Genomic DNA, 71,755 nt, shown 5'->3' with positions numbered 1-71,755 from the left:
AGGTAGGTTTCAGCCCTGGGGGACTACGATCATTTCAGTTGGTTTTAAAAGGGAGATATGCATCTAGGCCAAGGGTTCCTAAACCTTTTCATGTCAGATAGATACACAGGCCCCAAGAACACGATTCTGTCAAGACTGTATTACTGTCAATACTGTAGGCGGAGACATAACAGTGGGGCGAATGAAATCTATGATCATCCTTACACCTTCACTCATTGGCCTAACTTAAATCAAATCTAACTATTCCTCATTTTGTTGGGACCCCCAGGACCCCAGTTTGGAAACCACTGATCTAGGATATCTCTCATTTTGACGAATGCATCTTTCATACAACATACTGGACAGAGTGCCTGTCCAAAAAAGGGTCTTTCAATTCAGCCATGCATGACACAAGTGTAGTATCCTGGAAACCATGGTATTACAGATAAAGGATATTATAAAAGCTCTTTCATGCTATCCAGGCCTCTCTTTGTCTGTGTCACCGTACTGTGGGTGACAATCTGCTGGCTGACAGGAACTCGGTATTACCCGATACAGCTGGTTTTGGAATGAGAGATAAAGTTCGGTGCCGGGGCTGTGATGGGGCACTAAGGGATTCCATATGGGTCACATTTGGAGCTGGTGATTTACAGAACCTCTCCAAACCAATTTCCTGGTCCTGTGAGGCAGACCGGCCCGTTTGGATCCGGGTCCAGATAGGCAACACGACATCAAAAAAGGTCCGAGGGTTAAACCGCTCGCTGCTGATGAAATGTCGAGAAGACTTTATGAGAATGACATGTGTGCCAAAGGTAAAGATGACTACTGAGAGCGAGTCTAGCCGGAGAGCCGGGGCTGGGGGGGTGGGGGGGGGCTAGAGCCTTGGCAGCTGTGTCCTGTGTCCGCTGCCCGAGCCGGGGCCACATTGTTTGCACACCAGGGCTATTGTTGCCCATTCGGCTGAGCATTCAAAAGCGTTATTCCCCCCACTCTGGACCCGGCAGCGCCACGCAGATAAAAATCTGCCCACTTGGTACAAACGGTAAACACTTAAAACGCTGAGCTTTTCGTTTCCTCCGCCCTCCCCCCTCGACACATGCGGATGAACGCAGCGAGGGCTTGGAGGGGTGGGGGTGGGGGAGTCAGATAGCTCATCGTAGTGAAATGACCTGAGGAGAGCCACATCATATACGCTGCTCATCCAGCAGCCCCCCCCCACTTGCAACAGGTTTTAGTGCTGCACTAATACACCACATATGTAAGAGAAGCTGGCATCGGCCTATCTGGACCGCTGCCTGCGCTCCAGCTCACCTCTCCTCGTGACCCATAAACAAGATATGAGCATTTATGAGGAAGATTCACGATTGGAAACAGACCGAACATTTAAGATACGGCTGAATACCTCTTCTTATTGAATCTATAAGGTGACCACATGTCTGCTCAATAGGGTTAAGTGTTACCAGCTTGAGAGGCGGACAGTGAATATCAGCTTTTCTGATTTTTTTTTTCTGAGTTGGAAGTGTAAGCAGCAGTGAATTCTAAAAACACATTGGACATTAGGCTTATTAAAATGCATACATGGTTAAATGTGTATTGTCTAGAGCAACTCGTGTGAAATAAAGCAAGAAAAAGATATAGGAAAGCAAGCTAAACGACGCGTTCCCAGCACAGGAAAGGATGCAAATGACACCGGTTACACCTTCAAACTTGCCGAAGCTCCTTGCCGTTTTGCATGACCATCAGCCAACATTTGACTGCGGGACTCGCCTGTCAGCCTGCCAACTAACTCCCCCCCCCCCCCCCCCCCCCACCCCCCCCCCCCCCCCCCCCCCCCCCCCCCCACCCCCCCCCCACCCCCCGTGATCTGATATGAAGTGATAAGGATCGCAGAGGAGCGCACAATCATTTGCCACCGCCGTCATTTCAAATGAGGGTGTCCTCCTGAGATCCTCATGTGACTTTGTTTTTGAAGCCTCACACCGACATGCTAAGTTGAATTCCGCGCATTCCTGGGCCTTTAAGCGGCGGCCGACAGCAGGCGAGTACGAGCACATGTCGGAGCACATGGGACTCAAGAGTCTCTCACCCCTGCGTTTCTTCGGAAGAATCCCGGGTGAGATCTACAGAATGACAGCAGATACACCTGGCACCAGCTGCTCCGCTTGCTGCTCGGCTCGGCTCTTTCACCCCGGGTTTCGCTTCACGATAGACAGGCCGCTTTATGCAGCGTGACATGTGGACCCCCCTGACCTTGTGTCCTGGTGATAAGTTTTCTGCAATTACGGGTGTGAGCGTTAGGCAGCTAAGTGTGAGCTGCAGCCGGGTAATATCACCCAAGTACCCGTAACACCAGTAAAGAATGCCCCTGGCTTTTAATCAATGGTTAACAACGCATGTGTACTGCCTGAAACTTCAAGTATTCACAAGTATTCAATGGTTCCCCAAGAAGCCTCTGAAACAGCATTTAGACCATCATGGGACACTAAAACTCTCCATTGAAACCCATACCAATGAAATTCTTTTAGGGTTTTAGGGTCAGCAGCTCTTTAAGGCACCGCATCTATTCAATGGCAGGGGAAAGTGTGGGATACACTGCTGCCTACAAATGAGGACAAAAAAAATACACTGAAATTAGATGAAAAAATCAAATGTGCCAAGAAAATGATATTTCATTGCAGGTTTTACAGATGTTTTTTTATGTAGCTGTGGTCAGACAGGAACCTTCATCATATCGGTATTGGACGTCATGACAGGCCGATTTCCAATATTTAATAAAAGCCCAATATCGGCCCAATATACCAGAAAACCGATATATCAGTCTAAGCCTAACAGGTACACCTGGCACCAGCTGTCCACATTACAGTACAGGACTGTTGTGTTGAGCTGTCAGCTGAGCTATTTGCCTGGGCTTCACTTCAGTAAACAGGCCACTCTATACAGCGTGACATGCGGCCCCCTGACCTTGCCTCCCGGCGATAACTCGCTCTGTGAGCCGGCCAAGTCGAGAGAGAGGAAGAGATAGAGGCTCGGCAGAGGAAACCGAGTAGTGAAGCCGAGGAAAGACAGACTGACACACACAATTATTTATCTCCTCAAAAGGCTATATACGTTTCAAGCTGGCTGGAATTTCACCCTGTGCCGGGCCGCGTTTCGCCGGCACATGTTGTCCTCGCTGCAGCAGCAGGTTAACATTTTGGCTCCCGCTCCGTTCTCCCGGGCCCTTCTTTTGAACGGGGGGAACAAATACTCCTTTTTAAGTACGCCGGTGACTTAAGAGGGAGCATTCAGCGAGCCTATTTTTTGATGTTGGCTTGTTTTTCAGCCACACGGTTCATGACTAAACATGGGGAAAACACATGACTGGCCACGTGAAAAAAGCCATACAGTATTGGGACTGTTCATGTCAGCCTACTCGGGAATCATAAGTCACAATTAAGGCAAGACGTGCCCAATCAAATCAATTTAAACCAATATGAAAGAGACTTCATATACTACCTCCATGTCGTCCACTACAGTGTCGGTGAATACAGATGAGTCTTGTGGAATCTGAGCTGTACGGACCACAAGGCAGGTTGAAATATACTGTGTGGTGTTGAAATCTGATCATGAACCCACCTCACCTCTTCCCTCTTACACGTCAATGTGGGGCGCTTGGCAATGTTACAGTGCTTGATAAAGATGAGGATGAGATAATGTATAGCCAGACACCACATAAGGAGACTCCCCATTAAGGTCAATGTTAAAATTCATGTTTTCTCTCTTTTCCTACTTCCAACCGTAACTATACCATATAAACAATAAATAGGACATCTTTGCCCTGTTTCTTGTTATTTTTCAGACATAAATGCATGACCATTAAAATGCTAACTGGCTAAGTATAGCTAACGGAAGCTGGTCACATGTTGTGATATGATACAGTATTTTTCCAGGCTGTTTTTGGAGAGTTTCTTGTATTTGTAGTTAAGAATGGCACACAGCTCCTCTTTGGCATTTTCAAACTTGGACTAATAGAATGCTAAGTGCTAACATTAGCTTGTTGGATATAATTTTGTCTTTTTAACATTAAAACAATGCAACATAATTCCTAGCTTATTAGCACTTTATGACCCTGAATCTAGTCTGTTTTTTATGGTCATGCAGATGTCTGACAAACGAAACAGAAAAGTATGCCAATGACAACACTTGTACTGTGTTACATATTTAGTTGAAACTCAAAATAAGTGATAACACACCGAGTTAGAGCTGATAAACGTAGGGCTTCTTAGCATTACTAGCAATGGCGAGAATCCTTTGCCTTCCCCTCGCTTCCGGGTTTCTGTCTGTGGAGATCAGGTTGAAACCCCGCCCACTATTCCACCACAAGCCAACCAAAAGCGAGTTCTGATGCTGCCTTCAGGTGCTGTCAAAAATCTCGAAATTATGAGGTGAGCACACATGAACCACCAAGAAAAAGGTAAATTTAACGACTGGGAATTTTGGGAAAGAAGAAACGTTGTACGAGATGCAACGTTCAGGGGGCAGAGGGGTTAACTCAAGGTTAAAGTGACATTTCTTATCATTATATATTACTGTTAAGCATTCTGGGTAAATAATTTGTATTGTTGTATCGTTCTATTCTCATTCTCTAGCTTTTAGTTGCTATGCATGCAATACATTACAAAAAAAAAAATCAACAACATGCATAGTGCACATTTTCTCCCCTTTATTCTGCAGCATATCTGTAGCATAAAGTAGGCTACTGTCACTTAATTTCTAAAATGAAACATCAGCCACCAAAAAAATATTTTGCTATTATTTCTAATCAAATAGGTGTTAGTACATCACTCTTTTGACATCTGAATTGGTCTTATTTATGAATGCTCACCTTGAATTATGGCACAGAGGATTACAACATCGAATCCTACGTCTCGGTAAATGCTAAAAAACACTAAATGATCGGACGCAGGCGTATTCACGACTGCTCGGAAATGGGAGCTTACGAGGAGCACTTGAAGGCAGCATATGTCCTTTAAACCCCCCCGAGAGTGAGCTGGCAATACGAGAAGGAAATTTAACCATTTAGGGCAATAAACCGTGCAAAACGGCTGCCCATTTCCACAGAAGACTACTTGAATATGTTTATCTTGAATACGTTATTCTCTTAAAATAACTATGATCGATGCATAATAACTTTTAAAACAATTATACCTCCATGACTCATCGTCTGATTCAATTTATTGTACATTACACAGAATAGGTTGCATACACTCTGCGAGAAAATGTTGACAGCTATCGGGATAATTTGATCACCATGGTCATTTTGTCTTTCCACTGAAGCTACATAATTTACTGCCGTGGTGTAGTTATAATAACATCTCAAGTAGAGGCCCTTTATGCTGGCAGGACACATCCAGACCCAATTGAAAATGGCTCTGAAGGTCGTGTCCTACTCCATAAAAACACTGTGGAAAACATCGTAGGCAACTATTGAAGATGTATTGACATTATGTATGATTTATGCGAAAGAACGGTTTCTCTATTCCAAATTCACCCATTAGCCTATATGGACTTAAACGTCGCCTATATCACCCTAACGAAAAATCACTATAATATTCCTATATGGACTTATAATGTATATGTATGAGTTTACGGTGACCTTATCATACTTTATGGCATTTTATATCCTATGGTATCACTATAATGTTCTTATATTGACTCAGTTTTCCTGAGATATCTGTATAATCCCTCTGAAATGTATTATAGAATTACTATAATTCTTTTTCGAGAGGGGAAAACAGGCACATCGACAATCATTTCAAAATGGGTAGAAATTTTTCAGCACTGAGGCGATAAGGTAGGCCCAGGCCTGTAGCCTACAGGCTGTATGCGGCTTTTACTGAGAAAGTATGCAGGTTTACCTGGAAAGGCAGTATGTTGTTGCTGTTGTCCGTCCTGAAGGCGCTGTCCTCCATCCAGGGCTTGGGGGCGAGGGGACCAGCTCTTGGGAATTTGGGGGGTGCTATAACGTTGCTGGTATAGGGCTTTTTCATGGGGGAGATGGGGTTCAGGGGAGACGGCACCCCGACGCCGACTCCGACCCCGACGCCCACGGCTCTCCGCGGGTCCCTGCCTGCCTGCAGCCCGCTCCACGGGTTGGAGGCTGTGCTCCAGGCGGCGTTTTGGTGGTTATTCCAAGCGGACGACGAGCCCGAAGAAGTAGACGACCCCTTGCCGTTATTCATGATGGTCTGATAAGCGTTTCTCTGGGGGAAGGGGCCTTGGCTGGGGCTGACGGGGGATCTCCTCTGCTGGGGCTGCTGCGGCTGCGGCTGCTGCGGCTGCTGGGCTTGCTGTTGATGCTGCTGGGACTGGGGAGCCAGGCCGATCTGCGGGGAGAAATTGCCCCCGAACACGGGGTTGACGTGGTGGGGGAAGTTCTGGAAAAGCATCGTCCCGTTCACCGAGGGTATTCCCTGGAAAAAGCTGTCGTCCACGGCGTTCGTGGTGCCCGTGGACCAAGTGCTCCCAAACGAGGAGGAAGGGGAGGAAAGGGGGCCGCCGGTCTCCTGCGGCTGGTGGTGGAAGCTCAACCCGGGCAGGATCGGCGACTCCATCGGCACTTTGTCTTTGCTGCTGCTGCTCAGCGCTGAAGCCGCTTGGTTGGTCCCGGTCGACGGACTCTCCGACTCCGATGAAGAAGAAGGGGGCTCCGATGACGGGGTCGGGGTGGAGGGAGGAGGGTCTACTTGCGTCGGATCTTGCTGATGGTGAGGCTGGGCTTTGTTTTTGTCCATCAGTAAATCATCCTGCATGGTTTGCTGAGCTGCAACGGGGGGAAACAGAGACGAGGAGTTATTATAATTACTGTCATTTAGGATATCATGGACCAAGCTCGCCGGGCTGCTATAGTATTTGATGAACGGGGACAACTTCGACAAGGATATGATGTTGGAGGGACCAGGCAATTGCAAGGCGAATGCGTGATCACCCATTTAGCCGAAAATAAGACAGGGAAAAAAACACAATTCCTAGACTAGCAGAGTGATTCATAAATCCCCCACAAATTATACTCGGAGCATACGGCTGCAGATATTCACCAGATTTTCGCCACGTCTCGTTTTTCCTTCCACGCAGGAACTCCGGAGCTGCAATGTGAAACTGATTCTGTGTCTGTTTTTTTTTTTGCCCAAGGACCTCCCCTATATTAATTTACATACGTCAATAAATACAGCTGTCCTTCAGCAAGGTTAAAAGACACTTCTACCTTGACCCGTGCACCTCGACCGACACGACCACTGGGGCTCTTTTACACTAAAACTGACTTCCAGCAAAAGGCGCACTTCGCCTGTTTCTTTTTTTTTTTTTTTTTTTTTTTTACGCAGTAGAATGTGACGCACTTGAGCTACTTTATTATAGCGCAGATCTCGACTTGTGTACCGGCTACCCCTTACGAAAAAAAACTATAGTAAGCCTGTGATATTTTTTTTTGCAGGGTAACTGGACACGATGTTCTATAAGAATATCACAGTGACACCGGAGATTAAAAATGACAATTTAATTGGATATGGTCTGTATAAACTCACTATTGAGTACCACGGACACAATAAGTCCCTATAGGAATATTATAGTGATTTTTCGTTAGGGACTTTATTATAGCACAAAAGGGGTCCGGGGTCCGCATATACTAATCAAAAGTGTAGGCCTAGATCTTACATGTTAAGGTGAATATTCGGAGAAATTTTACAGCCAAGCTAGAATATAACTGACAGCTCCACCCTGCGTGGTCATCTACTCAACCTAACAGACTAGTTTCTGTAGGCTACCTTTCATGCAAAATTCCCCTTTACTGTGCATTTCAGAGACGCAAAGCCTTGAGAAAGATCAATCAACATCCTCAACTGTTTTCGTGACATTTTCAATTTTCCATTGACCTGGATGAAACAGCCCTATAGCCGCCGCATTTTCAATTTTCAACAATTAAATAGAATATTCTAAAATCTAGACCACAGTATGATTCATGGTTATTTCAAAGCTACAGTATTCTGTCGGCTGGAGCACATGCAGGGCATACGCATATAGGCTATAAGTACAGTGGAAAACCATTCATGGATAAAAACATGCTGAATTAAAACCAATAACAACACTGATAAGGCGTTTGGCTCCTCTTGGTTGTCAGCCTGTTGTCGGAACCTGGCTGCAGGAGAGATAACACGCAGCCTAGACCGAGGCCTTTAAATATGGAAGCAATAGCCTGCAGACTTTCAAAATAACACTCCCGATGACATGCCGAATGATAGCTGCAACTGTAGTGTGATGGCAATGGCACAAGTTGGACTTCCACAGCAGTCGCAATAGCCTGCATTGCACACACCCCACCAGTTAATCCCTGTTTTCTCCTCCAAGCGCTGCGCTTCCAAGGTCATCAAAGCAGCCTAATCAATACAGTGGGCACCTCGTCGGCCCTTCACTAAACACACTGCCAAAACCCGACCATTCGCATGCCAGTTCCCCGCGCTGATCGACACATCCAATACATTTCATAAAGCTGTCTTGCCTTGAAATCCCCCTTTAATCCATATGTGCCCCCTTCCACACAAACGAGAAAACATCATGCACACACACACACACACACAGCATGGTCGCTTTTCTGCCTAACGTGAAATTTGAATTACCTTTATCGTTCACCTTTTTGGGACTCTGTAAATAAAGCTATTTCTGTTTGCCTCGTCTGCTTTAGATATGACAAACGAGCTACCCTTGTGCCGAGATAGTCAGCAGTTGCCTCAACAGCTGATTGACTGCGGCGCATGGATGATGCCGCGGAGGCTGTAGGGAGTTGTAGTTTCTCACTGTAGGCCACTAAGTAACAGTATTGTGTGCCGCTGCAGCACAGCATCAGTCTGAAAGTCGGCCTATAATTGAGGCTACATGGCAAGACAAATCCCTAAAAAACACACTCATCACCGATGATTGCAGTGAGATCTCTCTCTCTCTCTCTCTCTCTCTCTCTCTCTCTCTCTCTCTCTCTCTCTCTCTCTCTCACACACACACACACACACACACACACACACACATACACACATTTATGATAAGAGAGAGTTGAAATGTCACCAAATATTCAATTAGGCTAATAGGTATTCAGCAAGTGCCCAACACTGACCTCGATGTGTATACTTGTATATGAAGAAGAGAGAGAGAGAGAGAGAGAGAGAGAGAGAGGGAGAGAGGGAGAGACAGAAAGTGAGAGTTGACATTTAATAGCCTATGAATTACATGATTTGCAGCAACTCTACATGAAGTGCAGATAATATTATGTTTTATAATAATTATAATTGTATAGAATGTATAATTTTGCACTCGAAATCTTTTTAAGAGAAGGAGGCATGGATCACCTAGATTAAGAGGATAGTGTGATTAAAACACCTTACCGCAATGGGGAGTGTTCTGCAGCCATATATGCATCTTCATGATGGTTGTCTTCCCAAGAAGCCTTAGTTCCTCTTAGGTAGACCTGTCGGGAGCGGGTTCAGAACATTAATTTGATATTTTTGGCCACATGAGGGAGGGAAACATTGTTAAATAAACTACATCTCCCATGATTCATGGGAGTGTGTCACCCCTTGCACCTCAGACGCCGTTGTTGTTGTGATGACGCAATTACGTACAGCCGTGCTATTTTTGCGTTACCTCAGAGGCAGCCAGTCAATGGAGTCAAGCGGTCACGCCGATACGATAATATTCGTGACAAACAAAGTCTTAACCGATGTAAACGAGATTCTTACTTGAAAGAGTCCACCGGTCATGATAGTTAGACTGCCATGACTGCGCAGGGATAGTTTTATAGATGCTAAATAATTGGCTAGGTTGCAGCTGACGCTCCGTGTCAACACAAAGGCCTCTCTAGCTAGTTAGCTCCTCGGCTAGCTAGAGATTCAAGGCCAACCTCAGCTGCAGCAAATTAGCAGGCGTGCCATTTTTACGTTTTATTTGTACCGCACTTAATCTGGTCAACTAACCAGATACAGTTTGAGTACAGAGTTTTTTTTGCTACTCCACGATTATGGCGGAACAGGGTGCAGTGGTAATGCAGCAGAATTTGGACAGGTGAGTTCAAGTTGAAGGCCAACTAGCTAATGCTAGCTAGGTAAGTTAGCTTAGTGGGGTAGCTATGGGAAATCACCGCGGTTGACAGAAATGGGAAGAAAACTAGGTACCCAAAATAGAACTGTCAGAATAATCAGCAAGCAAGCTATTTTAGTGGTTATTGTCTTAAACAAGCAACTGATTTCCCAGTGGTATATTTGCAATTCAGTGCAGTTAACGTTATTGTAAGTTGGTAGTATTTATATAGGACACTACTGTTGTAGTCATAACTAATTTACAGTCAATGCATGGTCTCACTGCCTGCATGCAACGTGGAACGCAGCCAGCCCAACATGATATATATAATCCCTGTACATTTATCTTGTTATCTGTAAATTAACAAAAGCTCTTGGTGGCCACTGCCATCTTTGTTTTTCCCTAAATGTTTGCCCTAATGTTCACCCTAAAATGAGGGGAAGTAGAGAGGCTGTATGCTAGGCATCTGTCCAATACGATTTTTGCCAATTCTTAACTTGTCACATTTATCTTGTTATCTGTAAATTAACAAAAGCTCTTGGTGGCCACTGCCATCTTTGTTTTTCCCTAAATGTTTGCCCTAATGTTCACCCTAAAATGAGGGGAAGTAGAGAGGCTGTATGCTAGGCATCTGTCCAATACGATTTTTGCCAATTCTTAACTTGTCACGTTTATTGATTAATAATTATGGCACAGAAAGAGTAGACTGTGAGCATATCTTGTGTTGCATAAGTTACTGAATGCCATTTTCATGGAACGTTTGCTTATCCTAAAGATAACTGGTGGGCAATAGCCTTTCTCTCCCCCGGATATGTACTCTTTAAACACATATTCGTGCACAGAATAACCAAAACTTCAGCAAGTTTTTGCTTTTAAATGATAAGATATTTGAGTTATGTGCATGAGCAGAGTTCATGTGGCCACACCAGTTGTAAGAGAGAAAGAAAATCATATTGAGCATACACTCAGAAGTCAGAACCAAGAGAGAGTGGAGTTACTAACTCTTTGGAAAGGTTGGGTGGGGGCAGGTGATATCTGTCACTAGTGGGCACTTGTTATCAATTTAACGATGGGGATGCAAGGCAGGTCCAGCACCTGAGCCCAAATTGGGTTGGATGTGCTTACTTCTGTTTTGTTTTGGTGCAAGGCAGGTTCCATGTTCCCTCACATTTTCGGTTAACAAGGCGGGTGCATTTGATCATTTGTGTTAACATAAAGCTTGCCATCCACCTTTATTCCCTTCAAATTGCTTCTTCTGAAGATGGCCTAAAAACAAGCCTACAGTTAACATGTTCATCATAAATGCTGTAGTCCCCGCTTTGGGTCATTTCCAACACGTGGGGGACAAGTCTTAGTTTCCTGGGAGGAGCTTAGTTATTTGGTTAATTGCTACAAAGTCCCCATTGACTGATCAGCATCATTTTGTAAATGCCAGATCTCTATGACAAAATACCATCATTCACCTAAGTTTTGCTCAAATCAGGCCAGTGGTTTCTGAGATGATGTGTCCATAAACTACAAATAACAAGGTATAACTAGCCTGCTATAGCATGCTTTATTCACACACATGAGAAAGTTAGGGTTGCTAGAGAAGTAGCCATGACATTTTTAAGAGAACAATATGCAGAATGTATTGTTAGCTCAGGCTTGACTGGGGAATAACATACAAACATACACGCACACACACACACACACACATATCCCTACCCTGTACTCATTTCATCAGGGATGTCAGAGCACACAGTCAGCAACGTTGCAGGTCCTCTAGAGCAGTTTGAGGTCTCAAACCTTGCTCAAAGCTACGTTGGCAACTTGGTGGGTGCTGTGGGTGTAATACCAGCTGCCCACAGGCTGAAATGCACTTCCGACCCCTTCCTGTTCACTAGTAGACAGCTTACTTTGGACAACCTCTCTAGGAGACAAGTTGTATTCACATGTATTATTCTGCCTTTGTGTTTTGCTTCATGGAATGCCTTGGCCTGAGCAGCAGTTCCTGCTGTGAACATCTGAACATTCTCAGTGTTCTGTTTGGTTTGTGATGCTCATCTTTGTTGCATCATACAGCCTCACCCTGAGCTGTGGAATTCATAGTGCCGAAGCAACATGACAGCTGCCATTCAGAAGTTGGCAGAAGCCAACAGTCATATGTTGCCCATCAACTACAATTCTGAATGCTCATGATTCTAATGAACTCATGGATTCTCTAAATCAAATGTAGTGTTGGCTATTTCTGCTAGAATTAAGAGACAAAGTAGCATCAGGGCGGGGATACATTTTTAAATTCATTAATTCAGTTTGTTTAAACATGTCATCTTAATCAATGTTATCCATTTATTTGCCTGATGAAAAAATAAATTCTTTGCCTTTACTAGGAGGGGGAAGCAATGGTGTGCCAAGTGTTACCATCCTGTATTTCCTGTATTTTTCTCATCCTGTTAATAATTTGTATTTTTATTGGGATGTGTTATTAAGAGGTAATTATGAATGCTTCTCCCTCTCTAAGATCGCAGGGATGAAACATTGTAGTCATTGTGAGGAAGGATAGTCATCTTGATTGGGCAGGTGATGCTTTGCAAGTTTACTGCTTCTGCATAATATTTTCACACTGATTCCACATGTCTGGAACAGTTAAGAATAAGATTAGATGAGATTTAGGGCCTTTTGGACAAAATGCGTGCAGTTGAGACAGCAGTCGGCCAGCACACATGTAGTGCAGTCAGCATAAATTGGTGCGAAAACCTGCCAATGAACTAGGATGCCTCATATTACCAAAACAAAACATTGCCTCCATCATTTAAATTTTAGGCTTCTCACTGATACAGTCTGCTCTAACTCTTGTGGTTTCATTAATCTTGACTTTGCTATTCCTTGCTGGTCACTTTAATGAATATCCCCATGGCGAGTTTCCTAGTTAGCCAAGCCATGAATTCATAGTCTGGTCTGTTTCATTTTTCTGGCAGAACATGGCTACTTTGATTTCAAAGCTGTCTAAAAGGGCACGAGACGAGATCACCCAGCCAGATCCAAAAGACTGGCCATCTGGGCAACCGTGCCCCGCCGAGCTCCCCCCGTCCCAACCACAGATATTTTTAAAGTTGATTGAAAATTTCAAGTTAACTTTATGAATTAGCAATTTAATTAAAAAAATGATTTGCTATCCTGCCATGACTCTGCAAACAAACTTAAATGGCAAAAGTACTGATATTAGACCCCATTCAAGGCAATGCTGGTAATCATTCAGAAGGCACAAAGAAAAATGTGTTGATAGATGTTGACAGATGATGAGGTTAATGTTTTCTTGCAGGGTGTCAGAAAAAGCGAAGGCGTTTGTCAAGGAGCACCATGCAGGGAAAACTAGTATTAACCTGAATTCTCCATCTCTTGAGTGGTGGTTGACAGATGTGGTAACATGAGATGCTAGCACATCACTGTGTCGTTTCCTTCAAAATAGTCATTGGCATTTGATAGCCTGTGCAGAGCATACTGAAATAGACCTACTCTAGGCACGTGACGCAGCACTTTCTGTCGATATTGAACTTTGAACATTGAGAACATTTCTCAACTGCATGGTACAGTAGCATAAGGAAAGGAGGGGCATGTGAGTTTTGTGAAATGCGTTTTAGCTCCGAGTGCTGCGGTCGTGTGGCAGGTCTCAGTGCAGAGGCAGTAACCCTGACTGTGTTTGAAGAACAGATAGCAGGAAGATGTATGTCATGTCCCCCTGGTTCTAGACGGTTGTGTACCCAGCCTCTATCAGTGACAAACACAAGGCTCCACGGGCTCTTATCTGGGCCTGCCACAAGCAGCCAGCTCCCCCTGCAATGCAGTGTTTCACAAATAGAGGTGGGAGACACATTTCAATCCTGCCTGACCTTTTTATTGGCTCTCACACAACCTCCTTGTTTTACTCCCCTCTCGTCCGCCTTTGTTGTCCAGATTGTTGACCCTGTCTGACTGTCTCTATATGAATGGGTATATAAATATGTGCGGTACATGTCTGTGTGTGTGTGTGTGTGTGTGTGCATCTGATGTGAAATGATTTACAGAAGTCATGGTTCAGCATTGGGGTCACGATTTGGTGTGTATTGGGGGGTGGAGGGGTGGCAGTGTCTGCTGGTTATCTTTATTCCTGAGAAAATCAAAAAATGTTTTCTTATTGATACATACAAGTTTCTTATGAATAAATAACTACATACACTTTTAAAAGAACATTCATTATCGCATAGATGAGGTGATATACAGACATATTCCATGCAGATATCAATAGCCTATGTCCTGTTGACACCACTAGCTTACGTGAGTGGAGGTTGGGAAACATGCTTGTTTGTTACTCTGATGGCACAGCACACGGGTAATCCTCTCCAGTTACAAAAAAAGAAATTCATTGATACAACTACCAGTTAAAGGCTGCCACCAAGGTGGCTGTGTTGCTTCAGCTAATGGTCATCTGCTAACCTATCATGGCCAAGTAACATACAGCTTGCAGAAATATTTTCAGTGGTGCGTAGTAGTAGGTTCAAACAGTGAAAGCTCACTTTACATGATGTGCCTCTAGTTAATGATAAAACCATACAGCCAGGTGTTTTAGCTATTAGGCTGAGGTTATTCAAATCACTACCCATGATTAATCCGAAAGTCATCCTGTTCTCATGTGAGTCTCGAACTCAAGGTCATGTCTCAAACCTTTTTTTTTAATATGCGCTGTTTCACCCCTTTTATATTAATACACTGCTGTGCACATTTTCAGATGGCACACTGAAGTTGATGTGATGGGAAAACATGAATGTGAAATGTGAGCCATTGTCAAGCTTGTGACTTCTACTAGGAAAGAACAGGGTAGTTTTGTATTAGCGGGATCTGACCCACCACCTACTAAACTGTATAGTCTCATCTCTGGTCCACTCATACTAGTGACTGGTTCTCAATCAAAGTGGAAACAAAAGCCGAATGGCAGGCCCAGCCTGCTTTTTCCTGCTTTCCTGTGCAAGTGTTAACAATACACAAGGGTCACAGAGCCTAGTAGGTTGTGGAAGTACACAAAGTTGTTATGGAGTAGCCCAAGTGTTTTGTTTACTCATCAGTGAACAGGCAGTAGCTGTAGGAGGCTCCTGTGTCAGTTGACTGAGTAGTCCTGGTCTCAGTTGTTATGAATAAGGCCTTGATGCAAACAATATTTTGTTTAGAGTCTGTAGCATGTTTGTTAAGGACACGAGGTAGATGGTTACTATACTGTTGTGGGGTGGAGACTGTCCTGGGTTGTTGTTGAACTGAGTCAGACAAGACCAGTTTGTGATTGAGTAGAGGCAGTCAGACATGGAGAAGCCCCCTAGGCCTTAACCTTCCTTTAAGATCTTTGTGGGCCAGGATCCGGTGCTCCTGCGCCCTGCCTTTGTGCCGAAGAACCTCCAGTTTTCCCACCATCACGTGACCACCGCTGAGTGAAAGGAGCCTTTGTGGAGTGGCTTAGGCCCTTCTTAAAGAGCGGGAGCCTGACTTGTGAGACGATGAGAAAGTAGCTATGCTGTTGCACTCATCTTTGTACACAGTGTCAATCACACAGTCATCCTCTATTCCCTCAGAACCCACCACTGCAATACCCCCTCCTGTGTGTGACTTTGATACCCTATTGTACTTTTCCTCTGAATTTGTTAAAACGTATAGGCTATAAACAACTGAACTGCAACACAATATGAGCCTAGCCTGATTGGATGGATCTACAGTCCTTTGCCACTGCATTGCTGCATATACTTTTGTTTCTGGCTGAACTTGAAGCTTTTTAAATATAATAAAGTATATTACATAAAAAGGATAATGCATACTTCTTCTGCTTACTTGCCCTTTAAGTTTAAAAGAACTCTGTTAACTATGTGGATTAAAGCTCATTGTGGAAACAACAAGGCCCCACTTGAGTTTGCCTGTTTAACATGTAAATAAGTGGTTGAGATGGCAGGTCACCTTGCTTCAGCAAGGTTCAGGCAAGCAGCCATCGTTAGACTTCATGTTCTTTTAAGTCATTTCCATGGAAACCTTCCAGACTTTATTTAGCAGTAAGGGGGTAATGGGGCAGGTGTAGCATCTTTCAGTGTGTGGGTCTCTGTAGATTTAGGCTTCATTTTTGTTAGGTGTGTTTATATATGCAATATAATGGGCCTCATTTGTCAGATTAGTGTTGTGTGTACATTGTTGAATCACCAGCAAACAAATATTTTCTACATATGATAACATACTGAGTTTGTGCCATTAGGTAAATCTACTGAGATTGTTTGTTGTAATTCTCCAGACTTGTTTTGTCATTGTCCACTATTTTCGATTTTTGAATTTACAGTTCTGGTTTCATGTGAAAAGGCATAGAGATGCTCTGTATTCGGGAGACCATTTCATAATGTGCTGCTTATGCTTATCTGTTTGAGCGTGCTGTTTAACAGGACTGAGGCGACGGCGAGCTGGAGATTAAGGTTTCGCGTGGAGGATAGCGTTTCGGTGCTGTTGTATTGGGGCCTGTCATGCGGCGGGGCAGGGTTACAGGAATAGGAGCCAGTGAATCTACGAGAGCGCTACGTTTTGTTCCCCACTGCTGTGCTCCTGTGGAGACGTCTGTCCACTATTCCAATCAGCATTTCATCCTCCCGTTTCATGCCTCGGTTTTGGTCTCTGTGCTACCCGTTAGCCCAGATTCACTTACCTATAGGCCATTGTTCAGCTCAGCCTAAACCATGGTCACTGACAACACCATGCTTCGTACCGTAATAGATAAATTATTGAGATCAGGGCCCCCATTGAATAGACCATCTGATTTTGTAGTTACATGCTGTGGTAAATGACACATAACAGTCGCAGATGCATTTTTTTCCCCAATTTGCTTTTCCAGCTTGGTGGTTATCGAGCAAGATGTAATACTGTCATGCCCTTAGTATATAATGCAACCATAGTCTGTGTAATGGAAGTAGATATAGTATATAGTGTCAAGCAGCTTCATGTAGGGTGCAGGTTCACATAGCTGATGAGAGCAAAATGGTAGTAGTTGTGAGAGGAAGAGGATGAGGTTGGTGTGAGGACAGTAGATGAGAGAAACGAGGGTTAAAGTTTCCATCAGAGACTCGTATTCACCACGTCTGCCTGCCCTGGCCCTTCGGCTGGCCATGTCACCTGAGCGCCTCGACCCCAAGGCTCCTCTCCTGCATCGTCATGTTTTATTCAGCACCGGGGGAGTATTGGAAAATCAGCCACTGCAGGCAGGCGGCAACCTGAGCAAACAATCCAAGCCGTCCGTCCGAGGCCTTTCACAGGGGGCCCCCTTCTACTCCCCTGCAGCCCCAGTAACAGAGCACACCTAGGTCTTGGGACAACGATGACAGAAGGCCAGAGATTTGACATCCATTATTCAGCTGTGGGAGCAGGAGGGTTGAATTATACATGGCGTATTATGGGGATTTGCTTCAGCCATGGCTCACCCCTCTGAGTCCTCTTCCCAGATCCTGCTGTGGATGATGAAGGCAAAGCACAATTTGAGTGGAACAGGTGGATGAAGCACCAGGACACTGCCAAAATGAGACAAACTGGCAGAGTAGTTATTTATTGTATGTTTTCCTTGCAAAATGATTGTTGTGTCAACGCACCCGCTATTTCCTACTTCCTAGTGAGAGCAAAAAGGCTGTTTCCTCCATTCTGGGCATACCTGTTGTTGTTTTATAAAGACAGGAAATGGAATGGTAGATTTTAGATAAGCTTTTTTTGGTCAAGGACAGGAAGCTAGTCTTCCAAACCTTTTTAGAGAGAGATACTGCTCTTTTTGGTACCTAACAGCCTTGGTTGGGCCAGGCCAGGCTTTTAACTAGCCTATAGCATACTTTTGATGGGTGGAGAATGGATAGATTCTCTGACATGGGGTTGAATGTGGGTTAATGTTGTGAAAGCTGTAACAGAATTAATCATCCTTAATGAGGTGTACTGATGGTGGAAATAGTGATGTATGCATGCTATTGCCTAGATATCGTGATATTATCCTTCCAGAGTTTTTAGTTTTATGTTTTGGTTCAGATTTATGAGCACAAATGTCATAATGTGAATGATATCCAAAATGTACATAATCACAGCATGGGAGAAAAAACAAACATCTCCATTACCGTCTGTCTCTCCATTTAATTTATGCCAGGGGTTTATGGGAGGTGTGCAGATTAATCATGGTTTCAATCATCCATTGAAATGCCAACTGTTCAAGGTTCAGTGTAATTATGGAAATGAGAATGTAAATGTCACACACACCGTATAGCCAGGCTGGAAATGGGCCGAAAGCAGCAGTCCCTGAACCAATGGATCTCCTAGCAACAGGCTGGTGCTAGGCCTAATTGAATGTGAATGAGGCTTAAAGGAATATCTTGACATTTTGGATTTTAGTTGGTTATTTTTCTGCACAAGACAATTATCACATTGGTGTAAAAAGTTTTTGCATTTGTCCCTCAATTTCCATAAAAAAGCTAAGAAAAATAACTAACTAAAATGTCAAGATATGCCTTTAAACAATAGAACTTCCAAATCATATCTTGGGCGTGTCAGCCATAGACATGGCCAGAGTTGCTGCTTTTTATCAATTATTCAGACCTAACCTATGAATAGTTTTATCGGCATGTAGCAGCTTTCAATAGGAATGTCTCTGGTTCAGATTCTTGAGCTTAGCCACATGGAGTGAGACACAGGGGTGGTGAACCATCCAGCCAGTCGCATGCCGTTGATTAATTATGGAAAAGCAATATAATGTCACAGTCGGAGATGTACTGCAGTAAGGTCAGAGAACGTGGATATCAAATTACCTCCCAGATGTTGGATGGACATGGAGCTGTTTTCATTTCTCACTGACACTTGCTCATGCAACCAAAAACCAGAGGGGGGTGAAGGGGATGCAGAAGTGCATTACCCACAAAGAGTAGATTAATGTGAGGATAGCATAGCAGACAGGCCAAACGTACTAAAAGATCCATTCCTATAAGTGAGGAGGCAAAGGTTTTGAGGAGGTGGATTCTTGCTGCCTCATATCCCTTTTAATGGAGGAACGCTTCACTCAGAGGGTCCTATAAGTCTCGGAGGAGAGGAAGGAGGCTGTGTGGGATGCTTGAGAGTTGATTAATGCCCCGTTATGGCATACTCCCTCTTGGCGTCTGAGTGAACAAGCTTGCCCGGTGGTGGTGGTGGTGAGGGGGGGTTATATTAAAATATGGTTTGGCTTTAGTCCAGGACACAGCATCTGTCTGGATGCCACACACTAGGGAGACTCGGTCTCCTCGCTCTGTCTGCATCCAGTCCCTCTCTGCTTTCACTGCATATCCTAGCTGTGGTCTACTACAGTATTACTTGCACAATCACAGGGACGCCCTGGTGAATTTGGGTGAGAGCATTGGTGTAATTAATTCTAAAGGCAATGTCAGAAGAACATGGCTCATACTATGGGCAAAGTAAGTAGCTATATTTAATGAAGAGATTAGCCAAGAAATGATGAAAGATGACTCAGTCCCTGCACATGCAGGGTCTATGTTGACCCTCTTAGTCATACATTGGTCAGAGTAATTTATTTAACTGGATTGTTTTCGATAAGAGGTGGAGACTGTTGTTATGTGATCTGAAATAAAAGCCCCTGGAAATTCTTTGCCTATTATCCAAATGGCAGGATGAAGGGCCTGTTTGTTTGAGCTGGTCTGTTTGCATTGAACAGTTCCTGTGGTGCTGTCAGATATGCTGACAAGCAGTCAGCATTACAGCTTGTTTGCCTATAGGGTTTTTGTATTGATCCCGACTGATTTGTGCAGAGTCATTGGCCTAGAGTGGTGCTGTGTGTGTGTTCCATGTACTGTAGGCCATTCAGTGCAGAGTTATTTGAGAGACTTTGATCACAACCTCCATCATCGTTCACTAAGTGCTGAAAAATTGCCGTACCAACACTTTTCTCTATACAAACTCTAAATAAGCCTGATCTAAGCCAAAACCTTTGACTCATGTTTAAAGAGGTGACTTTGTGTTGCTGACTGCCCACTTCTCCCTCAAAGGGGACATGAAAGATTACATTACTCTTGCTTGCTCTCTCACTCTCACAATCCACCCCCGCACCCCTCTCCCCCCAATGGCATTAGACAGTGCAGTCACAGGCATTTTATCTTTCCTCAGATGTAGGGGGATTTTGGCTTTATCCAGATCAGACTTGAGCTGCCGGCATGCACCCACGCGGACCCAAATGACCTTTACAGAATGATTATGAATACTTTGCCGATTTTGTCGGCTTTGACTGTATTTGTTTATAAAACCTAGCCTTCATTTGACAGAGACTCTAAGGTCACGTTATGTGGTAGGCAGTTTTTGGTAACTGCTTTCCTAATTAGCCTCTCCCTCTGCCTGCCTGTTAGTGCCAATGGGGAGGAGCTCTGCTTGGGTTTCCTTTTACCAGAGCCAAGGGTATTTATCACTTTGCTCTGCATTTAGAAGTGCGGAGGCTCTAGCTACTCTGGTATGCCCCTTTTCAAAAATAGTATAATCAGTCAACTGTTCAGTAATTGTTGGTTCACATCATCAAGATAAATAATACACCCGCAACTCTGATATAGTGTAACTACCAATTAATTTAGAAATCTACAATCTCCTGTTTCTCAGTTGCTGGTGTGTGTGATTTTCATTATAGTCACCCCCCACCCGTGGGTGTGTATGTTTGTTTTGTTTTAGGAGCTGCTGGGTGTGCTTTGCCACAGATGAGGATGACCGCACGGCAGAGTGGGTGCGCCCGTGTCGCTGCCGTGGCTCCACCAAGTGGGTCCACCAGGCCTGCCTGCAGCGCTGGGTGGACGAGAAGCAGCGGGGCAACAGCACGGCACGTGTGGCCTGCCCACAGTGCAACGCAGAGTACCTCATTGTCTTTCCCAAACTAGGTAGGTTGCTGCTCACAAGGAGAAAACTGGTGCTGGCAACATGAGCTGGAGAAAAATAATGACATGCCCTTCAAAATGCATCAGCTTAGCTTCATGTACCAGGTCTGTGATGGTTGATTACTGGTCAGCAAGCATGATTGAAGGGGCTTTAGTTTCAAAGCAAGGTTTCTGTGCTCATGGAATGTTTTTTTTATTTTCTTTCTGTCAGATTTTCCAAGGTCAAGCTCGGCTGCACTTAGCTTTAGCTAGCTTCATGGGCTAAAGATCCAAATTTTCCTGGCTACTTGTTACATATGCTAGTGGTAATTAGCAAAATTAAGACCAGGTATATTCAAATCATTGGAGAGAAAAAAAATTATACAGCGATCAGGCCACATCTGTAATGGATTCTGATCTTAAAATTTGCAGGAATACTGCATTCTATTTAAATTATGAAGAAAGTGATGCTTTGTTAGGCTGATTGCATGTCTGCTTGTTTGCCAGGTAATACTAAGAAATGTAGAGAAACTCTAGTTTAGACAGCTTTAAGTTGCCAAATGTCTCTAACTGTTATTTTCCTTTTGCTGTCAGAATGTCACGACAGCCTTCATTCTCCTCCGGTTGTCAACACTGAAGTAGCGCTATAGAGCAATTTTCCATGTAAACGGAGTGCTGAAGCTCTCCTTTTGAGGGCACTCTTAATAGGTGCTGCCTGTAACTGTACCAAAAGCTCTGAGAACTATTCAGTTTGTCTTGCCTGAGTGCATGTTTATTTACTCCAGAGCCAGCAGCGGTTCTGTGGTGATCTGAGTAAATATTCCTTTTCTGCCTGACGAGGAACAGAAGGGCGCCCGCTTATTATACGGCCGAGCTCCCGGCTGATTGACTAACGGTAGTTTAGAGAAGTGCCTGCCTTAATTATCCCGACACGTCAGAATGACGGGGGCTCCGATTGTTCCCAAACACCAGCAGTGACTCATCCAGTAAACACACACCATCTACAGCCATGCTTATTTGGCCAGAACTTGCTCACTTTCAGTTTCTCTCTGTCTTAAACCCCTTCCCTCCCTCCCTCCCTCCCTCCCTAAGGCTGCGACTTACTTTTTCTCAAGCTTTTGTTGCACAGCATTTGGCAATGACAGAAAAACATTCTACGCACTGAAAAAAGAAAATGTTGGCTCTTTCTCTTTGTTGCGTTTTTACTGTCAAAATGTCAAAACTTTACACTTTTCAGGTTAATGGTGCACCATTGTCACTGAGCTACCATCAGCCACTGGGCCATTGACAGTTGGCCTACATGTCACTGTCTGTAACCTCAAAGAGAGAGAAGGTGCAATTTGAGACAGGAGCTGGCCTTAAGACAATGTCAGTGTCCATAGGAGGCCTGGCTCGGCTGGTAAACAGGTTCACGTATATTTTTAGTGACTGTGGCTGTGCTGTCACTCACTTTGCTGCTATAAGCAGAAGGTTCAGCTCTGCTACTTCAGACACTTCCGCCTTGGTAAATAACCTTGTGTATATGTCTGTGTCTCCTCCTGAGACCTGATTTTTTGCACTTGGCTGGTCACTGGTTATTTTAGGATGTATCTGTCTGTGATGCTCTTTCCTCTACTGTGAAGACATTGTGCACATTTATCTGGTAAACCTGATCAGAAGGAGAAATTAGGAAACGGCGACCCTTATACATTTTGTAGGCAATACATTTATTAAGAAAATTTTGATGAAGATTAATTCATCATAAGGTCATCATAAGTTTCTTCAATCCAATTTTTGAATCAGGTAGTGTGTCATCCCTCGTCCTCATGCGAGTGACGGCCATCTTTGGTCAGGAGGTTGTTCACAGTTCGAGACAGGTCAGACGGCAAGCAGACCAGTTGTTTAGTCTGAACAGCCCCAGTCGGGCAAGACTTGAACAGTCTGACCTAGGCTTAAGATAGCTATCATACTGGGCATTTCCTGGTCCTGTTTTACAGTTTGGTTAATCCTAAATCACAGGATTTTGAATGTGTACATTTTTCAACTGTCCTTTAGAAATAGTTTTTGAAGTCCATTCAAATCGCTTAATCACTTAAATATAAATTCAGTTATTTTCTCTTCAGCAGCAAATTAATTATTTCTATTTCCAGGTTTACATACAAACTTCATTCAAATAAATTTGAGTTTCCGGTATCATTTAATTTTTCAACATACAAATTTACCCATATATTTATGCTAAATCTGTGCATGCACAGCAGACTCTTCCATAAGAAAGTCTGATTTATTTTTGTTTTACTTGAGAAGTAATGTATCTTATAAACATTTAATGTGTATGATCCAATGTTATGTTTTCAGTCACACACTACGCATTGAGTCTCATCTGTCTTTCCCACCGCAGCTTTTGAAGTCATGATTTAGACACATTGCTTCAATGCTTTCTTAGAGTGTGCTACATCATTAGGATTACTTTGTGGTTAGTTATTCTTGGCCTGCTCTTTTTTATAACAAGTCAACGAAGAATTGTGGCCCAGAATGTTAAATGTTTATTTTCAAGCTCATCAGCTCGCAACAGCCACTCCGGAGTTTGTGTTCCTTCGTCATGTCTTCGAACGCTCTGGTGGTTTGGCCAACAGCAATAGAGCTGCGTGATGGATGAGCCAACAGTTTATTTGGAAAGGGAACTTCCTCTTTACTGTGGCTCATCTGCTGAGTGATGGTGCCCTTAGAGAATCATGTAGTGGGCCTATGCCACCATCAGTCATCATTTATTGAGGCCTTTATACAAGCAACCAGAGGCTTGTGTTACCTTTGATTTAGCTGCGTGTAAAAGTCTTTGATAGCTCTTCAGTATATATGACAGAGACTCAGATGTGTGGGGGTGGGCTATACACCAGGTTGGCTTCCTGTCGGAGAGAGCTCAGTTTAGCGTTTACCAGAGAGATGAGGCGTGGCAAGGTTCAGACCAATCCTCTGGTAATTATTGGGAGGTCTGGAGAGAGGGATGGAAGAGTGATGGATAATGAGATGAGGACACAGAAAAAAGTGACACCCTCTCAACTATGGAAATGGAGATTTGTTGATGAATTCCACTTCTTGTCCATAGACAGAAGACACTCCATGGGAAATAAGTGGAAAGTGTAATGTTTGTATTTAATTCGCCAACACCACCAATACTGCCTACACTGTTACTGTAGGTATTGTTTTACACTGAATACTGTGGGAGGGGATGGTCTACCTAGCTAAAGGAATTTACTGAAAACAATGAGATAGGTTGGGGAAATTACACCAACTACCAGCTAAATGGTGCTGGTTAATGTGGCTGGTTCATTTGTCCACCCTACCATCCACAGGTGGCAGGTAACCGACCATGAGTTTCAGTTCTGTTTTTAGAAACGTTGAGTGGTAAAACCGGAACAACTGTGAATTCTGGGTTTTACCAACCACTGTGGCCTGATGACAAAAAAAGGTTAGTTTCCCTCCCTGCAGCTGAATGTCAGTGTGAGTCTCCAGACAGGAACTAGACCAGTGGAAAAGTGGTTGGTTATATGCATAGAGCCTGTGGGGCTTTACCTGGGCAGCTCCTCATCCACAGGGAAAAGTGTCTGTTTCCTAATCCCATTAGCGAGCGTCAGACGGAGGTGGTGAGGGAGCCGTGGAGGGATGCTGGCCGTGTCTGGGAGAGAAGAGTGGGGGATGAAATTGGGCCATGGGAGGAGCCGAAAAGAGCAGCTCATCAAAGAGTGACAGAGCGGAGAGGAGATGAGTGGAGTGGGGCTGCCGCTGCCGCTCTGCTGATGAATCAGTAAAATCCCAGGCTCCCAAAAATAGCCCAGAACAGCCGACCAATCAGAGACCCGTGATGCTGGCACCTGGATCAGCCGTCTGTCTTGTCTGGCCAGTGGTTGACCCACCCCACCTTGTCCTCTGCTCTGCCCAGCACCCAATGTCTCCCTGTGACTTCCATAATGTTCACACTGCATCATTAGAACTCAGCCCTATGATGATGTTTCTAGATTATAGAGAGCAGGATGTGTCGCTGACGTGATCCTTTGCAGCAGAGCACAGTGTGCTAACATTGTTACACTGCTAATGTTGCATCTGTGGCATGCTGTCACACATGGGTCAAACAGCATTTGCAAGCAAGATGAACAATTTAGGAATAGTTGTAGTTGCCCCAGCTAATAAAGACAGAAGAGTATATCACTCTTATTGGGGATTTTGTTTGTACCATTTGAGGTGTGACAATCCCTAGATGTCGGCTAGGGCATTAGTTCTGCATTAGTGCACTTCAAAGTGAGCAGAGGGAGTATAGCGCTGTCTGTTTTGCTGCATCATTGCTGCAGTCCTCTTTTGCCATTTTTGCTGCTCTGCTATCTATATTATGGCCATACACACACAGCTACATAATGTTCATAGTCTGCATATTACAAAGGCAGCCAATTGCTTCCTTATAAAACAAGTTTAGTTTTGAAATTTCAAGCAGAAATATTTGTTTCTCCTTTAACTATGACTTCACAACCTGTGGTATTTACAGCGACTTTAATTAGCCTTCAGAATCATAGGAATTTCGCAGCTTGGTGACAACACTGGGACGACAGCTTTCAATTTGGGTAATACAGGCAAAGCTGTAGGCAGGCAGAGACAGGAGCCTGTTGGGAAGCTGACATAGTAGTTATTTTCTCAGGGTTGCTGCTGAGGCCAGCTCATTTCTAGAGGCTTGACAGGCATTACTCATGTTTGGCTCCCAGGGTGGGCCCTCTGCCTGCTGCGGGATCAGATAGGGGATGATGTGGAGCCACAGATCACCATTTCTATTAACCTGGGTTTTGATTGTGTTCAGTGACTTGTAGTACAGGAGAGATGGAGGTTAGCTACACTGCTACCCACAGAGAGCAGGGTGGCTATATGCTACGCTGGCTTTCTTCCCACCAGCACCTGCTGCAGAGCCAGAGCCAGCCTATCATGCTAATTTGGCAGGCAGTATAACTCTGAGGACGGCGTGTCCTTGCTGCTCCTCCTTTACTGCCACTCTGCCTAGAGTGAGTAAACAAGCCAGCTGGAACAGTGTGCCAACCCGCATGCCCACTACTGAGGAATTGGGATGCAGTTGCACTTTTCCCTCCCTGTACCTCACTTTCTCCCCTCCCTCCTTTTTAATTATCTTAATTATGGAATCTGCTGCCAGTGGCTGAAATGAATTGCTCAGCTCTCCGTCCTGCCAGTGGCCATTAAGGGCGACCCAGTTCCCTCTGGCCATGATGGCGTAATGCTTAGGCAGGGAGAAAGCGGAAGGGATTCCGACACTGTCATCAAAATATGCCAGATTAATGCGTTCAAGCGTCGCAAGATCAATCCGGTTGGCAAACACAGGTGCACTAAAGCAGAGCCCTGGAAAGTATCAAGGGGCTGGCGCTAGGCAAGAGGGCCACTATGTTCATAACTACTTAGGAAATGAAAGTGTGATATTTTCCATTGTGCAATGAGTAGCTGAATGTTCCTTGCTTGTTTTGTGTCCTTTCCCCAACAAGTGGACAGAGCCACTGCTGTCCTCTAAAGAGAAAGAACTCTAGCATTGCCCGCTTGAAATAACATACAGAAATGTCTTCCAAATACATGGCGTTTATAGAGCTAAATGCATTCAGTTGTTGGAATAGAGACTGTGCTGCTAACATTGGTCGGATTGTATACCACTTGCGGCGAGCTCTCATTGGTAACTACCTCATGTTGGGCTGGCTATACAAACAACTAAATAAAGCCTGTCTTATGTCCAAACTGTACTAAGCACATGAGCCCATAACCCCAAAATAACCAGAGAGTCTAAGAATAATTTGAGAAAGCTGCTACTCTTTTTACACCTGACTTGCAGGTTAATGTACTCTTCTTGGTTCAGTCTGACTGCAACACTTCACAGTATAGTGGATGAAGTAGCTGTAGCTATTAGAATTGAGTTTCACTGCCCCAGTTTCCTAGTAAGGCTCGTGGCAAAGTAACTGGTTAGGTGTGTGCATGAAATCTGTGGGTCCAGGTCTTAAAAGATGAGTTGGGGACTCTGCTGACAGAAATGCCTTGGCAGCATTACCAGTGAGCCACTGGCAGTGGCATGAAGCCCAACTTTAGCAGAGGCACATTTCTCCCCATGTCCTTACCTTTTGACTGGTGCAAATTATACAGCTTCATATGCTGCAAGGTCGATCTGTTTTTTATCTGCCATACACCAGCCTGTAGGGAAAACGAATAGGATAATATAATTATCAATCTGGTACTGAGGTGGCCAGAGGTGAAAGTGTTCTTGAACCAAGTCCTGCTTTCACAATGACCAATGACTCAGCGCTGTTTTGTTAACGCCACTCCAGGGCCTTGTTTCTCAACTAGACATGAGTCAAAATATGCATTTCAAAATGTATTTACAATTGCCACCCTTCTCAAATAGTTGACAAATATAAAGGCATTTTTGTCAGATTTTCCAAAACATTTTTTAGAAGAAAGTCAGTTCAGAAGACTCATGAACTTTTAATTGGATTTGAATATTTGAAATAATTTAACATTTTTGAATTGACTATCAATGATTTATAAGGAAGTAGTAAAGAGAAATAGCTGAATTACAAGAAAAACAGCTATTTTAACAACTCAAGCAAAACATTCATTCAAATACAGTCAGATCATTTATTTTGCAGACAATATTTGAATTCTGATGAATTCAATTGAATTCAATGCATTTACTTTTTGCTTAAGTCTAGTCAAAACTTATATTAATCCCAGATCTGCTCTGTGCGGTAGATCCCATCTTGCAGTTAAGGAGTTTGTTCCACTGCAACATATAGAGGCCCAATGCCGCCGCCTCTGCTTGGTCCCTCTGGTATCTTCCCCACCCCGCTCCCCTCCCACTGACTCCAGGGCTAGTTATTAATAGGATCTGGATGGGCCTGTCTGAGTGAGGAAATCAGGTTGCTTTCCCGTAAATATTGCATGATTTCCCTAGAGTCACCCTGGAATGCCAGAGAGGAGGATGCAGCAGAGAATTTGCTCAAAAATTTTAGGTCCTGCTCCTGATGTGTCAGACGGCGTGTCTGTAAAAAGGGACAGGAGCTAGACATGGCTGCCAGGGAGGCACCTCTCTGGACTGTAGCTTAACCCTCATTACATGCTTATTGGTGTAAAAAAAAAAAAAAATGCTTTTCAGATATGGTTGAAATACGAAGTGTTGCTCCTGGCAGTGAAGGAAATCAAGCCACAACCGGCTTGATTTCCTTCACTGCCATCGACTTGATGTAACCTGTGGAGCATTGTTCCTCCCTCTCTGTCACTTGCCCTGCAACACATTCCAACACAAAAGGTTTTCAGTACAACCCCATACCTGGCATACTCTGCAACACAGCACAGCGGAGAGGAAGCCAGTTCATTTTTAACATTTCCGCATCGTTGAGGTCACTTTTCTTCTTGCACCTGGCGAGTGCCTGGAGAAAAGGTGTTTGTATGCTGTGAGCTTCCTTGTCCCTCAGTCACTTTTTCCTCATTGCAACACAATGAATTCAGTGTGAGCAAACTGTAGGTGGGAAAGGAAATGTTTTTTTTAACCAGCTACTTTACCAGCCAACTAGACTTTTAGAGAAGAGTAGGACCTCCAGACGATGGTGGCTGGTACCACTCTCGCTGTAGCTGGATGGGAGGTTGGCTTGGTGAGTCTGGACACTGCGCTCTTCCTTGTGCTGATTTTAGCAGCAGGAGAGCAGGCATCTCATGACCCCTGCTGGACACACGCACTGTTTAGTGGTGGATGTCTGGTCCGTCTGTTCCCCTCAGTGCTTTACACTTGGCTTCAAGAGTGTCTCATACGCAGGTCCGAACAGGATCTGCAGACTCCCGATACATTTGCTCTCATGTGCACAAAACCAGTTTTTTTGACAATGTAGACGGGGCGATGCTTAGAAGTGAGATACCAGGGAAAAACTTTTTTTAGCACAAACTCCAAAATTAGAGCTGTGGAGGTTTTCCCTTAACTGTAGGGTTTTTCTTTTTGGGATACAGTGTGATTGAAAACAGTACATCAGTAGCATTGATCTAGTCTAGTTATTTGGATTTTGATGTAGGTCTTGACTCAGTTCTCACTCAGCTGTTTCTCTCCATCAGGTCCCGTGGTTTACGTGCTGGACTTGGCTGACCGGCTCATCTCCAAGGCCGGTCCCTTCGCTGCTGCTGGCATCATGGTGGGGTCCATCTACTGGACTGCTGTCACCTACGGGGCCGTCACCGTCATGCAGGTTTGACCAATGTTCCTTTATGAGAGTTTTTGGTTTACATGAGACATACAGTAGTCAGTCCAGTCAGTCAGGGTTGAGACACTCGCTCACTATACACATGAGCTGTTAATCAGGATCACAGTTTATAGAAAACCAGGTTTTGCACATCAGTCACATCTGTGCTTTATTGAGAAGTATCTAATTAAGAAAATGAAGTCAAAGTTGTATCATTGTGAAAATGCTGTATAAATCGTCATACCTTAGATGAGGTTTTCAACTCAACTCCACTAATCCTCATCGCACACCTTCTGTGCATGAATGTGGATGACGTCACACGACGGCAGAATGTACTTCTGGGTTCTTCAATTAACTCACATGGACTGCTGAGATACACTGATTTGCTGTGTTGTATATAGCTACATTTTTTGATGATCCTCAGACAACATATACTCTGGCATTTTATGACAAAGCACATTGTTTTATAAGCAGTGCTTTTATGCATGCATGTATGTAATGTGCTGTAAGTTATGGTTGCTAGCAGTTCAGTTGCTAACGTAAGCTAGCAGGCTAGTAGCCAAGTAGTAACATTACTATTCTCCATAGAAGAGATGGAGGCAACTGATCAACCAAGGAGCCAGGGAGATCATATTCAAATAAATTGATAATTAGAATAAACTCATATTTTTACTTTTATTTGTATTTGCTTGTTTTATAGAACCATGTTTATGATTTGTTGTGGGGTGTTATTATTTTGTCTGCAAAGCACTTTGACTCAGTTTTGAAAAAGCACTGAGATTGTTGTTATAATGCTCGAGTCAGGATGCTTGTAAGTGTCACCGGCTTGTCTTTTTTTCTTTTCAGCCATTGTTCCTTTCTCTTTCTTTAATTCTCTTTCACTCGCTCCATTTTTTGGTCAGGAAAAAAACATTCACGTTTAATCCTCTAATGTTCTGTTCCATTTCATTGTCCGCTCTGTTTCCAGGTGGTGGGCCATAAGGAGGGCCTGGACGTGATGGAGCGGGCCGACCCTCTGTTCCTGCTCATTGGCCTGCCCACCATCCCCGTCATGCTGATCCTGGGCAAGATGATCCGCTGGGAGGACTACGTGCTGCGCCTGTGGAGGAAGTACTCCAACAAACTGCAGATCCTGAACAGCATCTTCCCAGGTCAGGACACGCACTGAGATAGCAGTGTGCAAAGCCCCGGCACCCAGAAAACGTTTTTATCCATTTATTGTCTTTGCGTAACACTTTGTTGGAATTTGAGCGTATTCTACTGTTGCACTCATTGTAAGCTGGTCTGGATAAGAGCAGGAGCTGGATGGCTGCACTGCAACTGTATTCAGCAATGGTGGCTAGTGCAGCAAGAATGCGACCACCTCTGCTGGAGAAATTAACAACATAACACAAACAAATATAGGCTCAGTATGCAGAAGTGGTGTTATTATCATGATATCATAAATCCATTTAAGAATGTTTTTTAGTGCTACAACCCAACACTAGAGACAAAAGTGGGATCAAAATGGGTGCGGACATGGAGCCAAAACCATAATTACTTCCAACCTCCGATGATACAAAACAATTTCACAACAGACACTGGAGATGGGGTGTTAGTAACTTAGTTACACTAGTGTTGTGATGAATGGGTGTGGTTTATTCATTTTGACTCATCGTGCCCTTAACTTTGTGAACACTGCTAAAATGAGCGGTGAACATTGAACAGTGACAGTAATGCGGGGTATTCGGTGATGGATGAATAGGTGGCTGAGTTTGTGAATGTAAACGCACGCACACATTAACAAAGAGACACAAACGCCAGACCTCAGCTGAAACTGGCAAGTGTTTCTGCCTGTTAGATCAGCTGTACTCCTGGGGTCTCCACCACCCACTGACTCTCTACACGCAGATGAATAAAAACATAGTCAGTGCATTAAACTTCCACAAACATCCTTGCCGAAACGTGCACGCTGACCCCGCCCCCCTCTGCGTCTCTGTGCAGGGATTGGCTGCCCGGTTCCGCGGATCCCGGCGGAGGCCAGCCCCCTGGCGGACCACGTGTCTGCCACGCGGATCCTGTGTGGCGCTCTGGTCTTCCCCACCATCGCCACCATCGTGGGAAAGCTCATGTTCAGCAGCGTCAACTCCAACCTGCAGAGGACCATCCTGGTGGGTACAACCAGAGACGCCTCATTCACCCACAATAAGAAATATATAGGAAATTGTCTTGGAGGCATTAGTAACACCAGACCCCAGTCTCAGCAGGAATTAAGAAACACATCACTCTACTACAAATACACAATACAACCAGCACATTGGGCCTGTTGGCTGTCACATAATGCGGATTATGTCGTGATCACATAATGTCGGATTTACTGTAAATAGGAGCTGCTGACTGGGAAATAACTCTTATGGTAATTACATGAAGGATAAGTTGGGATTTTTTGTGGCGTCCCATATCTACCACTTGGTGTCATGAATTGTGGAAGTGTGTCAACACAGTTGGGAAGGGAAAGACTGCAGCGAATCCACTGATGTCAGTCCAAGATAATAAATCAAGATTATCAGTATTCACACTAATACAGTCAACGAGTGGTGGTACGAGCACAATTCACCTTATGTAAACTTTGCAACATCTGAGCCGGTCATACACAAAGCTAAGACAAACCCCACCCACCCACTCAGCCTGACAGTGTGTGGACAGCGAGGTAACCAGAGTGGCAGGGCAGCATGTCACATGAGCTGCCCAGCTCCCACTAAACACTCTGACCCCCTCCACTGCAGCTCTGACTGACACACACATACTGCTGTTGGATGAAAACTTTATATCCCCAAACAGCATTTATCAATACACAGGATATGATGTTACTATCCCTTGTGCCATAATCCAAGGTGAGCATTCATACAGAGGCCCAATTCATATAGAGGCCCGAAAATATCAACTTTGCAGGAGAAACGGCCTTGTTTTTAGCTTGATGACCATGCGTGTCTTGAGGTTTTCCAGTATGGTTTAAAAGGGATTCATGAGCCCCAATGGTCATATAGTTTTATCAACCCATAGAGGAGTATTAAATCTTCCAGTTAAAACCAAAACATGAAAATCACCAAAATTGGGAGTTGCAACAGCAAATGTTAAGGTTGTTTTTGACCCCATATAGCTGACTCCCTACTGTATCTCATCTCAAACATAGGTTTGCATAGTAAGGTGGTTGCTCTAGTGCTCCAGGTTATGGGTAATTGGAAGCAGGATAGCCGGCATGTAAATTAAAGAAAATCTTATTTAAGCCATGACTGGAGAAAAATGCTTTGATGTGTTGCGCCGAATCTCCCTATTAAGCCTCCCTCCCCCCACACACTGTGTTTTTGCCTACAGGGCGGTATTGCCTTCGTGGCAATCAAGGGGGCGTTTAAGGTGTACTTCAAACAGCAGCAGTACCTGAGGCAAGCCCACCGCAAGATCCTCAACTTCCCCGAGCAGGAGGAGGCCTGAGCGGGACGGAGGCCTGCGGGTCTGGAGGGAGGAACGGCCAGACGAATCGCACACTGGGGGGAGATAAACTGTCTGACAGGCTCGGAGCGGGAAAACGCCGGTGAAACGAGACTTGAGATCAGTGTCACCCCATTACCTACTCGCACTCCCAAACCGCCTCCCTCGACCCCTCCCCCCACCCCCTCCTACCCTCCCTCCACTGCGTCCGCTCTGTGGAGCGATTCATCGTACCGCTGCTGACATTCATGCTAGGATTCCCACCATCGCCACTACAAATTGTTTTTAAACTTTTGACGCTTCCGTAAGGTGAAGACGGACAAGACTTTTGGACGTACACGTAGACACAAGCATGCGTGCAGTCAGTGCGCGGTGTAAGCGCACACGCACACGAACACACAAACACACAAACACACACACACACACACACACACGCCAATACACACAAGATCTCCTCCCAGGAATGTGACTGGTGCTGCGTGACTGCAGCGTTGCAGCAGAGAGGGCAGACATGTCTAAACAATCACATAACCAGTACTTATTGTATACTTACTGTATTTTAAGAGGATTAAAAAAAATAAAAACGCGGGGCACGTGTAATTAGAAAGTTTTATAATAATAAATGATTGTTTTATAATGTTTATTTTGCAGATTTGAAAAAAGGCCCCTTTGCCAATGTTAGGGGTTTATATTGAATGAGGAATGTTGTTTTGTGTATGGAATGTATTAGTGATGAATAATAAAATGTGTTTAAAAGTTATGGATGAATATGTAGGGTAAATGAACCGCAAGTGATGAGCATTAAAGGATAAGGCCGGTGTTTTTTAATGCATTGCTTACCATCAACAAATCCTAATGAAAATAGCAAAATCAGCAATGATTTTATTTTGCCAGCAAGTCTCGTCCATGTAGCCGGTGCCCAATGAACCCATGTCCCAGCAGCCATAGAACTCCATTGTATTAAAAAAACGATTAAAAACATGTCAAAGAGCCATGCCGCTGCTCTGGGCAGCATATTTCATCATCACGATTCACCGGGCCAGCCGACTTTTTCCTCAAACAACTTAATAAGCCGGCTGTAAACACGTTTGCGATCTCAGGAAAGTATTTCCGTAGCACCGAAAATAGTCCCCGGCCTAATGAAGAATTTGTTCCCATTTGAATTTGATTTAGTAATAACTACAACAGCCTGACTTTTCGTGGTAACAGTTAGCGATTTTTAAAATGTAAACTATGTCTTTGTGAGCTTTATTTCAAGGTTTTTAGTTTACAATTGGAGCCAATGACTTCCGGGTTGAAGGCTAAAAACGGTACGTGGGAAGTCAGAAAGTAACGGGAGTAGAGCAAACGCATTGTTTGTTTTTGTTATTTTCATAGGATTTGTTGACGGTAAGCAATGCATTAAAAAACACCAGCCTTATCCTTCAAGCAAAGAGAAATGTCATTTTGCTTTGGAACTCTCCCACAAGGCCAATCACCCCATGTCTCCCATAACTCGTGACTATGTCAATGTATATTCTTAATGCTCTTCTGATCACTGATATCCCATCCAGTGCAGTACCAACCTGATTCTAACACACTGACCATAAGGTGAAACTAGAGGTGTGTTTTAGACCCAGCATTATTTGGGAGTATTGTTTTTTTTTTGTTTTTTTACACATGCCTTGGCAGTGTTCACGTTGATTGTCAATAGCTTTACCTCTCCCTTTTGTCCAAATGTTCTCTCGTGATGTGTTTTAAAGCTCCAACACCGATCATAGCGCCCCTATTCTGTGGAGCTGCCACAAGATGTCCGTTGCCCCGAAGCGGTCTCTCCCATCAAGCGATTGTTAGAGCTGACAGATGGGTGGACGATATGGATTTGAGGTACTTTAAAAGCTTTGCGGTGATGGGATATTTCCGTTACAGACAGTAATTGACTGGGAAGCCTTTTTTTTTTTTTTTTTAAAGCTTCAGGTGACTCACACATGATGCTTGATGCAGCACTTTTCACTGGGAGATGTGAAACTTCGCTGAAAGTGGCAGGCTTTTGCCGAGACGTTTCCTCCGGGTATTTCCTTTCAGGGTTTATTTTAAGAGGATAATTTCCCTTTTCTTTCCATGAGATAATCAGATGGCTGAGTGTAAACTATGGTCCAGGTCAAGCTTTAATGCATGCTTTGGTTCGGTGCTAATTACCATGCAAACATAAGCAAAACGTAGCCACTGCTTGTAGTAAATGAGGAGTCATTGGGGGCAATTGACACTTTGGCAGAATTCTTGCTCAAATTAACATAGCAGCACTTTATTTTATGGTGAATAGGACGGTTTTAAAAAGTTGGGAGCATGTTGTGATTGCTACTTTCACTTCCATTCCTTTAGCGTCATCAGTGGCAAAACTTTGCTGATATTTGTGTGGCAGTTACCAGAGAACTAAACCATACATTCCAGTTCCACCTGCTTTCTTCTCCTGACTACTCTCAAGCCAAGGAAATGAAACATGAGAAATTAGATGAAAAAAACAGTAAGGTTCCTTTTTTACGGCACTTAAGCTAACAAAGCAACTAACTTAACTGGTCTTTATTTTCAGTATGTTTCACGAGACTCGTGTGAAAAGGCATGCCATAGCCAACCACTTGAATATTTAACCTGCACATGTAAGCTGTGCCTGCTTTACAGATGTCCTATGATCTACAAAACGTGGCTCTGCACAGCTGCTCCAGTACATTCACTGTAGACTCCACTATGCCAAAAGAGACATTGTCGAAGTTGTGTGAATTGTGGTGTACAGACATTGCTTCTGAATTATAGTTTCATGGTCAATTATGTGAATAAATGTATTTTTCCAAACCTTGAAGTGGATGTGTTGACATTGTGGGATACGGGGGGGGGGGGGGGGGGGGGGAGTTTCACAAATAGACAAACTGTTCCATTCAGTAATTTATTAATTAGAAACACACAGGAGACAATAAAAACAACCAACTCAAAACATCAGCACTCTTGCATCACTGGGCCATGATCTCAGCCAGCCAATCACAATCTTTTGCGTTTCCGAAGACATTCTCTGAACCAATAAATGTTTCTCGTGATTCTCTAAATGTAAACCCATGCTCAGGGTGTCTGCTTCACTAGGTAAACGGGACCTGGCCCAACCAAGCCTGATATGTAATGCTTCTAGTCTCTTCTGAATGCTTGGCATGGAAACTGAGAAAACTGGTTGCTCGCCCCCCTATAGACGCTGGCAAGCTGCTGCCTGTGTGAGCGAATTTCTACCAAAGGTATGCTGCTGCTGCTGCTGCTGGTTGTCTTTGGGTTTTGACCACAAAAGGGAATCGAGCCTTTTCGCATAGTAGCGACTGATGAAGAAGCCCCTTTTGGGATCAGACTTAATTAAAATCCATTCCAATGGTTTTGATCTGGTTGTGAGACTTAGTAAAATGCTGGAAAACATTGAAGAAGCTTTTGATAACTGCATTAACATGAAAGATTATTCCTTATTCCAAGAAAACTGAAGATTTTAGAGCAATTACCTTCATCATTCCTTCAAAAACTATGCAGCATTAGATAATGAACAATGGACTAGGCCTGAGAGAGAAGGTATTTGGGGGGGGGGGGAAGGAAGAAAAAATAAATAAATAAAAAGAATCACATAAATCTGATTTTGGCTGTTTGGACAGAGTGGTTGGCAGCTCCAGCCAGCAGTGGTAGAACTTGGCAAGGCTGGTTAGCACCTGAGAGAGCAGGCCATGCTTACACGGCTCGGACATGACTATCCATGCATCACCAACCGCTCAGAGGGGCACAAACCTCTCCACGGTTTAGGCTGGAGGGAAGCTGGAGCCTGGGAACGCAGTGCGGATACAGCTGCTGTAGCATGCTACTCAACAGTGCAGAGCAACACTTGATTTGGAGTCGCACTGTTCCCAGGTCCACGTCATTAAGTTTATTGCTTAGTGAGAGAAGTGCATATATTCAGGAAAAATCCAGCAAGCCTGAAGCTTTTCTTCAACCCCTTAAGACATCAACATGAAATGTTTAACACGATCTTTTGAGAGAGAGAGAGAAGGCTAGCTGCCTTTTAGACGTGTGCTGTAGGAGCCACGTGGATCATTTGATTTTGCAGGGTCCAGCATGTTTCGGGGAGGAGACTCGGCAGCACTGGGCTCCGGGTCTGACCCCGAGCGGCTCGGTGCAGCTGGCTGCTTGGCAGACTCTTTGGACAGCACAGTCCACGCTGCTGAGCGCTCCCACTGCCCAACACTGCCAAGCTGGACAGCCAGATACAAACCAACTAAAGCCCCCTAGAAAGGCACAAGCTACAGCAAGTCTCAAATACAGACAATGTAAGAATAGTGACGATCTCACGAGAGCCTACGAAATGGAAATAAATACATACTGTATTGATCTCTGCAGCCATTAACTCCTATATGTTTGTAATAAAGAAAATAAAGTGATGAGAGAGAAGAGGCAATATAAGGATTACACTGCTCACTTCGTGGCTGAACAAAGTACTAATGTAAATGACATTGGACAAATAAAATTCTTTATTTTTAACCAATCGCTAATAAAATCAAATGTTAAAAAAACTAAAATATGGAGGTACCCCTGAGATGATGTCCAGATAATACATATGCATGTTGAAAAAAAAATAATAAAGTAAAATAAAACAATTATCATGGGCATGGCTCTCCACCGATTAGCAATTTAAAACAGCTCCTCAAAGGGTCCCAACATTTTACCAGTTTACAAGCAAAAAAACATTTCAGAACCTGCGAGGATTAAAACCAGAATTATAAGGCAGATATTCTTCAGAAGTACATCAAATTTGAATAAAATATTCCGTTCAGACCGAGCGTGTCTTTTGCGATAGCGGTTTTTCGGTTGCCTCCAACAGTTACATGGCGAAGATCAAACGGTCCAGCGTGTGTCAAATAAAAAGAAGAAGAAGAAGACCTTCATGGAGCTACTGCCCTTAAACCTCTACAGCCTCCAGTCCATCACAATAAACCGACAATTCATTCTCAAAGCAGCACGTCTCTGGATAATTCAAAATTAAAAAAAAAAACACTTCTATTGTGAAGCATCTGAAGTATACTTGCACGGGTTTACAGAGATCTGGCCCTTGTTTTTTTTTTTTTTTAAATTCGGTACTATTTCCTCTACAACAGCCTACACAGTATTTGTGAATGCGTGTGTGTGTTGCGTCTCCTTTGAGAGACTTATACATGGAGGTGAGTCTGGTGTGACCTCTATCGTCATCATGGCTAAGTCCACAACCACGGGCTAAAGTGGGTGATTCAAACACGCGCGTTTTGTTTTTCCAAGCATCTCCTCTAAGTGGCTCCAGCCTGCCACACATACACACACACACACACACACACACAGAGAGAGAGGCACTCACGCAAATACACACACGCACGCTCATGCAGGCTCAGTCAGATGAGTGTGTTCCTGACGGGAGGGGGTTAGGTGGCGGTGGTGGTGGTGGTGGGGTGAGGGGACAGAGCGAAGGGGCCCCGGTTGACCCCTCCCCCCCTCCCCCCCGCTTCCCACGGTGCTCCCATGCTGCTCTGGGTCCCGTCCCCGCCGGGGCCTTTTCGCTCACAGTTTGGCGGCCATGAAGTTGATGTGCGGCTTGGCCAGGGGGAAGAGAGGCAGGCTCCTCTTGAACTCCGTCATGTCCTGCACCAGCGTGGGCTGAGGAGAGACAGGACGGGTCGTTAAGTCTGAACACCATTCTGCTTTTTTTTTCTTTGGGAAGAAAACGCACTGCCTAAACTGCACTCGGTGCTGATAAAAATAAATAAAGCGAGTGACACGCACTTTGTCTCCATAGCGACGGGCTGCAGCGGCCGACACTATCAGTACTTTCTGTCCAACTCTCAAACCCTTAGCAGAAGCTCCTACAGCACAGCCCATATGCTCATATCAGTGACAACTACTGCTCCATTTCTCCATTCTCACTCTGGTTGTGTGTCGCTGTAAACTGTCAGCATGAAACCCCGCCTCTTCTAAAAAGTTGAGACGGCAACAGAGAAGAGCGAACCCCCTTTTAACCGAGATAGCGCAGAGTCGCCCTGTTTGTCCAAATGAAATTCTGGTGTCGGGTCACTGGCGGGGGAACCTCCTCCACCCACACGAAGTGACTAATCGAAACTTGAGAGTGAAATCCAAAGCTGTCTCCTAAACAGCAGCGAGCAGCGCTGTGTGAAGCATCACAGATCGGCCGGGTTTTGTAAACATGAGCGTGCTGTGTGCAGTTTACTGACTTCACCTTACAGGATTTCTGGGTGTTTTAAGTTCAAATTTTTCAAAACAGTTCAATAAAAGAGCGTCTCGTTACCTGTGGCAGGGACGGGGCCGGGGCCAGGTTGACATCGTTCTGGGCGGGGAACTCTCCCACGACGGGACCTGGCAGAGAGGACGACCGGCTTGCTGGTTAATCGGACACACAGTGAACCCACTGGACCAGTGAGACTCTTATGAATGACAATAAAAACTCTGACAAATCCCGAGAATACTTACAAGAATCCATCTCCCTGGACAGGACGTGCACGGACACCTTGTGTCTCTTGGGGGCGTCGATCGCCAGCAGCTCCTGCGAGGACACACACACGGGACAGCTGGGATGACGCATAGGAAGAGGCAGGGGTCCTAGACATCATCGCTAATGACTTTCATTTCTATGACCCGATATTTGTCAGCGTCTATGTTCAAATGTTTGTGTTGAATAACTTATTTCAATTCCCAGGTTACTGAACAAGTGGTTGATGTAAAAAGAAGAGAAAAACACATTTCTAAAACCTTTTCAAAAATGTGTAATTTTCCTTTTTCCAGGGCCTGAAACAAAACTTTCCCCAATTCCATGACCTTTCCAGGTTTTCCCACCTCAGTAGAAACCCCCGGAGAGGTCATTGCATCCCAGTCAAAGTCTCTGGAAGAAGGATTATATTATGCTGAAGATTTTTGCTCATTTGCATTCAGACAGAGTGAATTCCGGGGGAGCGAGAAATAAAAAAAAAAAAAAAAAAAACCCGTCTTGTGCGATCGCCGCCGATACGACATTAGAAATGCATTAGGCTTATTCTGCATGGGGCCTGTAATGGCTTCTGCGGGGCTGAGATAATGCCAATTCTTTCAGCCGGCCGCGTCTCCTTGGCCCTTTATCCCCCCTTGAAACGGGCGGGCTGGCTGTGATGCAACCTGTCATTACGGCGGTTGATATGCTGTGAGCGTCCTGTGTCAGTGTCACCTCCACGCTATGAATAGAAGCAGGAGGCAGGGGAGGAGATGAAAGCTAGGGAGGGCAGACCGAACCCAGACACATTACGCACGCAAAACCGCGTGGGCCCGGATACGCACGTGCACACACACACACACACACACACAGATTTAGCATTAGACCGATGTGTTGGTTCGCTGATATATTGGGCCGATACTGGACTTTTATTAAAAACATGATTTCGTCAAGTCAGTGTCATCCACTTCTGATATGATGGATATGATGCAGTTTGATTGATTACATATTTATTGATCAACATTACACCAATTTTCAATTGGACGCCCTTGAACTGAATTGATTCTAAAGCAACATTTTCATGTTATTATTATCACCATCTCCCTGTGTTTCAATGGAAGGTTTTAGTGTCTAATCATCTAAATATCTAAATGTCTGTCTAAATGCTGTTTCAAAGGTTTTTCCAGTCAGCCAGGAATAAACCTTTTTGGGAAACAGTGAATACTTACATTTATGGGATATTTTGGCATGAAAATGTAAAGATATTCAATATCATCATGAAGAGGCATTGGATAACATAGAGAAGTTGTGCTACTCACTCTGTAGAACTGCATGATGTTGTCTTTTGTCAGAGTCTTCAGGTAGGCCACCTCAATGTTATCTGTGAAACAACAAGGAACACTTATTAAGGAGTTAACATCATCAGTTTTAGGCACATCACTATGCTCAAATCCAGAGGCGAGCGTTTGAAAGAGGGGCTACACTGAATACAAAGCAGGTTAAAGAGATGTAAAGGAATGTTTATATCCGAAGGTGCTTCCAAAAAAAGCCAAGGAATCCTTACAAAGCCTTTATTGGTATAAATAGTTTATTTCATGGCTGGCCTTTGCAGTAAAGGCTTTTTAACTGAAGCACATTAAGCGTTTTTGGCTTACTTTATTTAAAAACAGAATCTAACCTTGACTCCAGTAAGCACCTCTTTTTGCACATTTTAAAAATGATTACTGAAGCAAAGCACGAAGCAAGGGCACACTTCAGCTTCCCCTCTCAATCTGCTGCACTAAATGTATCTTCTAGCTAATGGCAGCTCTACCCTGCAGACGGCCTGTGGAGCAGGCTGCGGGTGAGGCTTGACTAATGACTTGTGCTGTAGGTTTTTCTGTGCCCTTGGTGTCGAGTGTGTTAGCTGCCCTCGCTCTCCTCTCCTCTCCTCTCCTCTCCTCTCCTCTCACAATGCTAGTATCAGTAATCACCACCCCTCCCTTGGCAGCCGTTCAGCGTGCCATCGCTCAGGGCTTTAGGCAGATTACCAGTGAATCAGGCCCATTACAATCCATAATGGCACTCCGGAGAGTGCTGGGAAGAGAGAGGTGTGCTATGGTTGCAGATTATTCCAGGCTTTAATCGATGCTAATTTGTGCGTCTCTGAGCAACCGACCTCCTCTAGCACTGCCCCAAAATATCTATAAATCTCCAGAACTTATATTTGACATATTGTGTAAACACAAGCTCTTCATGATACTAGAAAGGGTTTAAATATCCTGCATTTGGACGAGTTACCAGTGGGGTGATGTGAACAGTCGGGAGGCCTCACCTCTGTCGAAATTATACTGCTGGGAGATGATCTCTCCCCAGTACTTGGCGCACTCGGCCGCCAGCTTCTTGGGCTTGTCCAGGCGGCGGATGGCCAGAGCCTGGATGTGTTTCTGGAAGGCCTCGTCGCTCATCTCCTCCACGGACTTCTCCATGGTGCGGAGGAAGGCCTCCACGCGGCTCTCCAGGTAGTGGGGCGCCTTCTCCGACTGGATGATGAAGCGCAGGCCCTGCACCCCGTTGGCCCGCCGGGGCCCGCTGAACACAATGTAGCCTGGGGGGGGGGGGGGGGCGGAGGGTGGAGGGTGTAAGAGCTCAGCAGAAAGATGAGCTACTGTATTTTGTGCAGCAAAACTGCGAGAAACCAGTTCATTCTCAAATATTAACTCCATAATCACATATATGCATAAGCCATCCTCTCTTAAGTTATTTGCAAAGCACATTTTTACAGACAATCTTTTATAGTGTTTGTTTTTGTTTTATTCTTTTGTAACCTTCATATTAATTTAGGTCTGGCATTTCTTAAAACATACTTTTATAAACTTGCCTTTATGCAGTTGCTTTTGATCCTGCTCATTTTTAATATTTTTGTGTTGTTCCAGCTAATTTCTTCAATGTATTATCTTCCTTTTGTTTTTGGCTTAAGCTTCTCATTTTATCTCCTCATTATGCATGTTGCTTTTCTTGTTTTTATGTCTTCTTGTAAAGCACTTTGTAAACTCTTAAATCTTTTAGATAAGCGCTATATAAATCAAGTTTTTTTTTTTTTTTTAACCACAGCGCCATTGCCATGGCAATGTGGTGATCAAGAGGAAATTCAGTTCAGTCAGTCAGAGTGAGACACTTCACTCCTGTATACATGCTATTAAACTTGAGAAAATAATTGTCACGACATCACGTCTGCTCTGAGCGGCGTGTAATTAACAAAAGCAAGTAAAAGTTGTAGAATTGTGAAAATTTAACCAACTATGAATCTTCACACATTAGTTGCACATTTTCACACAACTCCCACAATCCTTCTCTCATATTCAGAAAGAACGGTAAGTCATCGCCACAAATCTGACAAGGGCCTATAGGACTCTGTACTTGTTATTTTTAGTTGTTATTAGCTTCAGCTTTTCACTTTGTAACTGTGTGTTGACAAGTGCTCATGGGCTCACCCAGCTGTTCTTTGGTGCGCAGGGTGTTGAAGCACGGCTCGGAGATGATCTGACAGAACAGCTCCAGCAGCATGTTGTCGTGGGTGGTCTGCATGTCCGTCTGGTAGTAGATCTCGATGCCACAGTTGTTGTGCACCTCGTTCCTCTGCTGGTAAACATACCAGCCACCTGAGAGGCAAAGATATCAGAGTTTAGTTTTAAAAAAATATATGCATATCCACTTGCGTTACTGATGAGGCTCAACTTCAAACTTCATGTCAATTCCATCAGCTGATGAGGACGATATGGAAACGGGATTCTCACTTTGGGCCTGAAAACTCCACTTGCATGACAATTGGAGACTAAAGGCAGTAATAGACTGGAAGAATCTGACGCATGTGTTCAAATTTTGGTTTGATTTTAGAGCAACAGAGGATGAAATTTTTTTTAGAATTCTAGAATTGCAGTGACCATTGATCTATTCTGAGGTAAAATGACTTATAATGGTGATACAGTGACAGCAAACTAAGCAGGTACTTAAGCTTGTAGCATTCAGTCGTTCATTCAGTCACATGTATGTACAAAATATCAACACTGTATAGCCTTGTTGTCTCCTAGCTTGTCTGCAAATATACGAAGCAGATTGTAGACCAGGTCATGGAACAGAAAATAAGATATGGTCATCCTTCCTGGTATGTTTATGCATCATTTTTCATTCAGATTATAAAGATTATATCTATTTAAAGACAAAGATTATAATCATTTAAATTAACATATTTTTTTCAAAAACAATCATTCTATGACTGCATGATTCATTTTTCATCTTGTTATCTACAAAGATGACTTATCAAGCAGTGCAATGGTTTCAAATAAACTAATAATTTGTAATAAGTTGTTGATTCTGGCAAGCCTGACTTGGCCTTGCTGAGGAAAAGAGGCCATTGAATGTTAAGAAGAACTGATAGCCAACATCTAATGCAATGATTGTGTGGAAACAAGCTAAAAAATATTTTCAAATAGATTCCTCTTAAGTGACCCATTTGTAAATTCCCCAATGATCCATTAATTCAGAGAAGCTATGAAAAAAAAAAGGTTGCCATCTGGAACAGACTTCCACATAATCCATTCTAAAAGAAGGGCTTTCTATGCATAATAAAGTCTTTCAACAAAGCACTCAATGAATAATCAATACCCTGTAAAGTAACCCGCAGAAGTGATGCATGCAAAACTGATGAGCTGGTTGAAGTGTAAATATGCAATTATACCTGTGCTGTTTGCTTAAGGCACATATGAGTGTTAATACAGTGCGGTGGGAGAGTTCAGACAGAGGACAGCCGTGACACTCTCCAGAAAGGCGGAGACAGCCTACTTAATGCCAACATCTCCCTTTTTTTCTGCTGAGTGGCTCCAAATTGGACGACTGAAGCTTTTCATTTTTCTTCTGAGCAGAACGCGGAGGAGGGTTCCTTTTGGACTCTCAGCTCCGGTTTGTTTGAGTTTATTGTGATCAAGCGGACTCTGAATGGAGGAAGCACCAGTTGAGGCTGGGTAATGCCTTTATGCTGACTGAGCACTCTGGCTCTGTGCTGAGGCACTGGCATGTCAACAGTCCTCAGCGTCTCCCCTTGGGTTCTCCCCGACATGTCAAAAGTTCTCAGAGAAATTAAACTTGAAAAAGGAATATAAAAAAAACATTTTGGGCAAGTCACCATCACCGCAAAAACAGCTACCGATCCTCTTGAACAACAGCAAGCTGCACAACGCATTTCTTGAAGAAAGATGAAAGTGTGAACCGGTCACCGATTTATGTGAACCCTCGGCTCTAAACCTTTAAGCTGGGGGGGGGGGGGGGGGGGAGTGGTGATGTGTTACTTGGCCAGTCAGTCAGCCAGCAAGCCAGTCAGTCATTCAGTAAGCCAATATTGTGTTTACATCCCTTAAGTCCTTCTCCTGTACTGCTGCTCTGCGTCTGACTGGCGGGCTTGGACGCGGTCCCGGAAAATCCCTCCGTGAGACACAGGACGTCTCCAGGTGGCCCCAGACAGCTCTGCTTTTCCTCTCCACATCGCTCGAGTTTCCTAATGTAATCAGGAGGGCAGCGCAGGTGCTTCGCTCTGCGTGTGTGTGTGTGTGTGTGTTCGTGCATGCGTCCGTCTGCTTAAGGGAAAGTGTGTGCGCATTTTGCCCAATGACGTCCACTTCCCCTCGATGAGTACTATGTTCCCCCGAGGGAAATGAGGGATGTTGAATTCACTCGAGTCATTACGATGACGAGGTCAGGAGCGCCGGGCGAGGGCCCTTCTGCCCGGTCGCCATGGAGACTAGGCGGATGGATGTTAAGATAGCTTAATGGGCGGCGGGGTGGGTGAGCGGGGTACGTGACCTACCGTCCGGAACCTGCACCTCTCGGTAGCGAATCAGCTGGCTGGGGAGGAGGGGCTTGGTGTGGGCGTGCTCGATGAGCTTGTCCTCCACCATCTGCATCATGCCAAGAGCAGACTAGAGACAGACAGGAGGAGGGAAGATAAAACAACAGCATTTTAATCCACAAAATTAGAAAAACAGCATTTTTAAAGGATAATTCCACCCTCTGATACACTTACATTGTTATATATCCTCAATCTGTGATGTTCAAAGCAGATATAGTGTCATAATTTACCCTTTGGCTGCACCCACTGCCCCTCAACCTGCCTCATCTACTTCTACTTCAGGTATTGATTTCCTACATTTCCTTCAATGACTTTCAACAACCCTCCCCGACAACGGATGTGGGCTAAATATTGGATACTTGGTTTTCCACCCTCAATAACTTGTAAAGAAGTAAAAGCACATCAATAAGTATATTTGTGATTACTGGAAGAGGGAGTACAATTTACAGCTACCTTTTTACAATATTTTGAGTTCATATGGGAAACGAGCTATTAGAATTTGAATGTGTTCATACATAAGTAATATTTTGAAAATTGTTCTTCCTCTTTCAGTAATCACAGATATATTCATTAATGTAATTTTTTGTTGTTTTTTCCTATTAAACACCATTGTAGCGGTCACATTGCCTATGTTTGGGCGGTTATCCATGGGAATAAGAAAAATACACCACCAAACAACAAAATGGACGGAGAAATGCAAGGTATATCACCAATACTGTTAAAGTGTTAGGATGGGTCTTTCCTTTAATTCTTTTGCTTTGCGGCCATGTCCATATGTCTACCTTTCTCATCAGAACATGGCTGCCAGAATCTTATCTATCACACCTTATATAATAAAACTTCTCTGGCTGTCTGCGTGGTCAGTGCTCTAGCTCTAGTGTTACAGGAGTCTGTGCGCACTGAGGCTCTGTGATGATGAAATGGATCATTGCTCCCATTGGTGAAGCGAATTCTCTCTCCAGCAGACTGTGACGCTGTCATCATTACGAGGCATAAGGCGGGCGCTGTGACAGCTGGGACCTCATAAAAAGTGTGATTTGATCGCAGAATCTTATAAGGGGTTTTAGACGGTCACTCTCAGTGACGCTACTGCGAGGCCAGATAAAAGGATTTTGAGGGGAGCAGGAGGAACCTCGCGACGAATAAAAGGCGCACTCTATATTCACAGAGGAAAAGGCACACTTTTTTAACCCCAACTTATAGCCTAGATATGGAGCAAAAGCTGCAGTATTGTGAATTTGCAAATCTGTCAAGGCTGAGAGCTAACAAAATTCTAATTCCCATCTGCTGGCAGTAAAAAGGTAGCGACTTCAAACAAACCTCCTTGGTGATGTTGCCATGGAGAAGGGCTTCAATATGTAACCGTGACAATAGCTGAGGTATGAAGGCCTTGAGGCGTGGGAGAGTGACATCTGGAATACAGATTACAGACAACAGCAATCAATCACAGAGCAATTTCCCTGCCCGCTATCAAGACAGGACAGAATCAATAAAGAAAAAAAAAAAGGCACAACCGGCGTGTGTGTGGGGCGCTGCCGTCGCATAGCATTCCTGTCACGAACCAGAAAACAGTGGTAACACAGACAGGCATATTCATGCAAACCTGGTTAAACACACGCTTACACATACACACACACATACACAAATAACAAGTCTGTCTCAATGTAGGTTGGCCAATCTGAATTCATGCAATGTCTGACCCAGATTCAAGGATGAGCTACTACAGGGGTACACACACACACACACAGTCTATGATTTATCTAAATGACTGTTTGTCCAGAGCCTCACCTATACACTAAACTAGGAAACAAGAGACAGAAAGTGTCTCCTAGACCCCAGGGAGGGGGCAGTGGGAGGCTAAGGACATCGATAAGGGACCAGGCCGCGGTAATTGGAGGCCCTGGTGAGGAGTTGTTACTGGGCTACAGGCCTCGACCCGGCAGGTTAATTGAGTCTCATGTGAATCCGAGGATAGTCTGTGTAAGCTCCATGGTGAAAATATAACAAGCTGCCCTTCAGGTTCCAGACAGGCACTGCGGAGAGGAAAGACTGCAGCTAGGGAGGCATCTGCTGGAGCACGGCCTCAGCATTCAAATGAGGATTGGAGGTGGGGAAGAGAAAGCGGGGGGTGGGGGGAGGAGAGGACAGGGAAGGTGAGAGGAGAGAAAGAATAGCCCTCGAACGACTGCGCGCCAAACCCTGCAACTTTAGCCCAGGAGCTCTGGGAAGCCTGGAACTAGAGCACAGGGGCCAAATGTCTTGCTGTGTTTAAACTGAGAAACAGTAACTATAGTGACAAGCCAAGGGACACTAAGGTATCCTGCCTGATACAACTAGCTAGGTAGGCTTTTAGTAAGCTTATGTAATGCCAAGTCACTGTTAGAGTTAGCTATATAACATAATTATAATAAAAGCATCCATTGTGTGTGAGTAACCAAGTTTTAAATTAAAACAAGTGAGTAACCAAGTTTTAAATTAAAACGCTAAATCTACTCACAATACCTGATTCTATAAATTAAATAGCACTGGAAACAGGTAGGGTGATACATTTCTATGAAAAATGTATATTCATTAATTAGGCCGTTAAAATTATTCTTGACAGGTCATTTCTATGGTTCACTAACCCCTGGCAGGTGAGCCAAAATGTTAATTTCCGATACTGCCTGCACATTTACAAAAGCAACACTAGCTCAGCCCTAGCGAGCAGAGGGGCTTGAGTATGTGTAAACTCTACATAAGCCTTGCCCAGTACAGTGGAAAAAGAAACCCTGGAACTAGGTTCAAGCAGCAGGTTCGGCCCACAGTGGGAAAGAGGCTAATAAGCGCAAGGGATGGGAGTTTGAGTCACAAGGGGAGAGGAAGAGAGAGAGAAAAAAAATAAGCATCTCACCATCCAGAGCCTCTCTGAGCTCGTCTTTGGTCCAGGCAACCTCCGTCATTAGCAGACGGAGGTAGTACATGGCGTGCTGGTGAGGCTGCTCAGCTCTGAAGTTGTTCAAAGACCTCATGTACTGGAGAGGGAGAGGGAGAGAGACAGAGAGAGAGAGGGGTCAAAGTCAGTTCAACACCAACACTGTATGAGCCGAGGCTAAAAAGACCCAGTATCTCAGAACTGCGGTCCCAAGGGAAACATAACCAGAGGGCTGCTGCTGCTTTACTGTTCTACTGTACTGTTCTGCGTTTAAAAGGCAGAGTGTAAAATGTTCTGAATGTCTACGGGTTTATGAACACAGTTGTACGGTGAATCACTGAAAGTCATGTGATTGATTTGTCATTATCAGTTTTCATTGATGCTGGGAGAGTCAGAAGTCAGAAGTGGGCATTACCGCTTCCTTGATGATGTCAAAGCGCTTCTCATCGATCTCAAAGGTGGCCATCTTCTCGATGATCTTCTTCAGCAGGATGTGTTGCTTGTCATTGTAACCCTTCACTGACAGCTGTGGCACACGGGGCAGGAGACAGGACAGAATGGGTTGGTGCACAGTTGATAAATTGAGAGATAAGTGAGTGTGGTGTGATCAGGATTCCTATTTTATACTGTTTTCCCGCTCTTGGTTTCTTGCCTGGATTTGAAGATTTTAAATCAGAGTTCAATATAAGGTCTGCTTATAGTGGCTGAGCAGAATAACTGTCAACAGGACCCTAGCACTCTATAGCTAACGATTATTCTTCACATCACAACACCTGTGACAGTGGGTCTACAACTGCCTAAAATGAAGAACAGTTTTTTTCCTAAATATTTGTCTCCGTCTCCTGTGCAATTCCCATACTTTCAGACCAATAAATTATCAGAAATATTTTCCATTCATTAACTGATATTAAAAGAGTATGATCTAGCCAAACGCCCCTCTAAATTACAGATTCATGAATGTTATTAGCACTGGTGTCACATGTCCACATTAGTATGAGGGGAGATGGAAACAACAGCAGTTCTTTAAGCCCTCTCTGTGACCCGTCCTCTGAGAACTAGTCATTCCACTCAGCTAAATGCTTTGTCCTGTCACAGAAGTCACTGATTGTTGGCAGTTCACTGTGCCGAGAGAGACGGCTCGTCTAAAAACGGCCATTATTCTAACATACGGCGTATAAATGTCAGGAGAGTCCTTTATACCCTACCATTGCCTTTGTCACATGTCAAACATGCCTATACAACAGGCTACAACACCATCATCAAACACCGGTCTGTGTGAGATGACACACCTAAAATAAGAAACATCAATTCACCGTCTCCTGCAGTGCGAACGTTTCACTGTAATTCCTCAGGAAGACACGGCATCGACCTAAGCAGTCGATGTGTTTTTGGTGTAAATAAGTGTTTTAAAAATGGAAAGGAACAGTCAAGGTTATTTAAAGGCTCCTCTTTGCAATGTCATCCAAACCTTGTGGCCCTTCATGATTCAGCAAAAACCTCCAGCGACGTGGCTACGCTCTCAGACTCGCCCCATCCCTCCCCGCTCTCTCTCATCGTCGCCTAGTCCCTGCGGTGACACCCGTTAACAGTAATCTCTCCTAACGCCATTAACCTTGACAGACACCCAGCCATCCACACCAATACTGCTGACTCAAGTCAATTACAGACTGTCAAACAACCACACAGAACAACTATCTCTAAGGGCAGACAGAGCATCAATCCCAAATTTTAAATAGTCAGAGGCAGCTACATCAGAAGATCTATTCCAGGACAATGCATACAAGTTACTAGGTCATGTGAGAAGGGATGCAGTAGTTAGTGTTGAAGTTAGTTGGCTAAAGAGAATAGAGCAAAACCACCACCACCGCAAACCACAGTCTGAGAGAAGAGTGACAGGGAGGAGAGGCACATTGCTTTAAATATCAGTCAAAAATCATTCATTTAATATATGTGAGTAGCATTTTCTTACTATTTCATATTCCCACCTTTGCATCTCAGAGATTTACAAACCAAGAGACAGCTGTATTCAGAAGCAAGCTGCAGCTCTAGCTGCAGAAAACAAGTAGCCCAATCACACCTTCTGGATACAGTTCCACTTCCAACTTGCTTTGTGCAAGTCTTAACATCAGCAGAAATGCGACTATAAATATGTCAGAGGATCTGCATCATTTGACTTTATTCTTTGTGCCTTGGGACAGAGACACATTTTCATCTACTATCTGCCTGACACTGAAACAATGGAAGCTTCAAAATGGCAGCCAAAAGAATGAAAAATGATTCCGGAATATGTGAAATCGTGCCATCTAGTATTTCTCCTGCTCCTGTCTGATCTCTCACTATCTGAATGCATTAGTCTGGATGAATTTGGGGAATGAATATGTGAAATCAGGCACCCGTTTGCCCTTGGAGGAATGGCAAGGTACAGCATCTATCAAAGGTCTGCACAAACTTTTTCTTTTTAACGAAATCTAAATGAAAGCGAAAAAGTCAGACTTAATGGGTTTTAATTTCAGTTTTGGAGGCAATATGAAAAGGATGCATTCAGGTTTGATATGCAATGAATTTAACCTGGCACTCTCAAAATATTACATTACATTATATTACAGTGAAGCGACACATGAAGTTAGTATGGGTAGGACATGCAAGGAAGTAACGAGGAAAGCTTCTGCCTACCCATCCTCCTGGGTGGACAAGCAGGGCACACGGCACTTCACACATTCACACCGAGCGTAGGGTAGAAAACCAAGCTAGTCCCGCACACTCTCAAAGCCTCAAGGCGGGGCCCCTTCCCTGGTGCCCCCCCCCTCACCGGCTCCCGGGGCAGCGGACGGCGTACTTACGAGGATGGCATTCATCCCTGAGGCTACGCCATAGACCAGCCCGGCCAGGCGGGCTGCATATGTATACTCTTTTAAATCATCCTTCAGTAATCTGAGTAACAGGTAGGTCATGTTGCAGTGCAGGGGGTCTGCATATAGGTAGCGACTAATGGAGGGAAACGGAAAAAAACAGAACAGAAACAAAACAAGACAGGTTTGTTGGGGATGAGGGGGGGAATCAAAAAACATGACAAGACAGAGCAAGGATGAGAAGAACGATAACAAGAGTATGTATATGCAGCCGTGTGACCGGCTTTCTGTTCGGCAAAGAGTGACAGAAAACTATGGACTAATGCTCCCGCTAGTTAAAGGCCAGTGTACTCTGATGCGTTTCGCTTCCTCTGGATCAACCTTTAAAATCAAGAACTCAATCTCTTTTGTCGAGCGGCTGCCTCACCGGATGACTAGACGTCTGCATTTATGCCCGGTAAGTCTTAAGGACTGGAGCGACGGTGGTCTGATCTGCTTCACCGCAGCGGAAAATGAACAACCCCCTGAGTTGTCGTAAGGGTTTCCCCAGGAGGCGGTCGAGCATGGAGGGAAGGAGGATGGAGGAAGGATGAAGAGGAAGATGCAGACAGAACAGAGGCTAGATTGAGACCAGCTGGGCCTGGGTGAAGAAGTATTTGCAAATAATTAGGAATGTTTGTTTTAATCCGCATCGAGTATCAGATGGGTGGGGATTAACGCATGAGACAAATCCCACAGTGTCAGGTATTTTTTGATAATCACAAAAGAACGCTAAATTCACTATCATTTACTTTTCTGTAATTGTCCAAACTTTTTGTTGAGTCATTGTAGTGTGGTAAACCCCTCCCATCTGAAAGGTATTTGCAAATACTATCAGACCCAGGCCTAACTGAGACGCAGTGGCCCAGGTTGAGGATGATCGAGGGCAGGTGACTTAAGGTTTGGGATGCGGTGTGAGGGCGATGGGGAGAGAATCTGAATACTTACATACATCCCATAGATGGTATTTTGGAGGTCATAGTTCAAGCCAGCTAGCTCGGCTGCATATGCATACTCGTTGAGGGAGTCCTTGAGGAGCTCCAGGTATAAATACGCCATGTTACAATGCAAGGGGTCCACATACGCAAACGGGCTGTAGAGAAAATGGCAGGGGTGAATCACACAGAGCATAATGGAACAACCCACAGGCAGAAATCGCTCCCCAAGTCCTCTCCCAACATTACAACAGCAGCAGCAGATTCACTAAAGCAGCTCCATTTCCTTTACAATTAGGGTACCTCATCAGTAGCTATACAATACTCAATGTACACATGCAGAACAATATGTTTACTGTCAATAGCATGTCTTGCATAGTCCCTTTGTTCTTGTATTGTGTTGAGTAGGTACTGTGCATGCTGTTAATGGGTCTTTCCACTAAGATAAATGTACATTCATTGTACTTGGCAAGTGAAGTGATTTGCAGGAGGGTTAGATGATATGATACATTTAATTGACATTTGGTGCATGGCTGGTGGTAAACCGCTTGGTCTAGAGCAGTGTGAAAGCGAATCGGACCAATTGAAAAAATGCAAATAATGTATCAGCATTACTTTGGTTCAGGCTAAGCAAACTGACTATTAGGTGAGAAAACGCCCCAAAACTTGTGTTTCTATGCTTCAAACTGCGTGCATGTGTTTGTAACGGTGTGTGCTAGATAGTAACTTGACACTTATTAGTTAGAGATGTGTAAATTTGTCTGACACTCACACTGTTTCTACCCAACAGTGGGGATTTTCTATTATTACAGATAAAGGACGGATAGCATCGAAGGCATGTCAACAACTCATGGTAAATGTGATGTTTATTATTATTATTATTATTAGTAATAGTAGTAGTAGCAGCAGTAGTTATTGCTTGGCATTCTATGTAAATAATTTGATATGTTTGTAGTTTCCACATCTGGATATAGAGTATATCCAGAATACAAAATTGCACTGATTTTACAGCACTGCCTATTTTTCAATAAAAACAAAACAAAAAAGCTCCTAGGCTTTTGAGGTTGGGAGCACCACTGCTACAAAGTACAAAAGTGACCTGACCCTGCGGTACCTTGAGTCTGGAATGCCTATGGGAGTAACGAGGGTCATGGTTAGTTACGCACCTGAAGAACTCAAAGTTCAAGCATGCCTTGGGCAGGAAGAACTTGTCATCCTGCTTGAACCACACCTTACTCATAGCGGTGTCCTGGAAAGAAACCCAAAACAAACAAAAAAACACCACACACACACGGTTGTCATTTTCATATAAGAGTTCAATCTGCACAAAGATAACAATTTGCATATGAGAGTCCCCAGAAAGTTCCAGCACAGGCATACTTCAACTACAAATTACGATAAGCTGGCAGTGTGTACTTGCTTGTTCTCCTAATTTAACTGAATTACTTTAATATCAACAGCTCGCACTACAGCCTTTGTACTCAGCAGGGTGTGTAACAGCTAAAAAAACATAAGTACTGTGGCTTTTCTCCATAGTCACAGAGTCTCCAGAGCATAGAATATGTAAGCTCTAGTTAATAGCTTACCTCCTCTGATCTCGACATCATGGCAACAACAGTGCTAAATTCTTTGTCTCAATCCTGACAATACCTTATTACCATATGAAAGCGTGAGAACAGAGACTCTTAGAAAGTGCAGTTAAGCGTTCAGGGCTGTCTGCTGCCGTTCGGTAATGAGGAGTGACAACACTTTGATAATGGAGTAGCCCGGTAGAGACACTTGCCTTGATTAGAGTGGGGACAGGTGGAGGGTCTTTCTGGAGAGGGTAAATCTCGAACTTGGTAGGGATGAACTCGTTCTTCATAGGTAGCTTGAACTTGCCGTTGAGGTCGGCATTGGCCCATTTCTGAAACACAGATGCGCAATCAGACTCATAACAGTCTGAGTCAGACTCATAACACTTTGAATAAGTTTTACAGTACACCTTACCCACAATCCATGTGTTGCAGTTACGAGCATGAATTCATTTTAGACTAGGTGTGAATTTGTCGCAGACTGCCAGTATTCTCTGTGACTAAATGAGAGCAGCGTGATGGCAGTGACTCACCTTGATGGCCTCATCAGTGATGGCCTCCTGCTTGTACTGTGTGCCATACCACTCTTCAGTCTTGTCTGTTTGCCCTTCAAACGACTTTGACACCACTGCGACTCTGGAGGAAGAGGACAGGGGGAACCAGGTCACGTTACATGGATACAAAAACCTCTCTGTCAGACCTGGTTAGATGCTCTCTGTTTGTCCCTGGGCCCTGTTTTCCCTCATCGCCCCCATGATATCAGATCTGAGTGCCTTTCTATTAGCATTCTATTTGTAGGATGCTTGAGGTAGTGGAGATTCATCGATGCGTTGTCAGCCTCTAATTGATGAGCTATGTTTAGAAGTCCTATACCTCGGCAATGCTGGACCCCCTCAATCAATAAGCTGTATTTAGAAGGCGTCCTATGCTGGAACCACACTGTCATTGAATCACATGGTGGCACCGAGAGAAGTGGGTTCCTGCAAACCCTCCTCAATGACAGTTAGTGAGGTCAATGTAAAAACAGATCAATGGTGCTTATTACCAACAAGTGTCATTATTATTTTCTGTCATTTTAATGACGCAAACCTAACCCACTCCAATTGCCTTTACAGATCTTGGAATAAGATCAATACGGAAGGAAACATTGTCATGAATTCAAAGCAGTGCCGGCAAAAAACCCTGGTTAAATTGCCATTTTGGTAAAAGAAGCGACTGGCATACAAACTGTCAGGGACAGCCAATGACAGCTTTTAGTAAGTGTTAAAGCATGGACTTACAAGTCAGCACTTTCTTTCAAAAAAGCAACAGCAGTATCATGAATTCATATTAAAGCTGCACTAAGCAAGATTTTTATGTAAACATATAGGCTACTCGCTTTGCCGGCCTAAATCACAAAGTGGGGCTGCAATAGAGGAGAATGTTCCTTCCCCATGTGACAAACAATCGTCCCTTTTACTCAAATTAATCTTGTGTTGGGTACGGTCACTGGCTGTCACACTGGAAATCTTCTAGGAAGTGACGAATCCAAAATTAACTCAACCTCGTCACCACCTCCAGCCCCACCAGCCACAAAGAAGAAAACATTTCGGTCTGAGAAGTGTGTAGTTTACTTATTTCATGTTACATAATCTCTGGGTATTGATAGTTACCTAGCGCAGCTTTAAAACAAGATAGTAGGCTGGCAAAGACTACAGAAGGCAGACAGTAGTGGACAGGCCTATATTTTCAAATAACATGGGCAATCCATACCATGTTAATCTTTTATGATAGTTTCCAACTATACAAATGACAGATCAGTTAAAGAATATATCACACTCGACAGATAGCCTATATGAAATCCTATAGGATGCTTGCAATTCCCATCCAGAGAGCAAAACTTGATACCGTGCCCCTGAGCACACACAGCCATCTCCTAACATAACAAACAGCCTTTTGAAGCTGGAGAGGAAATTGAATCTGTAAAGTTGCCTCACATTCTCTTTCAAGGCAGAAAATTGAAAAGCCGTTTCATCCGAACATCACAGTAGAACAGCACTTTGTTAGAGCTGCCAAGGGAAAAAAAAAGCTGATTTGTTATCTCTAAAGAGAGATACCGGTTACAGTGATAATGCAGGGCTCCAAAGCAAGTGTTCCTTTGTTGTTACACACACCCATATAGAGTGGGGTCCAAGAGTCTGAGTCCAATACCAAGAACTGATTTAGATCTTTGAGAAATGCTCGTATGAAATTGAAATGTATCTGAATTTGTTGTCCCACCATATATTTCATTCAAATATTAACACATGTATGCTCCTAATACACAACATGAATTATTTTGGTCTTTTAACAACCAATACCAGATATATTAACTGAATTAATAAGGTCCTCTATGCGTTATTGTCTCTACTGCTAGAGCTTTAAAAAATATTTTTCAGTTGTTCGTAACAATGTCAAAAGAGCTTAGTGAAGGAGTTTGGGGCCAAATAGTTTTCCTGAGTGCTGAAAAACTATCCCAGCGCCAAATTGCAGCTAAATTGAAAGTTGAAAGGGCAGGACATTTTTTTTTTTCACAAACCATTTTCTTCCAAAGCAAGACCAGGCAGACCTTAAGTGACCGCACCATCTGAAGACCAGTATATCAAGCTAACATCTTTACGAGACAGAACAGCATCTGCATCCAAGACACAAAGCCAACTGAACAAAGACGCCCCACTCCAGTTAGTAAAAGTACAGTCAAAAGACGATTGGCAAACTGTTGCCTTAATGGCAGAGTAGCAGTTTCCAAACCACTTCTTCAACGACAAAACAAGTCGAAACGTTTAGCATGGGCCAAACAATACCACAATTTCACTGTTGAAGACTGGAAGTCTTGTTTACAGATGACTCAAAGTTTGAACTTTATGGTTGCAATCAGAGAGCTTATGTGAGGAGACGGCAACAGTGTAGGTTAATGCAACCGTGCATAAAACCTACAGTCAAACATGGTGTTTTGCCTATTCCGGAGTTGGTGACTTGCACATGATCAACTACATATTGACCAAAGAGAAGCACCACTCTATTCTGCAGAGGCATGCCATCCCTTCTGTTTTAAAGTTGTCTGGAAGAGGATTCACTTTCCAGCAGGACAATGAACCTAAACATGCATTGAAGCTATGCCAGGCCTATTTGAAGGCCAAGGAAGAGCAAGGAGTGCTGACTTGCATGGCATTCCCAGACCTTAACCCCACTGAATATCTCTGGGATTATTTGAAAAAGGAAAACATACTGTAACATCACAGACACTCTCTGAGATGCTCTAAAAGAGTGCTGGAATAATGAGCAATACATATAGCAAATATTGAGAAATTTCAGTGAATACTGACTAACTTTTTTTTTACTTATACTAGTGACAAAAAAAGTTATCTTGTTTAGCAAATTTTGACTTTGAAAAAGCATTTGACTAAAAATGTGTATTGGTTTTGATAAATAATTGGAATCAGACTTTTGGACCCCACTGTATGTATATGTCTAGTCAATGATCTATATATAATTATCTGACCAAGTTCAAGACGCCACCTTTCTTTTTGCTTGGAAAAAAAATGAAGGCACTGAAGTGTGGCTTTTTGTGATCAAAAGTACTGGATGAAGATGAAGAAAGGAATTGGGAGAGTTCAACAGAAAAGAAACATCAAACAGTAATTAACCAGGAAATAACACAGAGATACTCATAGATTTCCATCCACAGATACAGGTTCTTTGATCGCCAGTTAACTTTGTCAGGCTAACAGGCATTAAGAGAGAGACTGTAGCTGGGTGGCCCCTGGGTGGCCCCTGTGTATCTAAGGGTGACCAGAGGCCAATGTTCTCACACTGACCTGACGTGCTCTGGTCTCAGCTTATCCAGCACCATCTCTATCAGATCTGGCCTGAAGTCCTCCAAAAGGTACTCTGCTGCCAGAACCTCTTCAAGAGGGTAGTACTGAAACAGATAGGACAGAAAGCTGTTAGCATCATGCTGCTTGGCGGTGGGGGTATTATCTGTGACATTTCTGGGGAAAGGGCCGTTCGGTGTCCTGTTTTATTAAAGGCCAAGCAATTCCTATTTGGTGTTCAATGGCCACTTGAGTGGGAGCACTAAGTACAACGAAACTCACATCGTATCTATAGTCCAAGCTAAAACTTTTTAGGTGCATAGTCTCAAACTGATACTACTACATTAAGTGGAAGGAAACCTGTACACTGTCAAAGAATGAGGATAAGACTGAAATGTTTGCTACACTGCACTGTGGAATAAAACGGACGTGTATCTTACAGTGTGGGAGTAGTGTGGGGGTTTTGTATCACTTGCTAGATTTGAAAATTATTTCATTACCAAAATTTGGCGAGACATGTGTGACCTTATTAGCTGCGTATACCAGGAAATTACTATTATTAGAGCAGCGGTGACTGTGGGGTATTCTCGCCTGTGACAGCCTTGCTGCTACAGTACTACAACTGAGGTAGAAAATGTCTCGCCTAATTTTGGCTGTGCCTCTGCTAAAAATCTCCATCCTCTCAGCAGAGCCAGTCAAGGAGCCAACAGCAGCACCAGGCAGCCTGATGACGACAGCGGCTAAACACAGACACAATGAGCTGCAGTGCGTCACCCTGGAGACAACCTTTGCAGTGGGAGAGAGGACCTACGTGTAGCAAACCGGCCACTTTGGAGGTGTAGCCGCGGGGTCGCTCCTTGTCCTTGAACCTAAAGGCCACTTTGTTTAAATCCTGCCAAAAGAGAGAGAGAGAGAGAACGAGAGAGCGCGTTACACGTCAGTCACACGCACAAACAGCAGTTTCAGCTCAGGTTTAAAAGCCGGATTCTAAAAAGGGGAATGGCACTGAATTTAGGCCACCATGCATATTATTCTGATCCCTTAGGACAACTCGGTTTTGGACAAGTAGGCTTTTATACTGGAAATTAATACTACCCACAAGCTAAATTATAGTTGATTGTGGCTGGTAGGTGGATATTTGGACAAAACAAATTTTGTTTCCTGCTCTGATAGTCTTCAATAGCCAACATTAATTACCTTGCACTCCTCGAACACCCACTCCTGAGGTCCCTCGGTACGCAGCTTCTGGATGTACTGGAACATGTGGAAGATGATGTCCTCTACGTGTACTGCGGTGACACGTATATCACACATCAACGCACGTGATTTACATTTCATTTACGCACGCCAAAGCATATACACAAATCTCTACTACACCAGGGAGCAGGCACAACCGCATGCAAAGGACACCAGGAAATGGGAAAACAAATTCAATAAAGGGACATGCACTACTTACAGAGCCCCTCCTCAGTCAGGTCCACGTTGATGATGAAAAACATGAATCCTCTGGCTCCCTCTTTTTGCCCTCCAACAAGCGTGTTCACCCAGCCTAAGAAACAAGATATTTATTCATATCTGGATATCTATTTGTGCCCTTTAGTTTGAGGATGAACAAGTGTCAAAAATGTTTTGAATTGGATAAGTGGTTCCATCACAAACTGATTCTGCGAACAAAATTGTAACATGTTTTGTCAATATCATGGAACCCTACATTATGTCCTACCTTTAGATTTGAGCTCAGACAACAAACTTCCTGGTCCCTCGTGACCAATCAGATGTCCCAGATAGTGTCCTGGATTAGACTTGTAGTACTTCTGAAGGTCCGGGATGGGGAAAGTTACGTACAGGTTCCTGATGTCTTTGATAGGCACCACTTTGTAGAATTGCTGTGGTGGAAAACAGAAAATAAAAATCAAGCAACTTAGAAAAAATTAACAGGGTATTTTAGAAAATGGAACTTGATGGATCATAACCATGGGGGAATTTATAGTGGCAGTGTGACACAATATAATGACAATAGCTTATTGTAAACCCAGTATGATATATGCATATGACTGCACCCTTTGTAAATACTGGCTACGGGCTGCTTCTAAACCATTACAGCTCGAGCATTATGTGTGAGAACCATGGCTCACTCTGAGGTGTTCCTCCTGGAAGGGGTGCTCAGGGAATTCTGGGATAGGCACGTTCTTGTTCTCCACCTCTCCAAATAGCTTGACCACCATCGAGGTCAAGTCGTCTAGTGACTCTGTCAAAGACAAGGAGGGAGAAACAAAATTCAGCTCAACAGACTTTTGGTTTAGCTTAGATTTATTTGAAAGTAAATATACAAGTAGCTAACACAAGAGCAAGGAAAAATAAAACCACAGTACATAACTTTGATTCATGATGGTAAAAACAAAAATAGAAACATAAACCAACAGTCACAACTGACCAACAATTACCAGGATGTTTACAACTGTTTCGCTCCCTTGACATTTTTGGCCCAATAAATGCACAATAAAGGTCACTAGCGGTTGCAAATATACTGGAGGTGGGCACCAACAGCTGTGTTACTGTGAGAACCATTAATCATGATACAGTGCTATTGTAAGCACAGCTGCCAAACTGTGTCTCCTATCATTTCACCGAGGAGGACATGGTGCTACAAAATGCACCATTTCAGCCGGTAATGAACACACAAGTGACATTCCAAATTCAACAGGACAGCAGGTAGCTCCTCTGTGGCCTGACAAAGTGCAACAGAATACAAGGGGGGGCTGAGAAATCATTAACTTGAAGTTTACAGAGGAGATGTGTGTCAAAGGTGCTACGTGGAGCATCTTAACATCAATAAATCAGCACCACATTCATTTTGAGACATTAGTGTAATTACCGGAAACAGACGAGACTATCGCCGAAAAGACTGGCAGCCTCTTCCGGCCTCTACACTGAATTTTACATTGTGTGCCACCAGGTCGGATTTGGAGAGAAATTTGTTGGATTGTTTTAAGGCACAAAGGGAGATTGCTTCATGGCACAAAACAGCAAGCACTTCCAGCACAAATGGACTAAAAGTTTTCAGAGTTTCTCACAACTGTATATTGGTTGCAACATGTTTATCCTCTTCAGTAAAGCCAAAGAGGAAACAAACAGACACAGAGTGATTCCAGGGAGGGGCATGGGGAAGTAGCTACATCCTCTGAAATGTGATCTTAATTTCGGGAAACACTAGGACTGGCAAGCGATGGAGGCTAAATCATCAGACCATGATCTCATTTGTTTATGGTAATTATACCATGGTAACACAATTTGACATTGATGTATCAATGTTTAAAAATGCTACATATAGCACCTTTAAATACATACTGTGGAATCAAACCTTGAAAAGCTGCAGTTGTAAATAAGCTTCAGCCTGTGTGTATTAAGGCTTACATGACTTGCATTCTCTGCTCCTCTATGAGCTCTGACTAAGATACAGTGCACGAGGCTGGGCAGGTCTCTGGAGTGCCGTTAATGGAGATGACTGAAGGATTTAGCTACCTTTAATGGACACTCTTTACAGACAGTGAAAGGGTCATAGACAGCACTTCTTTGTCATTTTTTCCGTGACCTAAGAGGACCGGGCCTTTTAGGACTGCAGAGATGAAACCCTGATTGGATTGGGCTTTCCTAACAAAAATAAACAGTTCCCCACAAACTGGATTCATGCTCCCTCTGTGGTTTATTCAGCAATGTTTTTACTTTGACTCAACTAGTCTTCATCAGGCATACACTCCGAGCCTGCCACTCTTTGTGTGTGTGAACTCTCACCTCTTCCCAACACACAGAGTCCCATGAGGTTAGAGGAGTAGTATGTGGAGTGAAATTTCAGGAGCTCCTGGCGGATGTCAATCCCATCTTTAGACGGTCTGGTCTCAAGGGTCAATTTGTTACCTAAAAACAAAACAAACAGAAGAAAACCCAGCTCAACTACTAAGGTTTTTTAAATCAACTCAAGGAACACAGTGTTCCTTTATATTTTTATTAAAACATTCCATAACTTTTCCATGATGGTAGGGACTGTGGGTAAACAAATCAGCAAATAAACGTTACGTCAAATTAACAAATATGAACCACATCTTGCAAATTATTCAGTTCTTTATGGGTAACAGGGAGTTAATGATGAATGCAGAGAATGGAACAACAGCCTTTCCTCTTCTGCAGCTATGGAATAAGGTCGGCATGACCTTTACAAATCCAGCCAGTGCACCAAACAGAGTACTTGTCAGCCCTGCTATCTGAGGACTTTATAAGTGACAAGGCTGGGTAACGTATTTCTGATCAGTTTATTATTTCACAGTGACACTAGCCTGCCAGATACCTGGACAGGTCGCTCGCCTGCCCTCTGTGGATGAGCCTTATCCTAAGTACAACTGCAGTCTACATATAGCACTTCTTCTGTGGCAGGCCAGTTGCCAAATGTTGCTGATTCCTTCCACTTAATGAGATGCAGGAAACAGACCAAAGCAACCATCTGGAGATTATTATATTGTTGCCCATTTCTATGAATCGACAGTTTGGTGTTGGATGTGTCCTGACTACAGCCGTCTCCGGTCTCTTAAGAGCGCACGACTTTCAGGCCTGTCTGATCCTCTTCTATTCTTAGCTGGTATAAAGCTTATATAACTCAAGACTGCCATCAGCTGGCTATTCTGGGCCGGGAGCTGCTCTAAGTCCATATCAATCTGGGAATTTACTGGAATGGAGAGTAAGCTCCCTACATGCTCGAGTGAAACTCAAGGGTTAATGCTAGGAGAGACTTAAAAAAAAAAAAGGTGTTAAGAAATAGATTGGAGCTGTGGTATCAAGTAAAAACTTAATGAGGGTCTGTGTGTTTATATGTAATTTAATTATTGCTTTGGGGCATGCCCTTTTGTGTATTTACGACCACAGTGTGCACCGTCTTCAAAAGGAAAACTGAATGTAAGCAAAACCCAAATAAAACAAGAGGCACTTGAGCTGCTTAATGTCCCACCATAATCACCAGGATATATTAAACATAAGCAGTTATGCTAATTGAGACATTAATACAGATAATTGGATGCATTAATTAGCAAATATTTCTATGTCAACATGCTTATCCTCACAAAGCACATGGGTGGTATTAATGTGAACTTAAAGCATTAAGGAGTTATAGTACTTTCAAGACAATCAGTTTTGCCACATTAATATGCAAATTTATGCAGCGAGGTGCTCCAAAATTAAAATCAGAGAATCTACTCTATAGAGTGAACCTGAGGTATCAGTATGATGATGGTTCACTGTTCTTGAGTTATTGTGTTCACAAGAACGAGTCTACACGGACAGACAGAGAGATGCCACCATGACAACATAATAAGCAAAAAGACTAAATTAATAAGATAATTTACTGGTTAAGTTAGGTCTGGTAAAAACCCTTGGGGACTTCTACCTGTTCCAAATTTGCTGAAGGGGTGGTTGGGGTTGCCGGTGGCCTTCTCCAACTGAAACAGCCTCCAAGCATCATTCATCAGGTTCTTCTCATGCTCAGAGTCCACAGCGTTCACCTCCCGGTCCTTACAGCTCTCATCAAACAGTGGGCACAGGAAGAACTGGGCAAACCTACAGAGACATAGAGCATGGCATAAAAGTCAACAAGTATACTTTAATATGTAGAATTAGTTTCAGGTGTATGATCATAACACTTCTTCATAGGTGCGTGACTCAATATTTTTGGGCTTTGTTTGCTTGCTTACTTTGCTATTCTGAGCCAAAGACTGGTTAAAGTGTTTCTAACTTTGTATGGCCTAAATATCACCAGTGTTCCTGCTGGTGTGTAGGACAGCTTGCACACACAGAAAGAAATGGACATGGCACAAGTAGAGATGCAAATCCATTTGCATGAGTACTAAGTGTGATCAACTGCCATGTAAATGAGGAAAAGACAAACATACAAAAAGGTACTTGACATTCAGCAACATTGTTTAAAATGTCTGGATACAGAAGGCTGTTTTCAGGGTATACCCCAGGTCAGTTAATGTTGTTATTACAGCAATACAGACTTACTGAACAGCTGGTATATAGTGTCATGTCTAAGAGCCTTATTGGGTCTGACTAAAAATATACCTCTGTCACAGCAGCTGGTTCTTTAAACCAATAAAAAGCTCCTTCATGTAATGCAGTCACAGACCCTCGGGACTGTAATCTAATCATGTTATGAGGCGCTGGCAAGACCCAGGCCTACAATTGTTGTTCTTAAAAGGAAAAAGTCATCCTCCTCCAATACTCCTATACTGTTAGATATCATCAATTTATGATGTTCAGTGCATTCCAGCAGTTACAACTTAAGCGGCCAGGAATTGGTTCTTCGGTGGTTCTCAATCCATCCATCTAATCAGGGATTATTTTACACCTGGGATGCCAGGTGAATGCATTAACTGCAATTAACGCGCTGGTATGATAGAAAACCAGCAGTACTCTGGGTCCCGAGGACCAGGACGGAGAGTTGCTTTAGAGTCCACAGTGAAATTGTTTGGCTCCAGAACACTTGGATTATGCTGAATGAGTTTTTGGAGTCATTTTATTTTTGGAGCACTAAAGAACCAGTTTCTGGCTAACTCCGTTATTTTAGAGAAGGCTGACATGGAGTGTGTTAAGTGGACATACATAAGAAAAGTGTGATATAGACACAGTCACTCTGATTAATACAGCAAGGGCATGGTTAAGACCTCTGGAGGCAGCTATGACTCAGATGATCCCCTCTGACACAATGCTCTCCATTAGTGTTTTCAAAGAGGAAACATCATCAATATTTCAACATTCCTCTGCACTGTCCTTCCCTTTCCCTGCAGTCCAGATGGTCTTCACAATTCACCTGCACGGGGGAACAATTAGCCTGTGACACAGAAACAGGTGCTCGCTGGACCATCATTCATTTATAAGTAGGTAAGCTTATCCCAACAGGTTAAATTCTGACACCCCCCCCCCCCCGCCAGCCTCCCCCAAACCACCGCAGCTGGCACGTGAGTAGAGCCGCCTGCGATGCTTAAGACGTCGGGCTCAACCTAGGCCTGAGGTTTCAGGGAGGGGGTGAGAATTACACTAGCGGTTACACAAGAAAGCCCAATGGGGCTGGGACTGGTAACCGGAGACGGACAGATAATGCCCTGGCAGCTCCGGTGGATTAACACCTGGACGCCCAAGGGAAGCATCGCAAGCACTTAGGTGAACATATGACGTCTGTCTTAATTGGACAAAGGTATACACCTAAGAGGAAAAGAGCATCAACGCAGAATTTATACGCGGAAGCATTTATACTTAAATTCCTGATGTTATTGTGTAATCTCCTTTGGTAGGAGTGAGACCCCCATTATATAAGTAGAAATGAAAAATGGCTTTTGGTCAAACCTGTTGGAAAAACTGTCCTACAATGCTGGCTCAAAATGTTTCCATTGTATCACCATGGCCTTAAAGGAAAAATCCACCCTCATCTGTGATGTTCAACGCATTCCAGGAGTTATTTTAGAGTTTGTTGCTTTTTGTTGTACCCACTTTCCCTCAACCTGCCTCGACTACTTCTACTTCAGTTAGTGATTTCCTACATTTCCCAGAATGACTTTCATCAACCCCCAGAAAATGGGTGTCAACTTTATTGATTCAGCTGGGTTTCATGAGAAGGTGGAGAGAACAATGGTGATAGTAAGAGCAGGAAAGCAAGTTTTTCCCAGTTGAGAAAATGCGAGTTGTACCCCTTACTCAAGATGCAATATGTCTTGTGGCTGCATTGCATTATGTTTCTAATGAGGCTATTGTCAGCGGAGAAATTGGTCTCTCTTCCTATTCTATGATGGATCTCTCCCTGTATGATTGTTCAAAGTCGGTGCAAAATGGTGAGTCTAGAAAGAAGCCCTTGCTCTTTGATTTTCAGGGACTGACACCAAAACCTGACGTTTAACGTTGAGGTTTTAGATTGTTGAAAGTTTTTTCCTATCGAACTCCATTGGACCTGTGCTGGAAATATCTTGACGTGACACATATAAAATAATAAAATAAAAAATACACCAAACAATGCACTGGTACACTGCCAGCAGCCAGTATTGTAGGGTGGATTTTTCCTTTAAGAACTTGTCTGTGATTATGGCCACAACAGTTACACATCTATATAAGAGGACCTTGCACCAAATATTTTTTGCTTAGCCAATTCAGAACGCACAGATAGTTGTGCTTTATGGGATGACACAGCACAATGGGGACTTCAATTTGGTCAAACCAATCCAACTCTTAACACCTGTTAAGTATATTCTAACAGAGGGTGAGTCATAAGAGAATACCAATGTCGACACAAATGACTCAAGATGGACACAACCAATAAATAAATAAATATAAGAAAAACAGTGTAATATTCAGTCTGCAATTACGACCAAACCTGCTTAATAAGGACAGGTATGTGAGGTCAGAGGGTGTGACGAATCCCTTTCCATACAGGGCAGAACCAGTCCAACCAAATCAACAGGTAAATTACCTATCCAGTGCCCCTTGCAGGTGCTCATGGGACACATCAAAGTAGTAATTGGTGTGCTCTCCGCTGGTGAAGGCATTGGAGCTGCCTGCATGCTCGCTGAGGAACTGGCTGTATTCGTTCTCCTTGGGGTACTTCTCGGTTCCCAGGAACAGCATGTGTTCGCAAAAGTGTGCCAGGCCCGAGATGTTCGCTGGGTCCGACAATGAACCTGTGAATACAAGTAAGAGGTCGGCAGAAATCGGGTCAAATGTGCGCCATCTCTGTGCTCATTAGTTTTGCTCAGACTTTTCTGAGTCTGTCAGATCAGCTGGGAAGATGAGAAGGCTGAAAGTGAGTTTTATTAAAAGATCCACTATCTCTTGGCTAGTGAGAATTAAGAGTGAAAAAAAAAAAAAAAAACATACCAAAGAAACATTAACAGTGTCTATGTTTATGTTCATACTCCGAGAAACCTGGTCAAGCTGTATGGGTACATTTTGATTGTGAACAAAAAAACATGGTGGCGAACAGGATTTACTATTGGGATCATAATTCCTTTCCCCTGTATTAGAAGTACTGTACTATTGCCCAGTCAAACAGGGAGGGGTTAGCTGGCAGCCAAACCTTTATTACACTTGTTTTGCTGGTAGACTGTTGTATCCGTGGGTGGGGCGCCACAGGTAGACAGGAATATTCTGTTAACTGGTTTATTCATGGCAACAGGGAGACTCAATCTCAGGAGGTCAAAGGTGCATGTAAACAGCTAAGACCTTAACCGGAGTATGGCCAGTAGCCAGGTTACTCTGTGCATGTTAACATAGCCAGTGGGGAGTAATACATAGTGTACACAGAAATGATAACAAAAGCAAAACAAATGGGGAGAGAAAGCAAACACAGGCGTGCTTTTAATAATAAAAGGAATAGCTGAGGAAAAAGAAAGTGATAATCAGTGTTAAAGCAAGATTCCTCCTTTTTCTTTTTAAAACTCCATACTTTTAGATCTTGCAGATTTATCAGTTTAGTTTTACATATCTGATCATAATACTGATGCTTGGTGGGGCTTACACACTCACTCAGGGGCAAGCAATTGACAGTGTATCAGCAAACTCCCACACTTTTCCCAAATTTTCTTAAGATTATTTCACATTTTTCTATAACCGAAAAGCCGGGAAATTGTCTAGATATTTTTCTTGGTTTTTTCATACTTTCCAGACCTGTATGAGAAGGAACCCCGTAAGGAGGGAAGCCATCACATGGAGAAATGCATGGCTACCTCACCTGTCGAGATGACAGTGATGAAAGAGCTTTACCTATGTGGACGTCCAAAGCTGCTGAGGACTTGTCTGTTGTTGGGTCACTGATGAGCACGGCCCTCAGGCCATTGGTAAACTCCAGGCCCCTGTAAACCCGCTTGTCCTCGGGAGAGCGAATTATGTCACTCACCACCCTCTTCACAGCCGGGTCGGTCATTCTGAGGGGCAAGGATGACACGAGCCTGCAGCGGAGGGGGTCAAATATGAATTTAAAGCCGTGATGACCACCTGTTGTAGGATGGATAGCCAAGGATGTCTGTCCTGCCCTGTTCATATTCTGTCTTGACTTCAGCCTAGACGTGGGCCTAAGTACATTTTAGCATTGAGGGCAACTCTTAAAAGTTGGCCAAAGTGATGTTGCTTTTTGGAAGGGTGCAGCATGCGTTGAGGACAAAAGTTATAGGTGATTTTTTTTTTTTTTTCTTACAATTTCTATGAATCTAACAGACAGACTGACACATACAGATACATACACCAATACCAACTTTAGGCCCCAACTCATGGCAGAGCCCTCACTGAGGTTTACAGACTGTCCTTCAGGGGCTGAGCAGATGCCACAATTCAGTCAACAGGACATTCAGCCAAACTCTGGACCAAGGCCATACACCTGGCAACAAATCACTATGAGAGCAATTGCTGTTAGGCTAACTCACATGCCACTGTAGCCCTGATACAGCACCCTTTGGTAATCTATGGTCGTAGGGTCCTGGATCAGGGCTAATGCCATTGTTTATTGTTCACCTTTGCAGGAATATGACAAAAAATATTATATTTAGCTCTGCGAACTCGCATCCTTTTAAACAGCTGCTCACAAATAACCAATTAACTAATTTCAAGATCTAGCTATAACGTTAGGCAATAACGCCCACGCAACAGTTAACGTTATGAACATTAGCTGTAACAGCTAGGCTAACCTTTTTTAATTTTCAGCTAACTGTTAGCAAGCTGCGTCCGCGACTAACGTTAGTTACTATCGACTTGCATAAAGTAAAGCAGAGATAAACTATCATTACCCGCAAATGACATAAATAATCCTACGAACAGAAGGGAAATTAGCGTTAGCTAGCTACTCGGCTAGCTAGCAACGCACACCAGATACAAGAAAGTGAGCCATGATCCAAATTACAGTCGGTTGGCCTGTGCAATCTACTCCTGTGATTATGTTTCATTCCCCGCTGTAGCTAAACGGTATTCACATAATTATGAAAGGGTTGCGCACTTGTTAGATGATATTAGACAGGGCTTTGTATCCCTATGTAGCAGCAAAGCTAACAGTTTAGCTAGTGAGCTTAGATTAACAAACCGGCTTTTACGGGTCAAGCGGCTAATGTTAGTTCAGTAGCTAGCGAGCTTGCTAATAAGTATGAAAATAATTAAATGAAGAATTTACAAAACATTAGGAGATTTGCCTGACAACACTTACCTAAAATCTTGTTTAATGTAGAAAATGCTCCCTGCTGACTTGAGATATCTCGTAAACTGGGCTGATCGGTTAGTGCACTGAAACATACTTCGGACCCATGAAAAACAAACCTCGGCTTTTACTGCGCCATGTTGGAACAGACAAATATAGTCGAAGACAGAACACGCCATAAACCAACATGGCATTCATTCTATAATTAATTCAGCGATTAATATACTTGATCACACAAAACGAATCAGTTACCCCAATATTGAGAGTTAATATGCACTAGCACGAGCTAATTTTTATTTATGAAGAAAATGCGTTGTGTTATCGGTTCTGAAATCGACTAGCTGGCCTGCGTGTAGATTTCAATTGACGTTCAGCGTCGCGAATCCGTGTGTGTGCGCGTGTATGTGCGTGTGTGTGTCCGCTGCAATTAATGTCATTACATGGCCACCAGATGGAGACAGAGTTTGAGTAGCCGAGGTGACCACGCATTACTTGTGTTGGGTACTCACATTACTCCCCGAGAGCAGTAATTTGATACACTACTCGTTACATTACTTTTCTGTTAAACGTTTGCTCTCATATTGGCACGCCCCTGTCATTAAAAATCAGGGAGTAGCCTACTTCCACTTAGAGAAGCTAAATACTTCTGCTATTTCTCATCTAAGTTAAGCTATCTTAATGTGACAGAATGACAGCTAATTATCACCAAAATGTACCGAGGGATGGAGATGGGATATAGTTTTGGATAATTCAACTTGATAGGGTGTTAACAAAACTGACGCCTTTTTGACTGGTCACTGGAAACGTATAACTTAAATTGAAAAAGTTATTCGTTACACTACTGTTGTTGTAGCACGGCACTGAGTAACAGTGAGTGACTTGTTTGTGCATGGAATTGTTAAGAACAATAATTAACTCGTTTAGGCCATCGAAATTCTCTCTCTCTCACACACACACACACACACACACACACACACACACGACGAGGTAGCGGGGTTGTCACGCTGTTTTGTTCGGAAATTCCTCGGTTATCTCTCAGTTTTGTTTGCACTGAAAAGAGAACAGGTTTGGGAAATTTGTATGAACCACTTTGCTCCTCCTCCTTCAAATCTTCACCTGTTAGCTTCCACCATGAAGAAAAAAACCCCAGCTTTTCTAAATCACTGTGACACCGACGGCCAGTGATTTGGACAGCCTGCCAGGGACAGCACAATGGAGGACACAACCGGCAGACCAACTAACAGAAAAGTAGTGGCTGTGGTGGGAGGTGGTCTGGTAAGAAGGAAGTGAAAGTGTGATTTTTTTTTATTTGTCCTGTATCTTGATCTCCTGACTGCATTTGTAGACAGGACAGTCTTTTTCAGAGGACAGTGCTACTAGTCATTAATTTCCCAGCATGGGAAAAACACTTTTTTAAATTCAAATCAGTCTATTTGCTTTTAAATGAAATGCAAAAGAGTGTTTGGCAGTAATGAATAAAACACATTCACAGGCTTGCACAGGCTATCTAGTATTGTTGTGTAGTTTGTAAGATATTGATGCTTGGTGTGGTGTAATACAGACCTGATTCTGGAAAGATATTATTTACAGCATTGCACTCATTCATTCACCCTTTAGGTTGGTGCATTGAATGCCTGCTACTTTGCCAAAAGAGGTTTTGAAGTGGAAGTCTTTGAATCTCGCGAAGGTAATATTCAAAGCTGTCTTGAAAGTTTTTGCAAGTAAGCAACACTGTCTCCATGTAGATTTATATCGCTACAGAAGCTGAGAAGAAGGGGGTACGCATGTTGAAATCCCAGGAGAACAATAATTCAGAACAATACACACATGTAAACAGGTGGGAAGAAATATTGCCCTTTCAATGAAGAGTTTAGATTTGAACATTGTGTCTGATTTTGGTCAGATATCCGTCAGGCCAAAATCGTGAGAGGAAGGAGCATCAACCTCGCCCTGTCCCACAGGGGCCGGCAGGCTCTGAAGCAAGTGGGGATGGAAGAAAAGGTATGTCAGCTGCTTTATGCTCCCGGTTCTGCCAGTGGTGTGGTGATAAGGTGAGGGTTAGGACAATACCGCTAAAAGGGGGAGGGTGGGCATGATGACCCTTCATTATCATCCTATACAGTATATTTAACTGATAATTAGTCTGATAGGTGGGTATACTCTAAACACTAAGTTGGGTGTACAACATATACCTGTCTACACCCTCCACTAAACCTGCCCATGGTCTCAAGCAGCACACCAGAGACCAAAGTGGAAGCAAGCAGATGGAAATCTTTCAATTTTTGTTTAGCTGGATTTCCTAATGATGAAATATTAAATGTGTGCCCGTGCCCCAGGGAATCCATCCACCCTGCCCTCTTTGCCTTCTGTTCGCTCAGATGTTTTATTCCGGCGTCTGAGGTCAGCAATTACCATCTTTTTTGTTGGTCCACATTTGCTGCACCGAGCATGTTATGCACGCCTGGGAACTCTCTGCGTCAGACGCTTGTTTTACACTTGCATGACTTTTCAGCATGACAGGACGGGGCTTGCTTTGCTAGCCCGTCAAATAAACGTTCAAGGGCAGCTATACTGGGAGAGGAAATGGACTATGTCCACGGACATAGTCTAAGGACATGATACCCACTTTTCCCAATATAACCTCTACAGATTGTGATTTGTGACTGAAAACTTTGTTAATGCAAAGTATGACATTATGCAGAACTGAATTGTTTCCCTCAAGTGATAATACCTATCAGTTTTAAAATTTGACCTATTCTGTTTTTTCCTCAGATTGTCACCAAGGGAATCCCCATGCATGCAAGAATGATCCATTCTCTGAACGGGAAACAGTCCCCGATCCCTTATGGAAAAAAAGGCCAGGTAACTCTGTCATTAGTCTAATGGCAACATACATTTCATCATACAAAGTACAAAAGAACTCAGGACATGAGCAAAGTCACCTATCATTCCCCAACCACTCTAGCTACTGAGGTACAATATGATTATATTCAGAATATTCCTGTGATGCAAGAGACATGCTAATCACTTTCTAGGAAAAATTCCTGCATCATCATTCAAAAAGTAACTAACTAAACAGTCTCAATCAAGTATAGTACGACCATAATGAAAGATTAGTTGACTTATTGACTGAGTTGGGGTAGCCCTTTTTGATGAATTGAGTCATTATTTGTGTGGTTGTGCAGTATTTTCATAACTTGTTAATTTGACTGATTCTCCTTTTATGATTTGGCTATGAAAAACATGAGTCACTGGGTAAGATCATGAGGAATGAAAATGTAAAATGTATGAGAACAGGTTTGATTCCCGTCAAGCGCTAACTTGGAAAAATGAGCCATTGCTCTCTCTCTGCCCATAGAAAGGAAACATGGTAAC

At 43.6% G+C, this 71,755-nt stretch overlaps 3 protein-coding genes across 11 annotated transcripts in view; 1 reads left to right on the top strand and 2 right to left on the bottom strand.

Annotated features, from left to right (window-relative positions):
• cpeb3 (cytoplasmic polyadenylation element binding protein 3) overlaps window positions 1-9,426 on the bottom strand; it is a 38,064-nt gene extending 28,638 nt beyond the window's left edge. For 4 of the 8 annotated variants that reach the window (XM_071522173.1, XM_071522175.1, XM_071522176.1 and 1 more), the window contains exons 1-2: window positions 7,056-7,125; window positions 5,877-6,781 (exon numbers count right to left, since the gene is read on the bottom strand). In XM_071522173.1, coding sequence (XP_071378274.1) covers window positions 5,877-6,770 — 894 coding nt within the window. In that variant the 5' untranslated portion in view covers window positions 6,771-6,781; window positions 7,056-7,125. Of the gene's footprint in view, window positions 1-5,876; window positions 6,951-7,055; window positions 7,126-8,630; window positions 8,653-9,386 lie in introns of those variants that run through there. The other 4 variants (XM_071522178.1, XM_071522171.1, XM_071522174.1 and 1 more) reach the window with 4 other exon arrangements.
• Window positions 9,427-9,668: 242 nt separating this feature from the next.
• Window positions 9,669-35,470, top strand: marchf5 (membrane-associated ring finger (C3HC4) 5). Its single transcript, XM_071522183.1, has 6 exons — window positions 9,669-10,062; window positions 20,779-20,981; window positions 29,064-29,194; window positions 30,156-30,339; window positions 31,172-31,338; window positions 32,543-35,470. The coding sequence occupies exons 1-6, from the start codon at window positions 10,019-10,021 to the stop codon at window positions 32,657-32,659; spliced, it is 846 nt and encodes a 281-aa protein (XP_071378284.1). The 5' UTR covers window positions 9,669-10,018; the 3' UTR covers window positions 32,660-35,470.
• A 622-nt stretch (window positions 35,471-36,092) lies between these two features.
• On the bottom strand, window positions 36,093-68,494 carry ide (insulin-degrading enzyme). 2 transcript variants are annotated; one of them, XM_071522184.1, is made up of 25 exons: window positions 68,390-68,494; window positions 66,964-67,148; window positions 65,675-65,882; window positions 62,606-62,775; window positions 60,967-61,089; window positions 59,310-59,422; window positions 58,898-59,060; window positions 58,631-58,723; window positions 58,372-58,463; window positions 57,986-58,066; window positions 57,178-57,281; window positions 53,875-53,977; window positions 53,551-53,673; window positions 52,934-53,016; window positions 51,781-51,925; window positions 48,360-48,470; window positions 47,924-48,044; window positions 46,354-46,445; window positions 44,992-45,103; window positions 42,626-42,793; window positions 41,467-41,739; window positions 40,472-40,533; window positions 39,161-39,233; window positions 38,979-39,046; window positions 36,093-38,332 (listed from the first exon to the last, which is right to left on the bottom strand). In XM_071522184.1, exons 1-25 carry the CDS (start codon window positions 68,473-68,475, stop codon window positions 38,237-38,239), a joined length of 3,048 nt encoding a protein of 1,015 aa, XP_071378285.1. In that variant the 5' UTR covers window positions 68,476-68,494; the 3' UTR covers window positions 36,093-38,236. The 2 variants fall into 2 exon arrangements, with proteins under 2 accessions (XP_071378285.1, XP_071378286.1); XM_071522185.1 differs by lacking the exon at window positions 51,781-51,925 and adding an exon at window positions 50,785-50,929.
• Between the last annotated feature and the right edge of the window lie 3,261 nt (window positions 68,495-71,755).

Source organism: Centroberyx affinis, unplaced genomic scaffold (genome assembly GCF_046629955.1).
Source record: "Centroberyx affinis isolate AG114_WGS23_722 - 3 ecotype Tasmania unplaced genomic scaffold, CSIRO-AGI_Caff_v1 ptg000965l_1, whole genome shotgun sequence".
Taxonomy (NCBI): domain Eukaryota; kingdom Metazoa; phylum Chordata; class Actinopteri; order Beryciformes; family Berycidae; genus Centroberyx; species Centroberyx affinis.
Note: the sequence above shows the minus strand (reverse complement) of the source record. Positions and strands in the feature narration are given on the sequence as shown.

Excerpts from the sequence above, each read along its gene's own strand:
- marchf5 (XM_071522183.1), top strand. The coding sequence starts at position 10,019 with ATGGCGGAACAGGGTGCAGTGGTAATGCAGCAGAATTTGGACAG. Across the intron at positions 30,340-31,171 it reads CCTGAACAGCATCTTCCCAG|GGATTGGCTGCCCGGTTCCG; the intron begins GTCAGGACACGC and ends GTCTCTGTGCAG. Across the intron at positions 31,339-32,542 it reads ACCTGCAGAGGACCATCCTG|GGCGGTATTGCCTTCGTGGC; the intron begins GTGGGTACAACC and ends TTTTGCCTACAG.
- ide (XM_071522184.1), bottom strand. The coding sequence starts at position 68,475 with ATGTTTCAGTGCACTAACCGATCAGCCCAGTTTACGAGATATCTCAAG. Across the intron at positions 61,090-62,605 it reads CTTCAGCAAATTTGGAACAG|GTAACAAATTGACCCTTGAG; the intron begins GTAGAAGTCCCC and ends TTTTGTTTTTAG. Across the intron at positions 45,104-46,353 it reads ATGGCAACATCACCAAGGAG|TCTGCTCTTGGCATGATGCA; the intron begins GTTTGTTTGAAG and ends GTCTGTCTCTAG.